The 70,871-nt window shown below is 40.3% G+C and overlaps 4 protein-coding genes and 1 long non-coding RNA gene across 7 annotated transcripts; 3 read left to right on the top strand and 2 right to left on the bottom strand.

The window, feature by feature from the left end:
* The first annotated feature begins 5,709 nt into the window (after positions 1-5,709).
* LOC103147049 (ankyrin repeat and SOCS box protein 6) lies at positions 5,710-11,993 on the top strand. 2 transcript variants are annotated; one of them, XM_016678419.1, is made up of 7 exons: positions 5,710-5,830; positions 6,131-6,254; positions 6,461-6,633; positions 7,981-8,087; positions 8,163-8,271; positions 8,357-8,443; positions 10,863-11,993. In XM_016678419.1, exons 2-7 carry the CDS (start codon positions 6,145-6,147, stop codon positions 11,582-11,584), a joined length of 1,308 nt encoding a protein of 435 aa, XP_016533905.1. In that variant the 5' UTR covers positions 5,710-5,830; positions 6,131-6,144; the 3' UTR covers positions 11,585-11,993. The 2 variants fall into 2 exon arrangements, with proteins under 2 accessions (XP_016533905.1, XP_007565265.1); XM_007565203.2 differs by having other exon boundaries at positions 6,123-6,254.
* LOC107837850 (uncharacterized) lies at positions 11,747-13,052 on the bottom strand. Its single transcript, XR_001663901.1, has 2 exons — positions 12,870-13,052; positions 11,747-12,700 (listed from the first exon to the last, which is right to left on the bottom strand). It is a non-coding gene; the product is annotated as an uncharacterized LOC107837850 (long non-coding RNA).
* A 27,686-nt stretch (positions 13,053-40,738) lies between these two features.
* LOC103147264 (immediate early response gene 5-like protein) lies at positions 40,739-42,473 on the top strand. The gene has a single exon (XM_016678411.1). It carries the CDS (start codon positions 41,506-41,508, stop codon positions 42,400-42,402), a length of 897 nt encoding a protein of 298 aa, XP_016533897.1. The 5' UTR covers positions 40,739-41,505; the 3' UTR covers positions 42,403-42,473.
* A 3,525-nt stretch (positions 42,474-45,998) lies between these two features.
* Positions 45,999-54,763, top strand: LOC103147028 (carnitine O-acetyltransferase). Of its 2 annotated transcripts, none has more exons than XM_007565172.2 (14): positions 45,999-46,154; positions 48,362-48,631; positions 49,476-49,594; positions 50,784-50,837; positions 50,957-51,122; positions 51,238-51,412; positions 51,527-51,705; positions 51,788-51,888; positions 51,973-52,092; positions 52,221-52,343; positions 52,465-52,600; positions 53,780-53,842; positions 53,935-54,072; positions 54,199-54,763. In XM_007565172.2, the coding sequence occupies exons 1-14, from the start codon at positions 46,128-46,130 to the stop codon at positions 54,412-54,414; spliced, it is 1,887 nt and encodes a 628-aa protein (XP_007565234.1). In that variant the 5' UTR covers positions 45,999-46,127; the 3' UTR covers positions 54,415-54,763. The 2 variants fall into 2 exon arrangements, with proteins under 2 accessions (XP_007565234.1, XP_016533893.1); XM_016678407.1 differs by lacking the exon at positions 45,999-46,154 and adding an exon at positions 49,080-49,145 and having other exon boundaries at positions 48,557-48,631.
* On the bottom strand, positions 54,638-67,495 carry adamts13 (ADAM metallopeptidase with thrombospondin type 1 motif, 13). Its single transcript, XM_007565190.2, has 29 exons — positions 67,068-67,495; positions 66,487-66,532; positions 66,213-66,346; positions 65,851-65,934; positions 65,531-65,655; positions 64,562-64,708; positions 63,874-64,008; positions 63,137-63,287; positions 62,899-63,003; positions 62,654-62,805; positions 62,513-62,576; positions 61,995-62,121; positions 61,742-61,890; positions 61,539-61,659; positions 61,370-61,450; positions 61,101-61,282; positions 59,822-59,975; positions 59,588-59,717; positions 59,299-59,478; positions 58,938-59,136; positions 58,760-58,862; positions 58,544-58,673; positions 58,086-58,265; positions 57,787-57,991; positions 57,188-57,512; positions 56,962-57,105; positions 56,673-56,852; positions 55,098-55,273; positions 54,638-55,015 (listed from the first exon to the last, which is right to left on the bottom strand). Exons 1-29 carry the CDS (start codon positions 67,143-67,145, stop codon positions 54,860-54,862), a joined length of 4,143 nt encoding a protein of 1,380 aa, XP_007565252.1. The 5' UTR covers positions 67,146-67,495; the 3' UTR covers positions 54,638-54,859.
* Positions 67,496-70,871: the final 3,376 nt, after the last annotated feature.

Below are 70,871 nucleotides of genomic sequence, written 5' to 3'. Positions count from 1 at the left end.
TTTAATTTCTTACTTTGGTAAGAAACCTTAGTATAAATTCAACTTTTGTGGTAGCAGCTTAACTACGACTGAAATAATAATAAAAAAATAAAAACAAGCCCAACCCATATTTCCATACGTCTATTCAGTGTTGATAAGTAATTACTCTAAAAATCTATGACACACCTTTTGGTATCCATCTTAATTCCCAATAAAATAACTGTGAAACAACTCCATGGCTTTCCTTATTTAGTGGTATAAATACGATGCGATACAAAGTTCAATTTCTCTTAGGCAAAGTGAGAAAGACAGGATAACATGGAGGTATGCCCATTAAACTTCATGATTCAAGAATCCGTAAAGACTATTTCAACTTGCCAATGTCTCCAGATAAGCTAATATAAATTAAAAAGACCATAAAGAAACTAGAATTAAACAAACTGTATCATAACTCACATTTATCTGGTCACCAGACACTCAAAAGGATGGCAAGGTAGATAAGAAATCTCCAGAATGAACCGTTAAAGAAATAAAGCAAAGACTGGTGCCTTTAGGTCACCATGTGTCCATAACAAACGTTAAATGCTATATGATCTACAGAAAAACATTCTACATAGGAAATTTTGTCAAGCAGCAGAAAAAAGTATTCCCTCTCCTTCCATTACAAATGTAAATGTATGTAGTAGTCTTAACTTTGCTGGGACAAAATGGGAACTTTGATTTGATTATCATTTCCGCAACAAACAATCCCGATAGGCTTGGTATGAAACGAAGGAAGAACATGTGGAAAAACACCTACTTTCCCCTGTTATGTGAAGCTTCTGAACACAATGGCAGCATTTTGTTGTTTTAGTAGATATAACCATCCTGAGCGGCCATCTCAATCCCCAGAACTAAATCCTACAAAAAAAAAAACAAAAACAAAAAACATTGGGGTGAGTTGAAGAAATAAGTCCATTACCCAAGACTCTGGATGATCTAAATAGAAAAAGAAAGTGTAAATAATAACTGTTAAGGGCTCTTCTGCTGATAAAAGGGAGTAAGTACTAACAGCCAGGGTACCAGTAACAGTGCCACTGGTGATTCTGTTCAAAGAAAAGAAAAAAAAACATTATTTCTCAACGTGGGGATTTTTTTTTTTTTTCCAAATGAATAAAAACAGCAAATTATCAGTTGGATTTATCTAAATGAATCATTAGAGCAGAAACGCCGTTCTTGAAAATCTTAACTAAGTTCTCCTTTTGGCACCGTCCTCCCAGGTCGAACGAGACGGCTCTGCTTTCCTCAACAAAACTTTAGCCAGTGTCAGAAGACGCCCGTACCTCGAGCTGAGGACGCTGAACATGCTGAGAAAAAGAGCGAATCCAAAGGGGACCAACAGGTCCTAATGCTTCGTAGATTCCTCTTCTGCTTGTGGTAATCTGGTAATCAGTAGTTCTAGGGGGTCACATCTATCACCCAGGGAACAAATAAAAGTCTGACTGTGTCCTGCTCCCGATCACCTCAGGAGGAAATGTGAACCAGATAAATGATGGCCCTGTTTCAGGAGAGGCTCAGTCTGTTGCCAGCGATTTGTGGGCAACAAAGTAATTTCGATACTGTTCTTTGTATTGATAGATGAGGCTGAAATTTAATATAGAGCCAATTTACTGGTATGGGGTAGAGGAATGGAGCTGCGGTTATCTTCCCTCTTTTTCCCCCCGCTTCTCTCCAATCCAGCTGAAAATTAGAGTCGGGAAGAGGACAAACAACACAAAGGGTAATATTTTTGACAAAGCTCTCCTATTAACTACCCCTACTCCTCCTTAATACGAATCTTTCATGTGAGGAGAGATCACCTCCTGTGCTGAGGAAGGCTGCATTACTGTTTCAGTGTGACAATATTCACCCTTGGCAGATTTGTTTTTGCTTGTTTGTTAGCGTAAATGTGTCAGATTATTAAATACATTACAATATTGGGCAAATATATAAGTCTATTAGTTAATAGAAAAGCTGTTTTAAATTAAGATTTATTTATATATGGGGGGGAAAGCTGTCCATGCCAGCCTAGCTTTATGTTAAAAATCAGTCATACGCAATAGTTTAATCATGAGCTCATTTTGAAACCACATTTTTTTCAATTTCATCAGTCAAACTCAGACCTGATTACTGTCAGACGAATCAAATAAAAAAAAATCTATTAATAAGAATCTGTCTAAACACATGAAGCATGCTAAAGGATCACAGAAAGCAACTTGTGATGTTGTAAGTGAAAGAAAAAGAGCCTATATTGACAGTTATACCTATAGAGAAATACAAAGGCATTTCTGCAGCTTTTGGTCTCCTACACACCACAGGGAGAGTCTGTCTTCCCCACAAAAAAACCTGCATAACGCTGGTATCACTGCAGATGCTGCAATATCAGTCTCCATTTTTCCCTCATTTGTGAACAAAATTTCTCGACTTGGGACAGGATCTCATCCTGAAGATCTTTTACTCTTTTCTGGCTCAAGACTATAGTCTTGGATTTTGAGAAGCAGATATTTTTTTTTTTTTTTTTTTTTTTTTTTTACAGAGAGTCATTTTCCACAACTCGGGAGAACATGATACAGCGGTAAACCTTCCCTGTCAAAATTATTACAATAGCACATTGACAACTCACCCGGGATATCACAAACTCACAACGTCTGACCCCACACTGCAGGCCTCACTTGGCTCTTTTATGGTTAGTATTTATGATCAGGAATAAGAAAGAGAAGAACCAGCAATGGCATCCATGAGAAACTTAAAAGGCCAAAAACAACAGCTGACCAAAGAAAGCACAAATGCCTGTTTCATATTTGCCAAAAAAAAAAAACCATCTTGATGATCCCTAAAACTCTGTGAAAAATATTCTGTGGCCTGGGAAGATTTAAGTGAAATTTTTTGGAAGACGTGCGTCACACTAGCTGGCTTGAAACACATAATTTCACAAGAAGAACATCATGCACACAGTAAAAAAAAACAAACAAAAAATCTCAGCTATCCCTGACTTAGAACAGTTCTACAAAGAGTAAAATTCAATAATAATAATTTCAGTTCAATTTCAATGGCCAGTTTTTGCAAAATACTCCACGAAGGGTAAAACAATCAGTTATTAGGCGTGAGGGACAGCTACTTTTAAAATGGGATCAAGTTGCTTGTGTTAATTTGAAAACGGCACTTTTTTGTATTTGCTCAGGCTACCTCTATCTGATATCAAATTAGTTTGCTGAGACACCCTCAACACATTCAAACATTCAAGAGTGTCAAAAAAAAAAAAGCAAGAATAGAAGAAACCTGTTAGCGATTCAATACGTTTTGCCAGCTCTTGTGACTTATTGGAGCTCAATATGCAATTCAATAAACACACGGACAAAACACAAAAAACAGTTCAACAGATTGAAATGACACCTATTTCCACAGGGGTGGTTCTTTATTTTACATTTCTGACGCCTGCAGGGACTTGAAATGCAGAGCTTTGAGAACAACAGGTGACGTGCCGAGTCACAACGAGCCCTGCAAACCTCCCCGAGAACTTGCTTTCATGCCGAGCATAAGACCTTGGAGGGAGCCCTGCAGCTGGAATACACTTTTCTTTTTCATGGTCCAATGCTGGATGTGCCGGGCAACCTACTGTTCTTGTCATCTAACAAGAGACTGCTCGCTCCTGTGCCCACATGGTGATGGTGGGAAAGAGAGATTGTCTGCTTCACCGGGGAACCCTGAGAGGTGCATGTGTGCAAAGACTTGAGAACCTATCGCCTGCAGTTTTGTCAAAGGAAAGGTTAAGCGGTTTATTCAAGAGGACATAGTTTGAAAATTGCAGCTAAATGAAATGTGTTTGGAAAATAGTTTCACTGACAACACCCCAGATTGCTTGCATTATGGGAGCATCGCTTTATTGATCAGGTTACTTGGTCGTGTAATTGTCTTAAAAGTGACAAAATGAGTATTAATCAGACCTTGATTAACCTACTGAGTTCTGTTTTCCACTCCAGAAGAGGAGTTGCCAGTGTCCCGAATAAATTCACGCAGTTTTGCTTGTTTGTGATTCAGCAGCACGGTCGCATTTACATGATGGGTTAGGTCCGCTTTCTTGCACACGTAAACGCATTTGCTGATGTCTGTGCTGAGTAATAACAGCTGGGAATGACAGATTCCAGACACAGTCGGGATGCTGACGCAGCAACACTGCCACCTACAGACGACATTTATACAGCATGCTGAAGTTTTATGTGCTGAAGCCAATGCAACTGATTTATCTCCATCCATCCATCCATCCATCCATCCATCCATCCATCCATCCATCCATCCATCCATCCATCCAATGGATCATCCTCATCAGGAAGCGTGTATCAGAGTTTTCCCACAGCATATGCTCATTTTCATAGTCAGCAATTAAAAATACACACACAAATGCTAAAAAAAATTACAACTCGTAAGGCAATATTTCACAGTAGCTTTCAAAGCGAGCCATCTGTCACAAAATCCTGTAACACCTCCCTACCCCCCTTCTTTTTTTGATGAGCAGGACAAAAGCAAGTGTTGGAAACCAGATGCTGGAGGCAAAGTGAAGTCGTTGCCAGAAAAAAAAAATAAAAATCTGAAAAGTCCTTCTCACCACCAACAGTTCGCACTGATTTTGCAAAACTAATTGCTGCTCATAATTAACTTTCCAAATAGTGGTGGTTTATTTTACTGTGATTGGCTAAAGGAAAGGCAGAAAATGTAGTACTAAATTATGTTTTATGAAATATGGAATTTAACCTAACTCTGTATAAATGTGTGGATGAATAAAATACTAACAAAAACACATATGCAATTCAGTAACTTTTAGGTAGTAAAATCCTGTTTCTAAACAAAAATATCCATTGCATTCATAGAGTTTTTATTCATGGATTATTTCAAAATGGATTCCAAATAATTTCTGTGTTAAAACCATTAAGGTTCTTCATAAGTTGCTTCACAGTTGCTAAAGTTTTCTTAAGGTGTCATGTTTTGGTGATGGCTCTCCAGGTATTTTATTATTATTTTTATTTTATTTTTTGCAAAAATAGGCATGCATGCCCTTCAAATGAAATGTCACCCACCAATCTTATAATGGCCATATGTTTGAAAACCACCAGCAGCAAGCTATTAGCATCATGTTTCACTGCAATTTGGCTACCTGTACTGGAAGAGCCAGACAACAAAAAGGTATAACATTTTCTGTGATAAAAACTTGAAAAGCCTATCAAAATTAATGAAAATTAAAATTGTGGCTTATGTCAACAATCACAAATAATAAATGGTGTAAACAGCACTATTATAGTCAGCTTTTTAAAATAATATCAGTACGTTTATTTCACTTCCATATTACATATAAGTGCATAATTCTCTTGCTAATACTTCATACTGGCACCATTGACTTCACAGGTACATTATCAGTGAATTTCATCTACATTTTCTTTTTTTTATTTCATACCTCAACACTACAGTAGTAGCTCGACGTTCGTCTCGGCAGCATTGAGTTCACGGCTTCTGGTTTTGTGACAAACTATTACTGACCAAAGTGTGTTTTTTTACTTTTCCCATAAATAAATTAGGAAACTGTTTATTGTGGAGAGATATAAAACAACATAAATATATTCCCACATGTTCTCAGGTATTTTTTTTTATTATTATTACTTTTTTTTTTAGCCTTTTTCATTATTAATGACGGCGGAACCTTGGTCAGTCTCATGGTAAATGGGGACTAAATCAAGGTGGGACTGTTTGGGGCGTGTGGGAAGTTTCCTGTTTTGAAAATTAAACAACTGGTGTCATTAGTTCAGCGCTCAGAGGGATTTTGCACCAGCTTCTTTCGCTTTAGGTAATGTAGAATACTTTCTGTGAATAAAGTTAGCATGTAAATAAGTTTAGACAGGATTTCTGGCTAGAATGCTAATGCTAGCTGTAGTTTTAGTCGTGTCAAAGACAGCTAAATGATGGTGCTAATGAACTCTAACTCGCGTTGACATGAAGCTAACGATTGTTTTTGACAGCACATATATTAGCCTTAAGTCTTTTCGTTGAAAACTATTTTTTTTACCTGCTTTTTGAACATATTTCAATGACACTGAATACGTCCACTTATTGTCCCGTTTTCTGTCTATGGCATGTAGAGGTGTAAACGGTGGAGGAGCCATGCCTTTCCTCCATGGGTTCCGACGGATCATCTATGAGTACCAGCCGCTTGTAAACGCTGTTATGCGTGTGGTTGGGATAGCAGAAGAAGAGAGCAATAATGAAAACAGGTAAAGCGAAAAAAAAAAAAAAACAACTTAATGGAAAGGATGATTCATTTTCAAGATAAGCTGTTTCTGCTTTTAGCAAACTATCTATTTGAAAATAAAACAAAATCTCCTTATTCTAATTTCTTACATTGAAAAATTTACTCAGTGGAGTGGTGTTTGCCATTATTATTTTTAAACATGTCTTGTTTCTTCTTTATTGTGAAAAGTCCCGAGGAAGAGTCCAGTCGGTGTAGCTCTCTGGTGAAGCTGCTGGAGCAAGAGTCCCAGTCTGAGGTGTTCCTGGAAGGCATCAGCTACGCCCTGTTTAAAGTGGCAGAGAGGGGACTGGTGTATGCAGCCAAGATCCTCCTACGATATGGAGCTGATATAAATTTTGAAGGTGAGCGTTCATAGGTTGATTCACAGATGCCACTTTTTTTTCCTCCATGAAAAAACAACTCTGACAAATTAATTAACAGTGGAGCAAAGTCAGCAACTACTGCCTCGTTTTTGATAGTGAAGGGGTAGACTTGTGGGTTTGTTTTTGCTCCCATATTTTTGGACCCCTCAAAAATGGAATCAAACTGCATTTGGACAAATTTGTGAAGTTTTGGTTAATTATCATTATAGTTTTGCACACAAATAAGAAAAAAAAAAGTATTAGAAATACTTGTTAAAGTTTAGTGTGACTCTTCTTCATCAGTCCAGCTCAGCCTGAGTGATGATTTGGAAACAAAAGTTGCTTTGTGATTTTTGTCTGCCCCATTTATAGGAAAAGTAAGGAAAAATAAACAACAACACTTCTGCATCTCTCCAATTCTCACAGTAAAAAAAAAAGAAAAGAAAAAAAAACTTTGTTCAGCACTGGACTAATGAAGCTGGCTTTTTTGGGGGGCGGGGGGCTCACTAGTTGGTTTTTTTTAAGGAAAAAAGTTAAGTTGGCAACCGTGCTTTCTCTGGTTTTGACCACAGCCCTGCTTATCTCCCTATGCTCATCCCCTCACTTGGCCAAGCCCCTCAGTATCTCTTTGCACCAAAATTTTTTCAGATATTGACTGCTTATGCTTTCACGGGGGCTTTATTTACACTTGTATACCAATATAATGATTATTTGGACACAGAGATCAATCAGCTACTCATAGAAATCAATGGATTTTTCCATAGATAGCATTGAACCTGAAAGTAATAATTCTTTATTAATCATTTTTCTATATGCAAAGCTCTGTTTTGTAGCTTCATCATTAGATGAAGCTTGAGAGGACCTTTCTGATGATCTTTGCTTATCCAAGTATTACCCATACAGGAAACATGACATACCACTGTCTTCACTGTGCAGCATCAGATTCTTTCTATGTTGCTACACAACCAGGCTTCAGCTTAAACTTTGCTGTAGTGACCTCTTGTGGTTTAAGACATGCGTGTCCTGTGGGACATAATTAGTGGATCCATGCAGAGGCTCCTTTATTCATCTCTCGCTTCTCCTGAATACCTCTCTCCTGTGAGTTGGCACTGACAAATGTTCTTACAAAGCATGCAAAGTGCTCCAGATTCCCTGTTTTCTAGTTTTTCCTCTTAATTCCATTCATACTGAAAATGTAGGCCACAAGCTTTCAGAGGAGCAAAGCAAAGATAAAATGTACATTTAGTTATTTGTCCGCTTTTTTGTGCGTGTACAAATATAGAAACTGTTTATTAGATTAAAAAAAAATCACTTTGAAGATTATTTTATGTTTCTTCCTCTGTCTAGACCCTGTGTCATACTACAATCCTCTACATATAGCCGTTTTAAGGAACAGGCCAAACATGGTGAGGCTGCTGGTTGGACATGGAGCGGACATTGAAAAGAGGGACAGGGTGAGTTTCTATCTTGCTTTCTCCCAATTCATCGCCTTCCCGAATCTGTAAACGGCATCTACTACACATCTGCAGATCCACGAGAGCAGTCCCTTGGACCTTGCGAGTGAAGAGTCAGAGAGACTGCCTTGCCTGATCACATTGCTGGACCTTGGTGCTGATGTAAATTCAAGGGACAAACATGGTATGTCGGACCGCCTTGCTGAAGCACATCAACTCATACATCTGTTTGCTCTAAAGTGTTTTTGCTTTGGTCTCTTTTCTTAAAGGGAAAACGCCTTTGCTCCACGCATTAGCTAGCAGCGACGGGCTGACCGTGCACAACACAGAGAACATCCGGCTTTTACTGGAGAGAGGTACTGCTGCTGACTCTTAAATGGTCTCCGGCTTCTCTGTGTTTGTCTGTTCTCTCTTTGGTTGGTCAAGTGTTAACTCAAACTTCAAATACTACAAGTGTAATTAATCTAATCTGATCAAAGCATTGGTTGTGAGTCTTGATCAAGGCTTTCTTTAAATGATCAGAGCCCTTAAAGAGACTCGGCCTCTGATGCTTGTCTACTCTCTAGTATTTTATGCATATAAAATGTGCCACTTGTTTTTGTTCACAAAATTGAACTGGAAACCATCCATGTTGTTTTGGATTTCCCTAACAATTTAGGTGGCTTTGGTTTATCCCTTCTATAATGATGTAAATAGTGATGGAGTGGCTGCTGCATCTCTTAACTACTGGTGTTGTGTAAAGCTGCACAGAAAGCAGCTAAATCAAAGGTCATCAATTTTTATGACATTCAAAGCCAAGCAGAAGAAAAACCGTCTCTGTTTACAAGCCAAATTATCAACAATTCCCATTAAAACAAAATGTTAACATGCTAACATTAACCCAGCACCACAGCAGAGAGGTTCCATATAAGTAACATTGAACACTGTAATGTTGGTTATATTTTTAGAAACATAAGGCTGTCCTTCAGAAACTGTTGTGGGGAAAAAATATCCTTTTGGCACATTTCCCAAACTGTGTAGACACTGTGCTGACACCATGTTGCTTTGTCACTTGCAGTGACATCTGCTGGATTTAGAAAGTCGTTACAGGCAAATTCAATAAAGACGGGAGTTTTTAGCTGGTTCATCCTCCTCATGCACGTTGATGCCTCAGCATTGTGGAGATGCTCTGGTTACAGTAAGACAAAACCTAGGAGCAAATCCTACATTTTTCACCTACAATATAAATAAAAGTTAATTAGGAAAATTGTCCATTCTTATCTGTGCCTATAGTACTTAGGCACTGTACCAATGAAGACCACAAAATAGTGATTAAACCTGGTGACTTAGTGCATGCTAAAGCTGTTCAGAACCCTTATACAACCAGCATGATACCAGCTTCAACAACAACCTACCTGTTGTAGAACATTCTGTCCAACTTGGTTGTTATTGAAACAGTTCAAGTTCTGATCAATGGCACTCCTGCAGGCATGAGGCAGAGACGCACATCTTTTATTATCTGGAGCAAAACTCACACAGTAGGTTGTACAAAATGGGTCAAAATACAATCTCGCAAAGTAGTTTCAGAGTTCTGAGAATCTTGCAGAACAAACTTCTAATCATTTTCCTGGGAGAAATTCTTTGACTCCGCCGAACGACGGCTGAGGGGGAGCACTAGTCTCCGCCGCAGCACCGCGATGATTGTTCAGCCTCCAGAAGAAAATTAAAACCGCCGTCAGGGGTCGTCTGAGGCTGCGTTACAAAAGCTAAAAGAAATAAAAAAAAAAAAGAAGAAAAAAAACAATTGCTTCTGCAGCTGTCTCCCCTGATTATTCACAAGCCGGCAGCCTCTTTAAATCCTTGAGGATCAGGAGGAAGGTTTGGGTTCAGTTTAGGCTACGGCAGCTCTTCCAAGTAAGTTTCAGATATTTCCTATTAAGAGTTTGTTTAATCTCTGTTGTAATTTTTTCAGATTTTGTGTTTGAACTCCGCATGTCCGAAATCAGAAGGAAGTAATGGAATAATACGAGACATGTTTCTCTGTCGTATAATTAATAAAACCATGCTGGTGTTAAGAAATGTTTGCTGAAAACAACTTAATCCACCTTTAGGAACTTTGTATAAAATAAAAACTACGTAGCCGCCAAATGCATGAACCCAACTGATTATCGGTCTTAGCAGAGGTGTGTGTTATTTCTTCCAAACAGCCCAAGAAAACAATAAGTTAATACAAGAAATAATTGCCTTAATTTGTTTTATGTAACTTTTTTTTTTTTAGTTGCAAAGTGTATTCATACACTTGAACTTTTTTTTGATTGTGTCACATTGCAACCTCATGTTAGAGCACAAGTATAAAGTAGAGCAGAACAGACTTGTGGGTTTGATTTATTTATTTTTTTACTAAAAGTGTAATCTGAAAAAATTACAAATTAATGACCGGAGATGGTATCCATTCAGTCTGAGTTTGAGCTATGTGCAAAAAAATTCAGATTCTGTAGAGACGTGCTCCAAAACACTTGTAGTTATATATAGTATGCAGCAATCAGTGGTTCTCCAAAGTATAGGCTCAAGAGGGCTGATTGCCGATGCACACCACCCTTAAGGGTTTTTTTAGCGTTGCAAGAAATCTGGAAAACCATGCGTCCTTTTTTCTTTCACTTCACAGTTGCAATTTAATTTATCTCAGTTTGTCACGTGAAAGAGCAGTAAAATGCGATGTGGTTTTACAAATGTAAGAATACGTTTGGGGTTTATTTATTCTCATCTGTTTGTCGTTGCTGTATCCCTCGTCTCAAGGGGCCGATGTCAACGCTGCCACCGTAGACGGCGAAACGGTGGAGTCGTCCTTGGTGTTCCTGGTGAAGGAGGCTCTGGACGCCAGTGCGGAGGATGCCGCCGAGATCGGTAAATTCTGCCTCAAGGCCACACAGCTCCTACTGTCCCACGGCGTGGACCCCAGCTGCTGCCTGAATGAGGACGGCGAGGCCTCGCTGACGCAGACGAGCCTGGAGCACTTCGACTTGCTCTTTCCTCTGGCCGTGCTCCTGATCCAGAGCGGAGCCTCTCTGGTCTGCTCCCACCACAGTTCCTCCTGTTGGTCGGGTTACAGCCTGCTCTTCCAGAGGCTCCAAACCGCCCTGTTGCGCTGCACCGATCAGAGTCACGCCGCTGAGCTCCTGGAACAAGCGGAGATGTTGCTGGACTTGGCAAGGGTAAACGTCCCAACGCTGAATCTGCCTTCGAGGCCGGAGCTCCCTGTGGCCAACCTGGACTCTCACCCGTACGCTCAGGCTCTAATAGGTCTACACAATCGTGTAGTGGAGCGTGAAGGAAGCCCCCCGCCTCTACGTTGCCTTTCTAGGTCATTCATAAGGAGCTACCTACAGCCCTGGCCGCTGGTGGACAGAGTAAAAGCATTGCCTTTACCAGACAGACTGAAAGACTTTCTGCTTCCGGAACTCACCTACACCCCAAAGGCTGGCTGGGCCTGCTTCAAACCCCAACACACTCAGGGTTAATAGAAACTAATTAGCCTGAAATGAAATTGTAAATTTAGCTGTTGTATTTGCAAATTGAACAAAAAGTGACAAAACCTTAATGCCTTTTTTGTTCTGAATTATTTTTCTTTCCCCTACCACCCACCCTTTTTTTTTTTACATTGAAATACTGTTTTTACAATCTTTTTTTTTTTGTACAGCTAAATGTAAATAATTTAAAATGCTGCAGTACAAAATGAAACCACGTGATGGCAGTGTTGAATCACAGCAGCACACGCAATGAAATGAGATTTTTTTTTTTTCTTTGGCCATAAGCTTGTTCCATTTGCGTAGAATCCATCTACATCTTATGGCCTTTTTGTGGTGATGCTGTGTTTTGTAATTTATCTAAGTTTTTCCATATCATATTGGAATAAAGAAAATGTGATCACCACTTTTCTATTGGCTTGTTTTTACACTTCTTTGCATTCTCTAAAAATTGCTCCTGCCTTTAATTGTCCAGTAAGTGGCAGTGTAGCGCAGGATAGGAGTGCTGCACTCACAGGCTACCTGCACAAGGGGAATAATTAATGCCATGTATGTACCACATGGTTGTGCTCATACACCGAATCTCAGAATAGCCGCTAAATAAAGAGGCGCGAGTTAAAGGCAGCAGCACAGCAGGAAGAGTCTGCCTTTTGTAGCTTTGACATAATGTGGCTGCTGAAGTAGAAAGCTTTACCAAGCATTCCTAATGTTTCTGATTAAATACAGATGAATTCTCCTCTTTCCCTCACACTCGGCTTGTTCAACACTGCTTCAGCAAGAGAAACGCATGAAAAATAAAATACATAAATCCGCACTACGACGGTATAGGAGAGACTATAGGGTACATATGTGTTCATGTGTAAGTGTACGTGTGCCGACTAAACTAAATAGGACATTGTGTGTTATACAACTAACCCCTTCCTGACATTGCTGAAGCTGGAGTGGCTCCAAGGCTTGCAGGCGCTCCAGCTCCTCTTGGTTATCTAGGTCACAGCCTCTGAGGAGAAGAGCCTCAGCAGCAGCAGCAGCAGAGAGCTGCATGACACACGCTTCACTCTCCTGTCCGTCTGAATCTGCCTGCATGCTCTTGACAAAACCTCAACGCTGGCCCTGGTCGGACGAGGGAGGGAGGGAGGGAAGATGGGAGGCGGTTGAAGGAGGAAGAAGAGAGATATAGAGAGAGAGAGAGAGAGAGAGAAAAAAACATTAGAGATACACAGACAGGATGCGTGGAACGGTTGAGAGAGTGCGCTCATAGAGGACATATGAAAGAAAGCACCATTGGTTTAGATGTACACCATACACAAGCTGCGGGAGCATAATCCTGACCACGCAGATGTGCACAGCAGTGACAGAAACGAGCCTCTTCCACCGTCTCCAATCCCTGCTAGCGGAAGGTGATGGAACAGAGATAGTGGGGGGAGGGCTAAGCCAGTAACTCTCCATCCAACGTTTATTGGAAAAACAGTGCGAGTGAAGCTCTGTACTGAAATTAGTTATTGATCTATCCTCTCCCTGAAGCCCGTGGGTCTTTCCCAGCACACCTGCTTATTCTCTGATAGCCTTTTCACTCACCGCTGTATACCAAGGGTCTCTGAGGGCTTGTACTTTTAGTATTTTGTACTATACCTGGTTAATTTGTCCAAAGTAGTTTAAAAATGGTTTTAATATAAGATTGTAATAATAGCTAAGTGTTAACCAGAAAGGTTGAAATACAAAAGCTTTTGAGCAATGTAAAATTGTTGAAGGAAAATAAAAACAACTAGAAATTATGAAACGGATGAGTCACAATCAGCTCAGAAGAGGTTAAGGAATTCAACAACACTTTCTTGGGCAGCAAACAGGCCTTAGCTGCTACGCCTCTCTAAAAAAAGAAAGGCTCCACCCTAGGTCGGACTTCAGGAAGGGCTTAGCGGGGCTGTAGCCCAGGGCCCCTAGGTTCTGGGTGGCCCAAATCTTTTTCCTTTTTTTTTTAATGAACAGATGTTTTGAAAAATTCTAAGCCCATATCAGTCTGAGATATTTTAATTTGTTGGATTTTCATGTAGCAAACCAATACACAACTATTCGAAAGCAAATGTCACGGTACCAACTCTAAACTAACCCTCGACTCGTAGAATCTCAGACTTAACAGAAAGCTTCTCTGCTTTTGGTATATTTCAGTGACTGCATTACATCACCACATACAGGCTGGGCATATTTACTACAGCCGTCTGTCCATTGTCCATCTCCATCGGTCTTATAAGAGTTTGCTAATTTTTTGAACATATGAAAATATTTTTTGAAATGAAAGTGGATTTATAATGATTTTTTTTTGGAAATAACAAATACAAAAATCATATTCAATAAAGATTATGTTCATTTGCATGCATAAATTAAACGGTTGTAGTATTTACTCACACATAAAAGGCCTTTCTTACATCAAATTTTGGAATGGATGTGCCACTGATAGTTGGTTACAGAAAGGATTGATCTCCCCAAAAGTCCTGGTGCTCATGAAGAGTGGGTGATGATTTCAAAGCGAAGAACTTTTGTTTTGTTACATTCAAAACAAAGTTTTTGTCACATAAAAACATATAAAACAGTTGAACCTCATGGTAAGGAAGGAAGAAATAACCAAAAGTAGAGGGAATAAGATAGTTTATGCCACAGTGACAATTGAACGCTGACAATCAACAAGTCACTCCAGCTGGAGCAGGTGTTGGTTCTGAGTACAAAGTTTCTCAAGTAAGAACATTTTTTGTATTACAGTGAAAATATGTCCCGCTCTGTGCAAACGCCTGTTCTGCTTGTTTACTCAAGATGATCGACCGTAGAAGCAACTTCTTTTTCTGAGCCAGATGAGTAACAGATTTTATCAGTATCTTAATTTCCCTCCCACTAACCGCATGTGTGGAAATGATTTGGAGTGACATTTAAAGTCTAAACAGCACGCTTTTGTGAAAAATTAACTTAAACAGACTTTTAGAGTTCAAAAGCCGTGACAGGTTGGGTGTTTGGACGAACAGTTTGACAGCTAGATTGCTGTGTTGGAGTGAAACAACTCAAATGCAGACCGATTGTACTGGCAAGATTGAGACTTTCAACAGCTTTTATTCACTTTTGCCATCTTTCACTAAAATATTTTGGTGGCACAGTTGGTTGGAGAAAAGGGAGTGCTGGCACATGCCATTGTAAATCAGATGATCCTGCTGGTCAGATCCAGAGAAGAAATTACAGCATCTACCAGACTGCTGCTTGAATTTTAGTTTAGGTTTTCATTTACCACTGTGGCCAATTACAGGCATACTCAGCTTTTAAAAACACTTTTAAAAATCTGGTATGGTGCTAGTTTGCTGTGTCTCCAAGCTACTGCTCTGTGACAACATTTCTCCTGATATTTTTCCTTGTCAGTCCAAATTTCTGTGTACATCATCACTCACAGTTGAACTGGAAATTTGATTCACATTGGACTGTGATGTTTTATTTCCATTCAGTCTCAGTCTAACATCCACCACCTTGGGGTGACTGTGGCTGTGGGGGTAGAGTAGCCGTCTTGTTGTAGGTTCAATTCCTGCTTCCTCCTGCCTACTGATGTGTGAGTGCGAATGGGTGAATGTGACTCAAGTGTAAAGCGCTTTGAGTGATCAAAATGATTGGAAAAGCGCTATATAAGTTCAGTCCATTTACTTCAGGCTTTAACAGTCTTCATTTCAGTTCTCTCTATTACCACACATGTTTGCATCAACTCTGACCAGCTTCCTTGGGCCTGATCCAGTATGATTCTGAATAATGTGGGCAGTGGGTTTTTTTTGTGACCAAGCGGTTCGGTTTTGGTCACATCTTACCGGTCTCCTTCTTTTACAGGTTTGCTGTGTCTCCAGCATAGCTTGTGGCAAAATAGGACATTTTTGTCATCCTATCAGAAATGGCTTTCTTCTCGTCTGATCGGGCTTGTTCAAGGGGAAAGTGTAGATCTCTACGGCTCCTCCAGAGTTACCATGTGCCTTAAGATGCTTCACTACTTAATCCTCTCCTTGCCTGGCCTATCAGTGTAGGAGGAGAGCTATGCCACACTTTCCATTTTTGGATAGTGGACCTGAATAGTGCTTTGTGAGATGTTCAAAGCTTGGGACAATATTTGCTAAACTAAATGTCTGTTAAACTTCTGCACAACTGTATCCCAGACCACTCAGGAGTGTTACTTGGACTTCACGAGACTGTTCCTTAACAAACATCTGATGCCTTCACAGAATCACTAGATTTATTTAGATTCCACATAGGTGCACTCTACTGGCAAATAAGAGAACTTCAGAATAGGTTGCACTGGATTTTGCTTAGGGGTATCAGAGTCGAGGTGCTAAATACACATGCATAGATATATATTTTTTAAGTTAAGTGTGTATCATACTTCTTTTCCTTCATAAGTATGGACTACTTCATGTTTTATAACCTACACTCAAAATATAGATTATAGATTATAGTGTGTGGTTAAATTTGTCCAAATGTGGAAAGGTTCAAGAAGTATGAATATTTTTGCAAAGGTCTTTGGTAACATTTTATTTGAAGGGGTGTGCATAAGACTGACATGACACTGTCATAAACATGACATAACATCTGTCAAGGACATGAAGGAGTCTTTATGAATGTTTATGACTGTTGTCATGAAGTGTCATGAAAATCAATTAAAAATGCCAACTTTGCATTAAATTACCATAATTTACAAAATCATGCAAAGTTGGGTCTTTTAATGGACTTTTAATGCAACCTTTAGAGCAACTTTGCATTAAAAGTGTCATTATTTACCGAATGGCACTTCATGACAACAGTCATAAACATTCATAAAGACTTCTTTATGTTCATGACAGATGTTATGTCATGTTTATGCACACACCTTCAAATAAAGTGTTACCAGGACTTTAGATTTGTGTAAAGTGAACCAACGGTATTTGTGGGGGTTAAAGGCCACAGTTGCCCTCAAATAACTGAAATCTCCACAACCATGCAGTTCAAAAATGCTTAAAGTGCTTTTGTTAATAGTTCAAAAATCAAATGTGTCTTAGTATGAATTAATTCACACATTGAAAACCTGTCTTAACACTATCGCACTAGCTAGTCCACATTCTTCCTGTTTGTCATTCTTGAGGTTACAGCCAATCAGTATCAAGGAAAATGAATGGCACTCCTGGATTGGCTGCTTTGTAAATACCAGCCAGTAGCATATCACCTAGGTATTTCACCTTCCCAAGCTGCGTTTTCCTTCTTATATTTAATACATGCTCTACAATAGATCCACCAATTGATTAATTTCCTGCAAATAATAAGGAGCTACCTTTCACAGAAAAATCCATGAATAGGCAAATCTGTGAATAGTGAGCCATAAATGGGCAGGGTCCACTGTAATGTTTGTAGCTAAAATAGATTCAGACCATTTTCATGAACAAATTAGGAAGAGCAAAATCCAAAAGCAATCTTTTTATGACATGACACAAGTCGTTTTCATTAAAACATAGTCAAAACTTTGACGTTTTGACTATGTTTTAATGAATCTAATATTGCTCAAAGTTTTTTCAAGAAATAAAGGTAACATGTTTCCAACCAAGGGAAACAAGTGTAAAAACAATAGTAATACATTATCTGCTGATATTATATATTTATAAAAAAAGCATCTTACTGATTTTCCTCTGTCTCTTTAGGCAGTGTGAGTTCCTTGTACGGCCCTGACCTTTTCACTCACAACTCTATCAACTACCAAAAGGCTCCACGATTTATTCAGGGCCTTTTTTTTTACCCCCCTTCTCCTGTGAGTGCCGCCCATGCAGAGGGTGCATCTCCCTGTCTTTCTCTAGACATTGTCTAGACACGGGATAATTGCAGACATCACCGAACACTCAGCTGCTGCCAGGAACCCCATGGGAGTTGAGGTGGACTTCGACAGGAATCAGCCATCAGTCAGTGAAGGGGCTCGCAGAACCCCTCAAAGAGAGTGTGCATGCTTTTTACTATTTACTGCTGTATGTCTTGGATTTAAAGGCAAGGAAGGAGAAAAAGAAACTGAGAAAAATGCGTAGCTGCAGATGGGGTGACTTCATGCAAAAAAAATGCACCCCGTTCCTTTCTTGTGCCGCTCCCGCGTTTGACGGAGCACACCAAAAACGAGCGACCTCTAGCACGTATTCTTCACATCTACCGGCTTCCATGTGTTTTATCTTCTAGAAAATTGCTGTTTGGGTGAGACCCTTAAGAAACATTTTGACTGGGTGTGGAGAAGTGCGTGTGTGTGTGCATGCGCTTGGAGAGGGTGGGAGGGGGGTGGTTTCTGAGAGACGTGTCGCAGGCTGCTGGGTTCAGCTAGAGCGCAAACTAATCTCAGAGTGGGGGTGGAGAGGATGCAGGATAACTGAATCCTGTTGGGGCAGGCCACCTTCTCATTCTGCTCCAGGTGTCTTTTCCTGCTTTAGCCTGACAAATACCGGCTGCCGTTCTCACCAGTCGCTACAGGTTTACTCTCTGTCGCATGCTTAGATAAGAGACTTTTGAAGATTTGTTTAGTAAACCTCCACATATTTTCAAACCCCACAATTGCTGGGTATCATTTATCAAAACTTTTAAATGTCGTACTAGTCTAAAAATATCTGTACCGATTTTGCTTTAAACGGGCTTGTTTATTTTCTTGTTTTGCTTCTTTTTTTTTTTTAACCAGACCCGAAAAGTATAGTCACTCTCCTTGACACTCTTGATTTCCAAGCGGAACAACGAAATGTAAAAACTCTCTACCCTGATTCCTGTTTTAGAACTTCAGAAAGTCCACCACCCTCCACATCCCTACTACTGACGCCATTTCACTGAAATTCCAGACAACTGGCGCCTGAGCTTTGCCTCCAAGAAGGACATGATGAATAGGACACACCCTTGGTATGCTGGTGAATGGCAGAATATATAGCACACACTGCAGTGAAACAGCCTAGATTCATTACAGCCTCCAGACCTAGCTCCCAGCTCTTTTCTCTCTCTCTCTCTCTCTCTTTTTGCTTTTTCTCCCCCTCGTGTTTCACGCAGCTCGCTTCGCCTGTTTCTTTTGAAAAAGAGAGCCTCTGAATCTGAGTGAAATACTCTGAGGCACCAGCAAGGCGAGCTACAGCTCTTTTCCAGAGCTGCTGGTTCCTGATCCACCTCTTTGTTGTGGTCTATGCATGCCTTCCCTGGTCACGTGACGCCGTCTCCATGGCAACCCCGGTTTGAGTAATCATTTGCGTTACGACCTTTATTCCCTTGAGGAAAGGGGAAGGGAGGGGGGAGTGAGTCTGAGCCTGTAGAAAGAGGGAGCGGGAGCAAAAAAGAAAAGGCAGGCAGAAGGGGAGCGGTGGAGAGAGGCACAGGGAAGGAAAAATAGGCAAAAAAACCCCCCCAAAAAAACGAGTTTACGGGAAAAAAAAAATGTTGCCCTGCTTTGCCTCCGTGTTCTGAGTTTTATCTTTATGTCTGAATATTTTAGTCCAGATTGACTCCAAGTATTCAAACAAAGTCTTCCACTCAGAGCAGCACTCGTTGCTTTGTTTTTACCATGTCTTGCTATCTTTTGTAGTGTGAGTCACTCTGTGACTAAGTCAGGCTAGCTTTGAGCGAGATCTAGCATGTATGCTTCATTAAAACGCTCATACACACCAACACACACATCCTTGTACTTCTGTCGGTCACAGGACTTTGTATTGACTTCTGATCATTCTAGTTGAGGCATTAATGCCTTACCCAGACGTTTTCCCTATAGACCTTGCTGTTAATAGATGCCTAACCCTAACCTTAACCAAAACTTAATTCACACCATATCTAACTACTAGAGTGCATTCCAACTGAAACAAAAAAGGCAAGGACCAGAAAAATGTCCCCACTTTTCACAAATGACCTCCATTTTTAGTGGAAAATGCCCCTTGAATGGTCCTCACACACACACACATGCACACTTTTACATTGACTTCCATTTGTTTTTCATTAATTTTTTATAGCCTGACCCTTATGAACTTAACCATATTAAAGTGCATTACTAACCCTAACTCTAACCAAGCTCACACCTTAGTCCCAAATCTAACTATAGCCCAAAAACAGTCCCTCTTCTGATGGGGCCCGGGCTCTGGACCCTGTAAAGAGCAGTCAGTCCTCACAACCTATTATTTGTTGGAAAAATGGTCCTTTCACTGTATGAACTACAAGGCTACACACACACACATACACGCACTCACATGCATGCTTGTTAGGACATGATATTGACTGTGTAACCTCATTTATCTGTAACCCTGTAATAGTACACACATAAGCCTTACCTTAAGCTAAACTTTATTCACACCTTAATGCTAATCACCCTAAAGAGAGTAGCCCATCACATTAGGACTGGGCTTTGATCAGCTTAAAGTCTGTAGGTCGTCAGAGGAACAATTAGCAAGTTTCACCGGCTCTTAAGTTTGGACATCCTTGTTACATTACATTGCCTTTTGTTCCTTTAACCGGAATTATTAACATTACACACCTAATCTTAGTCTAAGGTTAATTCGCACTTTAGCCCTAGCTTTAATCCTTAACCTGAAAATTATATTCCACCGCATTAGCATCGGGCTTGGTCCCCAGAAGGCCTATCGTTCTTAAGAAGGCAGCTTATTATACCCCAAAATGTCCTAGAGAAGGAGGAATAAGAAGAACAAATACAAGTACACACACACACACGCACACACACCTCCCCTTCATTTCTTCTTGGAGGCAAAGCAGCACTGTGCCACATGTGCAAGTCTCAGCAGAAACAGATTCTGTATGTTCCTGTTTCTCGCTCTCCCGGCTGCGTTGTCATGGTTACCGAGCCAGTCTAACCAAGGCACGCAGCCCTTCCTGTCTCTTTCTCTCTTGCTCTCTCCACCGTTGGGTGATTCAACCCATCAGTTGGGTTGTGTCATCTCCTAGATGAAGTCTGCTGCTCCCACCTCTCCTCAGCTAGAGTTTGTATTCTGGTTTGTTTTTAAAAAGACAAAAAATAAGTAAAGGATCTGTATGCGTTTTGCAGCTAATGGGTGGATGTGTTAGTTTCTTTGACCATAAACTGAGTGAGGGAAGGGGTTGTTGGGAGTGTATGGGGGGAGAAGGGGGTTCTAAATTGACAGAAGGTGGGCTTGACTAAGGTGGGGGTACTGGTGATAGACACGTTATTGGGGTGGGGGTCTGTGGTGCTGCTGGTGGAGGTGGTGCCGGCTGCTTCCAGGTGCCTGTGACTGGGGCTGCATATGAATAAGGGGGCCCCGGTTCTCCCGAGATGGCGACTGGGGAGAGGGAGAGAGAGAGAGAGAGAGAGCGAAAAAGCTGCTAAAACCAGAGACCAGCAGAGCCTGGCTGGATGAGAAGGGCCCCCACAAGCTGCTGACAGGAGCTGGAGCTAGCCATCACGTTAATTAGTGTTTTTTCTTACTCTTGCAGCAGCAGCAGCAGCGAATGGGGGAGTGGGTTAGAGAGGGATGTGGGGGTGGTATATGACTCACAGACACAGTATGGTTTATTCATGATGGAGGAAGGGTGTGTGTGTGTGTGTGTGTGTGAGAGAGAGAGTGTGTGTGTGTCTGCGTGGAGAAGAGTGTACTGGAGAGAGAGTGGGAAAGAGAGAGGAAACAGGCACGCTATTTGCGCACAGTTGTGTGTATGTGTGCGTGTTTTGTGATGGCACATCATTGATTGGCATCAAGCCATGATATTATTATTTTGAACATAAAACCATTGTGCTCATTCTTATTTTCTTTTGAGTTTTTCTCTTAAAACTTTCCGTAAATGGGATTTCCTTCCGCTCGAACCTAGGCGGACATCTATACCTACTTTGCGCGTTATTTCTGTTTCCATTGTTACTGAGGCGTTATTGATCGCTTGCTTTTGAGGCCTGTCTGGGAGGGTCTGCGCTGATGAAATAGGTTTGGGGTGCATCTCTCATAGGTGACCTGACCTTGTCTTCCCTATCTCGGCTCCCGACAGTGATCCTCGTCCCTTTGAGGGATGCGCAGGATCAATAGATTGGTCTTCCACACACACCAGTCACCCATTACTCCCCATCCTGGTGTAGGCAGGGCTGCTGCTGCTGCAGCAGTGTGCTGAACATTCCAGAAGAGGCAGATCGTTCTCTCCACACCACACCAGGAATACGATAGCTTCTAGGTGTTTGTCTGTTTGTTGCTGGGTTTAAGAGGAGTTTACATTACAGCTCTGGTTAACTCTAATTGTCTCCTCCTATCATTAGTGACAGCCATGACCTCTGCTCATTGGCATATCTGCATTCTGCCTGCACTGCAGAGCCTCCACCACACCACTCAGAGCGTTCTCTCTCCCAAGAGCGGCAGGGCCCATGCCTCATAAATACAAACACAATCTCTCCTACACCTCCTGACTGCAGGACAGGGTTCCACACATATCTGCCCGTGGAGCTCAGCCCATTTGCATACATATTAAAGTGACGCCTCAGAAAAAAGGAAGAGAGAGAAAGAAGGGGGATGAGGGGAGGGAGGGAGGGAGGCGGTTGTGGTGGGGAGATGAGGGAGCGGGTATATGCAAACAAGGCTTTCATCTAATATGCAAGAAGCGGCATCGCTCTGGCATAAATCTGCATCTGAGCTCCGGCGAAGAGAGCAGAACCCATTTGACAGTAAATGGGTTCGGGATGACTGTCAGAAGCACAGAGGAACATTGTGTTACCCCACGTATGGAGAACAGCGCTGATTGATCAGGCTGCCATGTCAATTATGGTGTGAGCTACAAGGTTGCAGTAGAACATGCAAAAATACAAGTAATTATCACAAAAAAATATGTTAGAGTGTATTAGAACAATTTACAGGACTTCCTAAAACTTTTAGGGTACTATTTGGTTTTTATGCTTTGTTGGGAACGTAGAATGCTTAGTGACCTTCATAGGGCCTGATGGAAACATTTTCTTAACTCTCTAAATACCCTATTGGGCTTTTTCACATTGTTTCCAGCTTTTTATCCTAAGCTTTTTTCACATTGTTTCCAGCTTTTTATCCTAAGCTTGGCTAATCATTGGCTGCTGGCTGTAGTTTCATATTTACGTATCATAATAGTCCTCTTAGTACAAAGAGACTGATGTTGTCAGTTTGTGTGAGATAGCTGTAGTGACGGGAACTATGGGTAGGAATAGTTTTCCTTACGACATGGAAAACAGTTGAAATAAGCCAAAATTTAAAGCAGAAATGAATACAACTAAAACTCTAAAGATATTTCTTGCATTATTTATTAATATACTAGCTCAAAAACTATTGGGAAAAATAGTGCATAAGAAAAATATTAGCCCCTTTTATGATTTCTCCTGTTTTTGCTTTTCCATTAAAGTAATTTTTTGGAGATCATCGAGCAAACATTAAAGCTAATGATAATAGCAAAGAATGATCAACCAGGTAAATAGCTATTTCATTTCACATCAAAGTCACTCTATATGAAAAAAATAATTACCCCCTAAAAAATACTTATCCCACCAAGCATTTGTGATAACTTGCAATGGGTATTAAATGTGGCTGTGGTGGAATTTTAGCCCATTTCTTTTGGAGAATGGTTTAAAGTTCATCACAGCTGGAGTTTTTCTGAAACATGAGCGTCCTGTTTAAAGTCAACACATTATATTGATCTAGTTTAAGACTTGACTTTGACTAGGCTACCCCTAACCCTTCATTTAGATTTTTAAGCTGTTCAGAAGTCAACTTGCTTGTAATCCATGGTTTCATCACTTACTGCCAGACGCTCAGGTCAATACAAAGCAGTCCCACGCCATCACTCTTCCACCACCATGTTTAGCTATTGATATTATGTTATTTTCTGGATAGGTGTGTTGCTTCGATCCCAGACGTAACAGGATGAACGCCTTTAACTTTTCCGAAAAGTATCGCGGATCATCAAGATGTTTTTAGAAAACGTGTGAGAGGCCTTTGCATTGGTTTTTGTCAGCAGTAGTTTTGGTTTGGTATTTATCCCATGGCTCCAGTGTTTGCCCATCCTCTTTCTGATTGTTGAATCATGAAAAACAGTGACCTTAGGCAGGTGAAATGTGCGGAACGTTAGATGTTGCTTTGGATTCTCTCGTGCTCTGTTGTATAAGTTGTCGCTGTTCCTACTTTTGGTAGATTAGCCACTCCTGGGAGAGTTCACCACTGTTCCATGTTTTCTCCATTTGTGGGTAATGGCTCTCACTGTGGATCACTGGAGCCCCAAATTCTTAGAAATGGGTTTTGTAACCCTTTCAAGAATGATGTATGTCACTGGCATCGTTTCTTATGTGTTTTCAAACTCCTCTAGATCAGTTCCTACTGCGTTCCTTTTTAACACCCTTCAGCCTTCTTCGTTTTGCCAGACAATTTTGACTTAAGGAATTTCCTGATTCTACAGGTCAGGCAGTTTTCCGGACTGGGAGTGGCTACTGAAAGGAAAACAGAAAATGTGTTTTAGAAGTAGAGCTAGCTACTAGTATTTTAAGGTTGGTAGATATGATTTTCTTTTTCACCAATAAATAAAATCACCATTTGACAACTACTTTTGTAATTATTATTATTAATTTTTTATCGGATCAGGTTGTACATTTTGTTATTTTTTGGACTTGTACCATGACACTGTAAAATCAATAACTACAGGTTATCATTCCGCTACCAACCTTTGCCAATATTCAATTGTGGATAAGCCTGAAAAAAAACAAAACAAAAAAAAAAAAACTCATGTGCTTTCAGACTCTGCTTTATTGCTCTTATTTACCAAAGCTACTAGTTTACTACAGTCACAGGGCTCCTGCAAACAAAGTTAGCGCTTGTTCTTCTCTATCTTTTGAGATGCTACTTGTTTGGACCGAACCGGTCAATATTATCCATGTATTAGAAGTCTGTATTTAATTATAGTAAGGTCTATAGTTCTCCAGAGCAATGGCATCCCATTCACATGGACTGAGAAACTCTAGAAACTGTGTTACAAAGTAAAAAAACACATCACAGCAGTTTACAGACTGCCTTACTTTTCCATTAGGCAGCTTTTCAATATGTTTCGTGGGTCAATAGTGTATAAAATAGAAGCCAGCTGTTACAGATTTTCTTTTTGAAGATTTTTTAAATTTGTTATTCTTTTTTTATTCCACTTGAACTAACCATTCACCTCTTATCCAAACCGAGGTGGTGAAGGTAAGATCAATGACCTTTAACCTCTCCACTGAACCATATCTAAAAAAGAAAAAAATGAAAAGAAACAAACAAAAAAAACTTTCCTTCTTAGAACCATTTCAGGGAAGCAGCAGCAGATGAAACGCTTTCAGGGCAAAGAATTGTGTTACTGCTTTGAATTGAGATTTGGAACTCGAGAGCTTCTTCCCAAAGTACAACACACCTTTTTCTTTTTGCTGCTTCCTTTTAGCAACAGAAAAAAATGTAACAGCCAGTCCAAGGTCACTGGTGGACAAGTGTAAACAACATTGTGCAATTCTGACATCATATGGTGCTGAGACAACATAAAAATCAATCACTATTATTATTATTTTTTATTCAGTTAGTCAAATTAAATTATAAGTAGCTACTAGAAACTACAACACAAACTACAAGCCCCTTTTCAGAAGACTCTTTCAAACCAGAATTTAAATATGTTGCTACGGCATGTCTGGATCTCTGCGAAGACTGACAGGTGATCCTGAATCCCGATGGAGAAATATTGGTAAAAGCATCATTATGTGAGGACAGCGCTGAAAGAAAAACTGGAGGCTGTGAAAGAGTAGAGACCGAGGCAGAGGTTCCCTTATTAGTAAAACGGCAACACTAAACAAACAGACAAAGCTACAATGGAACGTCTTAGTTTGAAGCATTTTTATGTTGGCTGGAACTTTCCAGTCTGGACCTATAGATTCAGGTGAAAATCAGATTCCACTTCTGAAAATGTAAAAATAAGGAACTTTAACACAAGAAAATAGGTTTCTTTGTGTCTTAGGGGTAAGTGAAACCACACTATAAAAACAGATAAAGCAATAAACTAGATTCAGCATTGCACATGTTGTCAAAGACCAATGCCGAGAGATGAGTTTCAAGAAGTGATTTAAAAATGACAGTTAAGAAAAGACAAATTTTCCTCTGTAGATCATTTCAGATTTATTTTTGCAAATAAATTTGTAAAACAAGAAAAGAAAAAACTCAAAAAAGAAGGCCCACATTTTCTCAATGGGGTATTTGTGTGCAGAATCTTGAGGATATAGGTTAATTTAGTACAATTTGGAACAAGGTTGTAACATAGCAAAATGTGGAAAAAGTGAAGCACTTTGAATACTTTCCGGATGCACTGTACACCCAGATGACTTGCAGTGAAAGGTGGTTCTGCAAATTACTGACTAAGGGAAACCGAATACAAAAGCACACAAACCTTTTCAGATTTCTTTGGACACAGGTCCAAAGAAATCTGCTTCAAATTAACAATGATGAATTTGAAGCAGAAAGCGTATTGATGACGTACTTTCCAATAAAAACCAACGTAATTGGTGGTTCGGAAAAATACTGGAAAACAAATATAAGGAGTACGGATGATTTATGTTAGAGGCGATTCATGTTTAGTGTGATTCAATTTTATTTACATTCTACCAATTCACAACAAATGTCATCTCGATGTGCTTTCCAAGACAAACTGGTTCAATTGACACTTAAATCATGTTGGACATTCATGTCGTTTCTATGAAATGTTTGAACAGAGGAACGAGGCACATTTAGGCATTTGATAAACGGTCGCTTTTGATCATCTCTTAATGTGTCACATGGAGGCAGAATCTTTTAGCATTCAATCTGTAGGTGTGGCTCTATTTAACAAAACTTTTGTAACTAACCAATCACAAACTTACAAAGCCACCCTAATCTGAGTTTACCAAATTGTTCAAAAACACAGTAACCTCAGTGTATGAAAACTTCAAGAAATTTCTTTAGAATTTAGGATAAATTCTATTTTTCCTGGCATAAAAACAGGAACTGTTTTGCTTAACGTCACAAAGCGAGAGCAAAGTATTTATTTATTTATTTATTTATTTTTTACAGCGAGTGTGAACCTCTGGCTTCAACTGCATGTAATTTACTTTTCGCAAAATGTCACATAGGAAGAGATAAAGAACACTAAGGCTGCAGTATCCCGTTAAAAGGCTGAAACGTGCAGTTCGTAGTGTCCCTGCTGCCCTCCCACAACCTTTTTTTGCACAGGCAAAATTAGAGCACATGATGGCAGTACTAAAGCAAAGAAAGGGCACCGGCGAGACTTCGCTCTGCTGTCAGGAACTGGAGCGGGGCCATGCGCTCTGGGTTTCCCCTAACTGAGCGAGCGCCGCGAGTATTTCATGTTGGACACCCTTGAACTCCCTTTCCTGTTTTCCTGCCCGAGCATGTCACACCGAAGCACGCTATTCTGTCTGTACAGGTGATCTTACGCACAGGATGTGGAAACTCTGAGTGTTTCTGCGTTTGCAGGGGGCTGGAGGGAGGAAGGGGTGGAATTGGTTGAGGTGGTGGTGGTGGTAGGAGGGGGGGGGGGGGGGGGGGGGGGGGGGGGGGGGGGGGGGGGGCGGTGAAACAGGATATGTTGGGAATAACACAAAGCACAAAAAGTGTCACATGATCTAAAAGCACAGAGTTGATTTATTTGGCTTCAGAAAGAATCTGTTGCATGTGGTTTGGAGGAGAGAATGTTTTCCCTCTTTGCTCTCTGCGCGCTCAGACACAACACATGGAAACATTTTCTGAGAGGCCATGGGTCTGTGAAAAGAAAAAGAAGAAGAAGAAGAAAAAAAAAACAGAAAAGCTCCAGACATTGTATTTCTTCTCTCTCTTTTCCTTGCTTTTTACATTTTTTTTTCCTGAAAGTGATTGAATTACATACAGCTGCTCACCACATGTAGAGCTCCGCTAATGAATATCGGCGATGGGCTCAACGACTGCATGCTTATTAAATACACGCGGGGTCAAAATCAACTTTTGGAAGTTGTGCTCCGAGGATTACACTCGTCATTAATTCCTTGCCGCCGTGGCCGTGATGTATCAATGAACATCCTATTTACAGGCTCTGTTTCAGTGCATAATAAATACACTTCCACTCACATGAGACAGTTGCATGTCTGCTCTATTGTCTGCCATAAATATGCTGGAAGGGTTGGTTAAATATTGATAACACCAATTTTCTGCCTCCCTCTTACCCCACGCACACTTCTCCATCACAGCCACACACACAAACACACACACACACCCGTCCCAAACCCCTCCTCCTTTCTCTCCTTCTATCTCTCGGTTATTTCACCCTCACAGTAACCTTGCTTATGCATATTGCATATGTAAATAAAGCACCCCGCCTCTGAAGTAATTGTGTGCATCTTCCACATAGCAGCATATCTCAGCCGAGGCTTTCAGAGGACGCACTGAGGGAAAGCTGGATTCTCTTTGTTTAAAAGTCATTCTTTGTTGTTTCGTCACGTTGACTAAGTCTTACTGGAAATTAATACATCTCAGCCTCGGTTTCTTGCACTAAAGGAATTGTCTCTATTTTCTGTTTGTTCCCTCCTTGGGTTTTCAAAATGTGGCTGCGTGTCAAAAAGTTGAGCCAATAGAGTAAAATATCGTATTAAGCAGTTGGATTTTTTTTTCTTCTTCTTTCTGTGACATGACTAAACTCACATCTGAGGTTAGTTGAACCGTCTTCTGAAGCTAGACGAGATTATTTTAGAGGAAAGCGTCACTCTGTCCTTTTAAATCTTTAAGTACTTGAAAGCCTCATTCCACATGGATATAAAAAAAAAATGCTTAAAAACTTCATGATAGTCCCTCCCTTTGTCATATTTCAAATCTGGCCTATACGTAGGATTCAAATCTTGAATAATAAAATATTTTTAAAGTTTATTTTCATTATTTATCTGCTAAGTGCAAAAAGCAGGCTTGACCCTGAGCAGGGCTAAACTTAGGGTCACTTTGAAACAAAGAATTGGACAGAATGCACATGTGCTTCCTTCATTTTTAAACTTGAACAGGGAAAAAAACACAGACTAAGTGTAATACTAACATAAAACTTCCTTGTAGAAGTATTTCTTAAACTTTTTTTCATCTTCTGTTTTACTGCTTGAAAATGTAGTATTGAGATTTCATCAGGACAGATAGTTTGGAAGTGAAAGGAAAACAATAAATGATCTGAGATTTTTTTTTTTTTTTTAAGTGTGGTGCCCCTTATATAAAATCTGATCCAACCAATGGCCTTCGGAAGTCACACAATTTAATCCATGACACCCATTCATTTTTAATTTATTCTCACTATCATCCCAGGTGTGCTGTAAAGGTCTCAGCATTCGTGAACAAAGATCATCCTGAGGATAAAGAAATGTCAGCGATCAAGTTTGGGGGAAATTTAGTAACCCAACGGGGTTAGATTATAAAACCAACATCCTAAGATTTTAGATGAGTTTTTTTACACCTTGAATGGAATGGAAGAGTGGCAATAAGAAAGTTACGGATGAACACATGTTAATAAACTGGGGGCTAGCAGACATGTCAGCGAACGTCCTCTGGTTATTGAAGACCAAAACGGATTTCTTTTTTTCATCTCCGTGTGAAAAGCAATGCGTGCTTGAACACACCGTCCCCACAGAAGATACAGGCAGCGTCATGCTGTGGGGATGCAGGGAAGCTGGTAGCAGCTGATGTGTGAGATGGAGTACAATCATAGAAAAATAATCCTGGAAAAGACTCGGCCGGCAGGGAGGTTTTACCTTTCAGCGTGACGACGGTGGTGAAAAAGGTGCTTCTGCAAATTAACAACAACAACAAAAAGATTGTATGTCACACCACGTCAATACTTATCTGTAAAGGATGTTGATAGCCCTTCATCTTTTTCCTTCCATACATTTTAGTTGGTCTGTAAAACTGAATTGCAATAAAAAAAAAAATCTAATTTGTACTTGTAACATGAAAATATGAAAAGGTTTGAGTAGGACAAATCATTCTACACACTGCAGAGGATTACGTCCATTTAAACCTAAAATCAAATCATTGTAACTGTTGTATGGACACAGCCGTACAACCTCCCATACTATGTTTTCATTAGCAAATACAACTAAGTATTTTTCAAATACTTCTTTGAAAGTATTCATTCTACTTTATCTTTTTTTTTATTTTGCTTTTCTACCACTTACTGCAATGTATTTCATTTGTTTTTGTTTTTTTTTAGAAAGACCAACATGTTTAGGATATTTTAGGGATATTTTTGCTAGTTCTAACTCTAATTTTATCTCCACACCTTACAAACCTATAGCAGCAACCAAGGCAGAAAAGCGAACAGTTCTCTGAAAATTAATGTGATAGCGAAAACTTTGATATTAATCATGGACATTTAGTGATGCATTTAAACCGATGGGGAATGACCACAACACAAACAACTACAAATTATTTTCAAAACAAGAATCAAGTGTGTACTTAAGAAAACAAATAATTGACTTATATATGTAACATCCAACCTGAAGGCTCAAATACTGACATATACCATCACTAATATTCACTAATATAAAACACGGCACTCGTGTTCCAGCAAGTTTCTGCTCATGACATGCTCGGGCCTTTGTGCTTTCTGGGTTGTTCTCAGAGGTTTTAACCTTTTGGCTTTCATCTGACGGCAACAGTCTGGGTCACATGGTTGGCATTTGGAGTCACAATGAGGCGTTCCATTAGGATAATGATCCCAAACATGCCTGGAAGGGGTTAGAAAGCAGGCTTCACCTGCCTCACTTCTGATAGGTGTTTGTAACTCAACAATAAGACGGAGTCTGGGCAAAAATGTCCAGGGTGAAGAGCACTTCAGACCAAAAAGACTGTAAACACTCATTCCTCATTGGGCAAAAACATCTTGATGTTTCCCAATGATTTTTTTTTTCCAAAGACAAAACAAAAGCACATAATGCCCAATTATGACAGTAAAACATGGTGGAGGTAGATTAATGGTCTGCTGCTTCCACACCTAGATGACTGGCAGTGATCAAACAGACTTGGGTTATGCCGATGAATAATTATCCAAAGCAAAGAGGCAAGTACACCTCTTAATGACAAACTTCCCTAAAACATAAAAAAACAAAGACTTTAGAAAGGCCTAGTCAAAGTTTATATTACAATCAAACTAATGCACAATGGCATTCTAACCAGTATTCACTGGCAGTTATTCCAAATATTTAAAGGGAGCTGTTTTCACTGAGGATGTCAAAACCAGTTGCTAAGATTAGAGAGCAAATACTTCGACACACCAGGTTGTTAAGGTTAGCTTCTTTTGAAACGTGCATTTTCTATTTTCTCGTGTAAACCTTGACTTTGAAATTTCTTTGATGATTTGAAATATTTAGGAATGGGGAAAAAAAATCAGAAAAAAATCTGCAAAAGGAGCAAATACGTTTCACGGCGTTGGATAGATGTTGTAAAATCGGATTGTTGTGCAATAAACGTTGCTGTATTATTCAAAATGCAAAAGTCCTGTGAGACACACAGGTTCCAAATCAACATTTTAGAAGAAATAAGACAGTTTTGCAATGACCCACGACTGCAGAGTGGATAAATACAATTCCTTTCACAGAGTCCCTGCAAAGATACACAGCCTGTGAGCAAAACCGACCCTTTTGGATGAATGGTCAAGAAGCTATGTTGTGTTTTTCTCTTAAATGTTATTCATAAACTGTCATGACATTCCTACACTTTTAGAAAAATAAATTGGGGAATAACTTTACCTGCATGTGACACTGAATACAACTTAAAACTACAAGCATTGCTCAGTATGTTTTTAAAGGGATTGAATCGTTTGACACAGTCCAGTGCGAATGTGAACTTCACCAATTAAAAATGTAATAACAGCAGCCATTTAGGTCCCCAATCAAAACGAGTCTACCGGACTATAAGGTGCGGAAACACGCTCAGTCTCATCTCACAAAGCCTATAGTCTCACCGTCACATAGTTGTCATTTGGTTTGGCACCTCATTATTCCCAGAGGGACACAGGGGGTTGTTTACAGCACATACAATTTCTGGTAAGCTTCATAGCGTAGTTTCCTTCACCAATCAGCTTGCGCGTTACATACATCACAGTCAAAAGTTACCAATTGGATAAAATCACTTCTCACAATTTAAAACTTCAACAGACTGCACAAGTCCGGCAAACAATTATGTCCCGGTAACTGAAGGTCTAGACCATTTGTTCAAAGCAAAGCATTAGAACAAGCACATGGTTTTTACCAGGCTACCTGAAAATGCAATTGGATAATTGAATATAAACTTCTACAGAGGTGCGCCGTCGTTTCACATTTTCCACGTCAATTCAACAGGATTTAAACATCTGAAGTTCTTGACAAGTTTGTCAGTCATTTTTGGAAGTTGTTGTTGAGAACCATAAACTATTTAAAAAAGCACACTGCATGCTTTCAAGCTCGCTTAATGGTCGCATCTTGAGGTAGATTAGTTAAAGGGGGAACAAAAGGAAACAACTCACAAGGTCCTTACATGAAAGCCCTGGAGGTTTGCAGAACAAAAAATACTGGTGAGTGGATGAAGAATCTTTATCATGGTTTACAGAAAAATCTCTTAAAACATCCAGCCAAAAGAAGAACACGTTCTCTCAGTCAACAAAGGGAAGTCTCCAGTTATGCTTTCACCACAAGGTAGCAATCATTCATTAGCCTCAAAAATGTGGGATTGATCAAACTTTCTGAAAAACATCTGGGAACACCGAATCAGTCCTTAAACTTTTATTTGAACTTATAAAACTTATACCAACATGTACCAGAACTATAAATTAAACAACTTTGTTGTTAGAAATGCCTTAAAAAGACATAAAAAAAAGCAAGTGGTATTTGTCTAAGCAGCAAATAAATGGGTGATTGACGGATGACAGGTGAAAACACGTCTAAATGTCTGCTGATGTTTATTGATACGTAACTGTGGTTGGGGCTGATCAAACTGACTAATGTACTATTTAGTCTGAACTTGGACGGGACTTGTGAGCTACAAATGGCCCAACTATGTTATTTCTGGGCTAAACAAGAACAACTGCAAAATCTGCCAGGGAATGATTTGAATAATATGAAATAATTACTTCAACGCACATATGAAGGGATCTGTTGGTATCTGTGGGATGGCAAAGCAAGTGGAGGAGGAACAGTCAAGCTCTGCAGGAGCCTCAAAGATCCACGACTTAGTGGAAGAATCCCACTTAAGGGGATGACTATTAGTGGTGGATCCCACAAACCTGGCTTTTTTTTTTTTTTTTAAAGAAAAAAGAAAACAGTGGCTTTTAAAAGAAAACCACAAGAAGTCTTCTTTGAAGTTTGCCACAAGTCATGCAGGGGACAGATTGAATGCGTTGGATCAAAGCATATTCATGCATTGTAGGAACGATCCCTGCAACTAATCGAGTGTGCTGCTTTTCATCCTGTGCCCTTTAAAACTGAGTTAATCTGTTTAGCTGTGTTTCTCTTCTAGATGAAGCTACTAAATGAACTACTGTCTCCATTTTCTTGAACATTTAAACAAGCACACTCGGATAAGTGGTTCTATTGTAGACAATTGACTTTGGTGATCTCTTTGTGGGACGGGATGGATTTCTGTGTGCGAATTGGGACATTAAGTTTCTAGAAAATCTTCTATGGAAGTTTGTGGCTGTAAAGAGGGAGTATGAGGGGAAAAAATGCAAGGATGTAAATACTTTTGCAAAGCACTGTGTATGGGTCCTGTGTAGAGGCATGTTTAATAAATAAATTTGAAAAAAATCACCCGTTTGCTTGCAGTTAGACATGTTAGCCAAGTTTTTTTGTATAGCACTTTTCAACAACAAGGCAAATCAAAATGCTTTACATCATACAAACACATTACAATTGCAAACTTTACATTTTGTCAAATCATCAAAATCATTAAGCAAATATGTATCAAATATATTGATTAATGTTCCAGTTATTATGAATCAAAGACAACTCTAAACAGGTGGGGTGTTAGCCTTGATTGAAAGAAACTCTGTGTTTCGGCTGTTTTGCAGTTTTCTGGGAGTTTGTTCCAGCTTAGTGAAGCATAGTAGATATCCTGGAATATAACAGTCCTAAAGACTATACCGTATAAGTGACAAAATACATGAACAAATGCTCCACAATTCAGACGAAAACAAATAAAACCATTCATTAAATGTGACGGTCATTGGCTTTTATTCTTTCTCTTTCTTTCGGCTCTTCTCACACCTGGTTTCATAATCCTCACACTTACCCCGTGTTAGTCTTCAGCTCCCACAGTGTTTTTATTCGCACATTTTTCCGCCGCCCTTTGTCAGATTCTTGTATTGTCTTTCCCTCCCTGTAACGTTTTAGTGTAAGCTGCTGTCTTTTTGTTTCTTGAGTCATTTTGAGAAAGAAGCTTTTGTTTCAGTTTATTTAAAGCCCTTCGATTCCTCATCCACCTGATTCTTGTCTGTATGACTGTTGGTGTTAAAAACAAAACAAAAAAAAATAAATAAATAAAAGCAAACAAAGATTTGTGAAACTAAGATGCTAACTAAAATATTTCAATATCCTTAATGATACCTTTCTTTAATTTTTTTTTTTTTGCAAACTGATGCTACATTTTCATGTGAATGTGTCCGTTTTGGTAATAAACTGTGGCCCGCAGCTGCTGTTTTTATCGTCTTTAAAATAAATGAAGTTCTTCTAATTTTGGCCAGGTTTGAATCCCGGCATGGGGTTTGCATGTTCTATTTAATGTGACAGTTTAATCTGAAGAAGCTACTAAAACTTCTAAATAAATAAAGACGAGGCATATAAAGACACAGCAGCTCTCAAAAGTAAACACACCCCTTTATAAAGCTGGATCCGAGATAAATCATGGAAGCATGTATGTGTACTTGGGCTCTCTGTGATGCTGCAAAAATAAATTATTCTTCACCTTCAAGTTTTAAATAGAAACTAGAAGGCTTTGGGTCAAAATTGACATATTATTGGAAATCTTTGCTTGACAAAAACTCCGGTCCCATCAGAAGAAAGCCGTGTTTTCCAGCGGTTGTGGGTTTGCATTTGGTGAAACGCTGTGTTTTAAAGCTATTGCAACCGGATTTTGAAACCTACAAGATATAGAAACTTTTTAAGTTTTTTGAAAAATTTCATCCAGGCCTCAATGTTCTCATTGGAAGAAAAAGTTTTGTCCTTGTCCAGACATAATGAAGTATACAACAGTTTGCTACATAGAGACCAAAGATCCACAAAGCTCCCTTGGTGTTGCCGTTCACCACTTTGCAGCCTTTCTGACCGTTTTCTGTCTCGTGTTTTCAGCAATTCCGGAAAAACTTCCAGTTTTCCTCATGGTTAGTCGCTCATTTCTCCAGCTGTACCATTTACCTGACTGATACACATTGCGCAGTGAGAATCCTTTTTTGATCTTTGTTATCCTGAGTAACCACATAACCTTCATGCAAATGAGGAAATCCTAAAGGTAAGTAAAATCTTAAAGAACAGATACATTTTTTTCTGGTCCATCAGACTTTGTGGAGTCGGTAAGTGTTAAATCAAGACGTCAGAATGCAGAGATTAAATCAAACTGAGTTAACAAATGATTAGTTCAGGGGTGAAAACATTCATGCAGGTCACTGCAACCTTTTCACTAAGCAGACTTGTTTTTTTCAGTTAATCTGTTTAGAACAAAGTTCACACAAAAGGCTTATTTCCAAACTTATCCCTGCTCATCCTCGAAGTACATAAACTCTTGAGATCAACTGTGAGTTCCTGCCATGCAATTGGCTAACTTTCTTATAACGTTAAGCGAAATGAACAGGTGTACCTAATAAAGTGGCCAGCAAGTGCATGTAGCATTCACCTGCAGCATGTATTATTACAAAGCCAGGCTATGTCCGGAAGAAAACCGACTGACAAGTTTGCGCCGCATTTGTTCCTGCAATACCACTTAAGACTCGGCATCAATCTGTTGTCTGCCATTTAGACTTAATTCCCATGAGACTTTGCATGTCTGACTCCAATTAACAGCATTATCAGAGCATGATAACTATAATAGTGGCTGTCCCCCCTGTACCACCTATTTGGCAGGAAATCAAAGTCCTATCCAGGTGTTGGGTGTTATGTCAGCCATATGTGTGTGTGTGTGTGTGTGTGTGTGCGTGCGTGTGTGTGTATGTGTATACACAAGCAGATGTGGGGCACAGATGACAGATAATCTCTCCATAAAGAGCTTTTTTCCACTCAGTTGAGTGTGGTGACAGGTTTTCTGTCATCAGAGATAGTCTTTAATGGTGTTATTGTCAGTCTCTCAAAGTACACATAATTTAATGGATGTTTGCAAACAATATGTTTTTTTTTTCTTCTTCTTCTGTGCAAGACAAGAAAATCAGTTCGATGGGTCATTGGTTCTTCCAACTTTTTACACCCATCAGCTGGTAATTCTGAAAGTACAACTCTACTTTCTGAATTAAGAGTTGGAATTACAGCTGATAGCAGGGTCCTTACAGAGGGAAGGTAAATACTGTACCATACCTTTTCAGGTAGACATTGTTTAAACCTAAAAGCGTAACGTAATTTCTAAGTGCTGCCTGGTACGGTCATATTTAAGGAGTCAGAGCTTTCAGAGGTGCGACTAAACTCTTGGGAGGCAAGTGCAGGAGCAATGCCAAATTCTAAATTATTCATCACAATACAAAGAATGGCTGGTTAAAAAAAACAACAACAAAAAAACAGCCAAATATTAGTTATTTCGTCTGTGTTGAATACGGATGAATTCAGCCTTGGGCTACTGGTTTTGACCAAACATGGTAGAGGATTTCAACACAAGAAATTGGTTGAGGTGACTTACATCTAACATTAAGGTTATCACATTGCATGTTGAAAAGCATAATTCATAACCTGGATAACTAAAGGGCTGTTTGGGTTATACAGTGGATGGTAATTCCCTCCATTTTCTATGCTAGCTGCTAGCTGCCAACCCGTTGACAGTCCATCACATAGAGCACAAACGTCCATGCACACATTGTTGTCGAACGTTAACTGGAGTGAACAAACTGGTTCTGTAGTGTAGTAGAGTCATGAATACAGCCCACTGTATGCAGTATCGTTTCACCATCTAACCATTTTTGATTATTATTCCCTCTTGTGGAAAAGCTTTAGTCAAGTCTGATCAGGTTGAATAATTTAAAATGGTTTCTATGAAACTCGCTTGTTGTGTCATTTTTTTTTTCTTTTTTTTGTTGCTCATGTTAGTCTCAGCACAGATCCTACTTTTCCACTGTTTTAAGGGTTTTGTTGCTGGCACACCTTGCAGAAACTGTTCCTACCTGGTGTGACTCTGTGCTAAACAGGCGGTGTGTATCCACACACAGACTGAGTTGTGTTGGTGTTGTGTCCTTCGCCCTCCCACCATAATACTTTCTGCAAAACCTTGACATGCCTCCTTTTGTCTCTAACCAGAACATATACACACACTCTCAAGCATTCTTTTTCATATTTTTGGCGTTCTTCATTGCCATCTCTGTGACTATATACGAAAACTTGCTTCAGAGTAAAGCAGGGAAGCACGATTGTTTGGCAACCGAGGGGTGGTGAGTTTGATTCCAGCTTCCCAAGGACTCGTTTTAGAAAGTCCCTGTGGAAGATACTACACCTCATATTACCAACTAATCTTTTTTTTTATTGTCTGTGTGCTAACTGGGAAAAATGCTTCTTCCATGTCCCTGCTGAAGGTGCAGCATTCACACAGCATGATGCTGCTACCGCCATGTTTCTCCATGAGGATGGTGTGTTCACTGTGGTGTGTATCGCTAGTTGTCCTGCGCACTTAACGTTTCGCATGCAGAGTTTCATCTGACTAGAGAATCTTTCCCTGCATATTTATCACCCTGTCTACCTTTTGTTAGGTTTCCAATCTTGTCAGACTCTACTTTTGGATAATGGAGGAAAAAAGCTCTGTAAGGACCCTGCTTTAAACTTCTCTGGGCCTTTATTTCTGACCTGTTTGTTGTTGTCCTCAGTCTTACTGATGCAGTTGCTTTTCTATAATCCTCTAACAAATGTCTCAGAGCAGCTGGGATTGAAGTTACACAGATGGAATGTATTTATTAATTAATACAGACTTCTGAAGAGAGTTGGTTGCACTTGATTTTATTTAGAGGTATCCGATTAAGAGTGGGCCGGTGCAAATATATTTCACACCGCACTACTTATAACTATTTATCCTTTTCCTTGTGTTGGTTTCCTGTAAACCAACTCAAAGAAGTCATGCGCTTCTTTGAGTTGGTTTCACGTTGTCCTATTAAATGTGCAATGTGATAAATTAATGGTAGGAATCTTCTCGCAAGGCACTGTATAAGTTTTCGGCACAGTATGTGGAGATGCTCAACATTAAATGACACAAATGATGTGCTAGAGCAGTGATTGTTTTCAGTTGAATTTTACTCACCCGATTAAAATCTTATTTTATTCTAGAGCACATTATTATGAGAATTTCTTTTTTTTTTGCTGTGTTTTCATGTACTAAAATTTTAAATACATTTAAATAAATTTAAATTTAAAGTACATATATGTACTTTATTTTATTTCAAAATTCACCCTTGAAAAATAAATTAAAAAAAATAAAATAAAAAACACTGTGCTGGTGATGTGAAAGGTGATTGTATTGTTACCTTTTCATGACTATTCTAGTGCTCCTTATTCTTCTCTGTTCTGTTTTGTTCTATATAAATTAAACTGAATCAAGGAAGAATTAGATAATCCCAAAAGGAAATTAAATACATACAGTTCCTCATTAACCAAAAAGAGAGAGAAAAAAGAGGGAAAAAAGCGAAGCAGACCATGCATGTCAAAGGAGTTCCCTCCTCTGCACACTGACTATAAAAAGGTTATTACTGCTCGAAGGAATGACCTCCTGTACTTCTGGTTTTTTTTTTTTTTTGTTTTTTTTGTTTTGGCATGTGTGTTTTTTTTGTTTTGGCATGTGTGCTGCAGAAACTTCTTGCCGAGGATCTGCTGCTTCATCGGCGCATTGTGCGCTCACTGTGTTGTCCATTATGCTGCACAGCTTGTGCAACATTTTTCTCTTTCTCTGTCAACTCCGTGAGGTCCATAGCTGTTCTCATGCAGCACAAAGCCAGACTTTTTCTTTCATCAGTTTGTTCACTTTCTTTGAGTCGCCGTCTCTGATGCTGCTTCCCCAACAGATGGCGGTGGAGAAAATTGCAGTCTCCGGCGCAGCCTTATAGACATTATGCAACGAGTCGGTGCATATACAGGAGAACCGGCAAAGCCTCCTGCTCAAAGAGTGAAGCGGAGTTTGTGTTCTCTCCACATTTTAGACAGAAATGTTTGCGGTCTGCGCTTTTGTGCAGCCAAAGATTTTAGTGCTGCATTAAAATACAGCCATTTGTGCTACTTATTTTTTTAAAAAAATGAATAAAGGTATTTCGTAATACCTAATTAGAACTGTTTGAGTGGATTCTCCAGCAGGGTGCGTCGTGCTGGTCTCGTTCTGGTCCACTCTCTTCTTCTATCGTCCCCAATTTTCATCATTTCTATTCAGTTTTCTGTCTTTTTTTCCCCCCTCCACATTGTTAAATATTTCAAGTTATTTCTATGCTGATGTTTGTGAAACGTATAATTAAGCAGCTGGTATTATTTTAACCCAAATTCTGACTTGTTGCTGTTTGAGTCAAAGTTTTGTGTTTTAACTGGGTCAGAAATGGTGGCCCAGTTTTTTGTTTTTTTTTGCCTCCATTTTGAGCACTGAACCGTATCCACAGGATGAAATAAGAAATGCTACGATGGCAAATGAGGCTGTAAAATAATTTTCATTTTATTGGGCTACGTCGATGACTTCTCACGCCACACAATGGATTTGTTCGCTTTGGCTAACATTAGCCTTTTTTTTTTTTTTAACCTGCAAAGCAGTTGGCATAAGCTAGTGCTATCTATGTTCAACGTTTACATTCTAACCAAATAATTAACCATAAAGAATCATAAAGTCAACACGGACAAGCGATACTTCATACAGTGGCATGTAATGATGCATTTAATTGCTATCTACGTTAAGTCATTTCAAAATAGCATACAACAGCATGAGATAGAAAATTCCATACTGTGAATTTTTATTTGCTAACAGCAAGCTAGTGATTTAACAGTTTGATGGGGAACACAAAGCTGTGTGGCTTTGAGGATTTTGTGGCTCTTTTGTTGCTGTACATCTTGCCTAATGGCAGCATGGAGGGAGTGTGAGGACTTTCTGAACATGCTTAGAGTCATGCTCCTGCAGATTGCTTTGAAACAGATTCTATACGGAGGACGGGCACAGAACAATAACCTGTTCAGCTCCCCTCACTGTCCTTTGCAGGACCCTCTAATCTGCCTTGCCTTCTCAGCACAAGTCATTTATTTAATGTGATTTTTTTTTTCTTAACAGAATTAAAACCACACGTAAATATAATTTAAACCCAGATGTTATTTGTTTACTAACTGACGTAGCCGACATTTACTCATGGGGCCAGTATAAGTAACAAATGGGATTAAAAATTAACCTTAGATTGCCTATGGATTACACAGTGACTCCTTCGATGTAACGCAGGACAACTGTGAGCATAAGGTGAAGCTTATATTGCATGTTTTGAACTGTTATATTTCAAATATGCTGGAAATTGTAAACAGTTACATGTAAACAGTTACTTTCCCCGTTTACTACCCACTCAGCCTGAGCCAAATCCACACGGGGCCCACAAACACACGTTGGCCGGACATTGTTCTTTGCAATCAATCGATATTCTCTGGAATCAATCAATCAGTCAATCAAACTGCTTTGTTAATGATGAGAAAACACTAAATGTGGAGATGAGAATTCTAAAAAAAACCCAAAAAAACAAACAAACATATATTCTCACATCCCATTGAGATTGTTAACAAGAAAAAAAATGAATACAAATTAAATATGAATTAAAAATAAATAACAAAGTACATCAATAAATAAATAAACTGAAATCTACGTTAATTTTAAACAACTGGAAAGAGAAGTTAATTCATCAAATCAATAAAACCAAAATGAAGAAGCAAATGAAAGTAAATTAAATAATAAAATAAAAACAAAAAGTTCATTAAAACCTATGATGAAATTAAATAAAAAATAAATGCTCTCACTAACAAAACTTTGCACCTTCAGTTTGCTTTTGAAACCCCCGATGATCTATTGCTTCAGCCAACTCTTTGACAGAATAAATGATGGAAATTAGTCACTTTAACACGTTTTTAGTTGAGAAACTATAACCTATGTATCAGACTAAACACTGGACCTGACCTGTCCAAGACTGAGTTGAAAAATATTTGGTTGTTTTCTACTCATAAGCTTCTGGACTATAATGCTCATTTCTGCAAATAAAGAAATGCCATAAATAGAAGTTATTGTATTTATTTAACGCTTTCTCCCCGTTTTCTGCATTAGTATAAACACATTCTGTCATTAATTCTTTTCCATTGGTTTACAATATTCTTGTGAGTTCTATTCCATTTTGTTCTACTCATAAAAAGTCAGTTTCCCCCCCCCCCTTTGGTATTAATATTTACAGAGATCGGTGCACATTTAGTGAAATGCAGCATGCCTGCTCCTCCGTGCATTTTCAATGAGGCCAGTAGTGATATTTGGTTATAACAGAAGCACCGCCTCCCTCCCATTGGACAATGTGTACGTGAGGGCGTGGCAAAGGAAAGATGAGAGTTGAAAATCCATGCCCTTACTGGGAAGACATGGAGCGCTATGGACACAGTCTACGCGAGCCTAGTAGGTATCTCAACCAACGAGATAAATATTTCTCCTGTTAGAGAACGAGCGTTTTGAGACACTGAGAGGAACAGGGGAAAAAAACAAACAAAAAAAAAAACAAAACAAAGGGTCGCCCAGTTGAGGATGGAGTGTGCATTTGACGCACAGAACCTGATCTCCATTTCTTTAAGGAAAATCCAAAGCTCCAGGACGCAGAGAGGCGGCATCAAGCTCCACAAGAACTTGCTGGTAACGTACGTCCTCAGAAACGCTAGGCAGTTTTACATGAGCAAAAACTCACTGCAGACGCAGAGGACACCTCCGTACGAGGATGCGGCGGCGGTCCACAGGAGGCAAGAGTACATCGAGCTGACCAGCAGCTTCACGGAGTTGGCTGATGACTTCTACTGCAACTTTACAGGCGTGGAGTCGGATACTTGGCACTGCGGAGCGCACCAGTCCAGCGCACAGCCCTCGGAGCTGGCGCACCAAGACGCTTCTGCGTGCGCAATGGCTTCTCCAAGTGACTCTGAGCTCATGGTTTCAGAAGCCTGCTGGAGCTGCGCGGACAAATCTTCCTGGGAGTTACCCATCCTGAACGCACAAGCCAACCAAAAGACCGTCCTGGACTTGGACACGCATGTGGTGACAACTGTGACGAACGGATACTTCCACTCAGACTGTTGCGCGCAGCCAAAACAGCCGCAGGCGGGCGCGCAGTGCTACACCAGAAAGCGAAAGATGGACACAAGTTATTACATTGTTGACCCGGAGTTTTATTTGCCGGACTTTGTGCCCGTGCCGTGTAAGAGGATGAGGAGTGAGGATGAGGAGGAGGAGGATGATTTACAATCGGACTCGGAGCAGCTGGACAGCGCAAACATCTCCAACCTGATCTCGGTTCTGGGATCAGGTGGGCTTTCTGAGTTTGTGAGTTGGCAGCAGATGGACCTTGAGCAGATATTCGGCACTCAGACAATTTGTTTAAAACACACACTGTTGGCAGGCAGTGGTTGGACCAGAGCAATCGAAGCGTTTTGATTTATGTGATTGCTTTTTAATTTTTATTATTATTATTTTATTTTCATTGTATGATTTTACTTTGTTGTTTTCAAATAAATCTTGACACGACTGCAATCCTCACTCTCTCTCTCCCTCACACACACAAACACACACATACACACACACACTCTCTCTCTCTCTCTCTCTCTCTCTCTCTCTCTCTGTCTCTGCGCTGTTATTGAAGAATATTGCCAAAATGTGACTTCATATAGAGCAATCACATCCATCTCCAATGGCTTTTTGCACATAGACTTTCTTCATGCCAACTTCTGTCATTACTGCACTTATAGATGAAGTGTATTTTCTTGTGATCCCGCTTAGAATAGATGATCATGGAGTCCGTCTTTGGATTGTATTTCCTGAGGAAACTGGTCAGTACTGTTTCTGTGAAAAGATGTTGGAAGAGCACCATCATGTGGCCACTGATGATTTGTACAGAATCATGCACCAGCTTAACGCAGGATATCATTCTGTAAATATATTATTTATAACAAGACCTTTTTTTTTTTATAAATAAATAAAGTTAACATTATTTAACAAAAGCCTGCTCATGTAACTCCTTTAATTTGACGTTTTTTTTAAAAAAAAAAATATATATATATTATTCTTTAAAGGTGGTTCATAAAGAGGTGGAAGCCACTGTCTCTTACTTTGACAAGTCTGTAAAACATGACATTTGATTTAGTAGTGATATCAAGAGTAAAATCATATACATATACTAAAAAACACATGTTTCTGACAAGCAGATTTTTATATTTAGAACATAAAGGTAAAGGTAATTTTTTTATAGCACATTTTCAGCAACAAGGCAATACAAAGTGCTTTACAGGATTTAGAAGGAAATACAAACCAAATAACAAACCAAATGAAAAGCAAAAGAAGAAAACGCTAATAATGTTGATCCAAAGTAAATAAACTAGATACTCCTATTCGGGGTTGATAGATAAATATAAGTGAGAATCCTCTGGTCTAATTCATTCTCTGGTTTGGAAGAATAGGAGTCTAAAAAGTAGGGAAACAATAATGCGTTATTTTTTGCTAAGATAGCATTGATTATTTCAGTTGAAGTGATATTTTCTAGATTTGTTATTTTGACTTTGTTGCACAGATTTAAGCAAAAATACAGAACAAACTTCTGGATTTAATTTATTTTTACATATGTCATCTTGGCTTCCAAATAACATGAAAATAATATGTCAGGCTTTTATTAGCTGATTAATCATCTGCTGAGGTGGCCAGGCTGAAGCCGGCTGCTATCAACATGGTGCTTATTGTCTGCAAACTGAAATGTAAATATAGTTAACTTGACAAGGGGAATGGGTGAACTTCACCAAGCTTCAACATCGTGATTTTGTCTTCCAGTATGCGAGTTAAAAGTGAGTAAGTCTAGCCAACACACCACGCTCCAATCTCCAGAAACAAAGTTACTTAAATATTTTATTATAAAACCTTAGAAGGATTTTAGAGTCAAGAGGATCACAGTGAGAGCCGAGGCATCATCCACACATGGAGAAAACCTGGAACAGAGGTGACCCTCCAGAGGAGCGGTCAGACCACCAAATTTATTCGACAAGCACATCGAGGATGCATCCAGCAGGTCAGAAAAAGAACCCAGGACAAGATCTGTAGCTCTACTGGCATCATGACCTACTCATGATTTAATCATACGAAATAAGAGACTGAACAAAAATGGCATTTGTGTGAGGGTTCCATTGATCAAAAAGACCATATTTTCCCAAAACATTTGGTAAAATATACCTTGGACAAATTAGACAAAATGTAGGTCCTGTTATATCTGGCCTAAATCTCACAAAGCATTTCAGAAAACACTGATAATCAAACATTGTGGGGGTGGTGTAAATGGTCTGGGACTGCTTTACAGCATCCTCTGGTTGATGGAGCAGTGAATTCTGCTCTCTGTCAGAAAGTCTTGAAGGAGAACATCCAGCCATCAAGTCCTGACCTGAAGTTCAGTCACACTTTGATCAGTGCTTGAGCCTCAAAGCCTTAGAAATGAGTCAGTTGCATTTTCCAGGCCGATAGGCGTCAGTGAGTTTGTTTCTGATTTGTTTTTGGAGTTGGTCAGAATTTCTCCAGAATGACATAAAAGACTTATCGTTATTGCAAACGCATCAAGGCAATTGTTGCTGACAAAGGGTAGTATGTCGCGTTATTAGGTTCAGTGGCAATTAGTTTCTTCGCATAGGGCCGGGTTGGTTTGGACAGTTTTACCTTTAATTTGAAAAATGCATTTTAAACAACACAAGTTCTCATTGTCAGATATTACAGCTTTGTTTGATCTATAACATTTAAGATAGTCAAGATAAAACAAAATGAAAAACATTGAGGAAAACCTTCATGAAGGCACTGCTCCACACAAACAAAATACTTGCCTTGGAGCAAGCCAGTATCTCTGGCTTGTTGGATGTACAAATAAATGAGCCCATTGGTTGATCAGTCCCATTCTATGTCCATGCTTAATGTAGCTAAAAATAAATCACCCTAATGTTAGCAAGCGGCATATCCAGTCTTCCAGCTGCTAACCGCTTTTATTGTTATGCTTCACGCAAATTATGTCGCATTACAGCTATTTTCAGTATTGTTTGCAGCTTTGCAACTTAACATGTCTGTACATTAAAACAACGTAACACATTTAATAAACAAAATTTTGTAACGCGCTGTGAAAAATCTATTGCTAATAAACTTCAAACTTACTGAAAACATTTTTTTTTCCCCAGTATGTTTAATATTCAAGAAGGCCATATTGCATTTTGAAGTTGAGCTCAGTGAGAAGCATCTGGCTTTATACTAAAACCTTGAATTTCCAGATTATTACTTAAAAAGAAAAGCATAAACCTAAATGTTTACACACTACTCTTCTTCCTCAAGAAACCACCTTTTATGGTGTGGTCTGCCAGAGCAGCACCTTATCAACAGATGAGACGAAACGGTGGGATAAGCTGATCAGGAAGGTACGCTCTGTCCTGGGTTGTCCCTTTGGTCCACAAGATGATATAGTAAAAAATGTGGACAGCACATTCAGTGACAGGCTGATGTATACTAAGTGAAAAGTAGAACAGTATTGCAAATCTTTCCTCTTGTCGCTGCAAAATCAGCACTGCTCCAAACAAACCAGATAATTATGTGCTGTTCTCACAGCTCTTGTGAGCTATCTGTCAACACTGCAGTACTTTGGAAATATAGTATTTTTGCTGTAATGGTACTTATTACAAAAACTTTCATATGAATATATAAATATAGCCCTAAAATGTCTTACAGTTTTGCTGTCTTGTTCCTCTTAATTGTTTATGAGAACCCCACCTTTTTTAACCAGTAAGCTTACAGCTCGTAATTTTCTCTTACAGTCTCTTATTCTCAATTTATGTTTTTATATTTTTACCTTCGTGTAATTGTTTTTATTCACACAAAGATGAATAATAATAATAATAATAATAATAATAATAATAATAATAATAATAATAATAATAAGTGCTTCAAAGTGTCTTTAGGTGATGCTTAGCTATTGTTATCCCCACATGTATGAAACTCCTCCAGAGTTTTGACTTGTCTTTGCTCAGTGGGTCCGACGGGGGGCGGGCAGCTGAGAATAGACAGTGTTCCTGTCCTTGAGATATGACAGCCCGGGGGTTTACCCATCTGTATTCCCGGGACTGTCAAAGGCTTCAGCGCGTCTTTCTGGCACCATGTTGGGGGTTATCGTCAGAGCTGCGGTGAGTGTCTTGTATTTATTTCGTTGAACCAGACGCAGGAGGTTTGTTGTTGTTTACGGGCTGCATGAGGCAGTGGAGGAGGAGAGGAGAGGAGGGGTGGGGCGCCACAGGACAACAACACCGGGACAGTGACAGGTCCGAAGGAACCGAGAGGAATATTCATTAATCTCCCCCTTCACGTCTTCAAATGCACCAAAGTTATCATTGTACATTTTAATATAGGTGCAGTTTTTGACAACGTTTGTGTTGCGTAAGGTTAGCTTAATATTTCCGATAGCATTGCTTAACGAGATGCGTATGCTGATAAAATGTCAACTTCGGCGACATGAAAGCCGCAGGTTGTGCCAGTGAACGGCGCTTCTTTAACATATTCAGTGCTTCACATCATTCCCTGTAACAGGTGGTGTATAAAACTAATGACATTGCCGCACTTAGCTGTCACAAAAATATTATTTTGAAAGGGTTAACCGGAAGTTCTATCTTCTATCTTATTCCCACGACCTTGATAGAGGTGACACACATCTGTACATATTATGTGAAATGATAGACAGCCTCCCACTTCATCGTCATTTCCGTTTACATCCGTACATTAAAGCTGGTAGCCAGACTTAAAAAACAGAAGAAAAGAAATCAATGAAACTCACTTCAGTTCACTGTGGAACAGCTGAGTACGTTTTATATTTGTTGAGCTATTTTGTTCTAAATTGTCATTAAATAAAGCTCCCTTAAACAATAGTTTCCCCCAATGGCAATGACACAAAGCAACTAATCCGATTTCATTTGAAAGAGTGCATTCATATTTTTTTCTTTCTTGTTTTCCATCCCTTTGACAGTTGCATGTTTTTAATTAAATGCTTCCTTCAGAGATGTTCACTTCTAATCTCTACGGACGCACAGAATCCTCTGGGCCTTCAGTGGGAAAGCTGCATGGATTTCAGGGAAAATGTACTGAAAACATATTGAAGTAATTTGTGAAGAGGACCAGTGCAGACTGGAAAGGCCAGATGATCAAAGATCATCAGTAATTATTTTCAGAAATGTGTTTCTTTTTTCCTTTACTAAAAACCACATTGGTAGTCGATCTGTTCTATTAAAATAAGTCCCAGTATTTACAGTAAAACTGCCACCATAACCACTGCAGATGCCAAGATTACTTGCCAGAAAGAGTGACTAATAATAAACCCGATCCTAGAAGCCAGTCGCACAGTCGATTCATCTGCAGACCAGCCTGCACTAGCAAATCACAAAACTATATAGGGAACTACGTGCAAAAAACAAAAAACAAAAAAAAAAAAAAACAATCTTACTTCATACATGGGGAATATGCATTGTAGCAAAAATATATAAGAACATAAAAAGGATTATAAACAGATTTGACTCACCAACATTTGCTTCTGCAGCCACAGCTGTATGCATCATGGCCTGGGAGGGTCAAACTCTGGCTCAAACAAAAAAAAAAAATGGCTGAACCTTTTCCAACTCAAATGATTCAGGATCAAGGTTTGACTCTGTCAAAAGCTGCATGTGTTTTGTGCTGATCAGCCCAACCCTTGTGGCTCTTGTGATGTCATCAAATACGCACAAAGTAGAAGGTGATTCCTCTTTTCTTTTTAAGTGTGATTTTTAAAAACATTCTCGAAATCAATTAATTCTGAGGAAAAATAATACTTCCTCAGCAACTGTTTGTATTGTCATTGAACATTTGGTTACTTGTCTTTGACTTTCAATCTAAGATTTATTTTGTACCTGGTGACGAGCATGGACCTTATGAACATGGCACCTGCGTGTTAACATGTGTGGCACAGATGGATTTCATGCTTTCATGCATGTTTGTTTTAGCAACCATCCCGTCGCAGTTCAGCAGTGTCAACCTTCTATTTATAGGATGGCAGAGCACAACCCCGCTGCTCCCAACAAACAAACAGTGGAACAGCTCCAATTAGTTGTCTCGGTGTCCCTTTTCACATGCTCAGTCATCTATCACTGAACTATTTGCCTTTATGAATATTCAAATTGTTGTCCACAAATTTGAGTCAAGTTTCTGTTTCAGAGAGGTGTTCTCACACAAACATGTTCACGCCGTGGATCTTTATAGCCTGTTATACTTTACTTGACCGGATTACCGCGTTTCTTTCGTACAAACGGAGTAGGATATTTATTATGATTTCTCACTGAATATATAAACAAAGTCTCTTCCTGTCTTGCAGCTGCGTCCAGGCATTGCAAACCCATGCCGTTTACTCAGAGCGGTAACGCAGATATCAGAGAGGTCCTTTGTTCATCAGGAAGGTTTGCCCAAGCTACCTGTTCCGCCTCTGAAGCAGACGTGTGAGCGCTACCTGGCCGCCTTGGAGCCCATCGTCAGCGAGGAAGAGCTGGAACACACTCGCGTTCTAATACAGGAGTTCCTGAAGGGCGGAGTAGGAGAACGGCTCCAGAAGGGGCTTGAGAGACGCGCTAGAAAGACGGATAACTGGGTAGATATTTGGCTCTGTCTGCCTTCGGTTTATGTGATTGGGCTCCATTATGGTAGATATATGTGAGAACTGTGCTGTGCCTTTGTATTTACCCCCTGCCTGAGTCCATTCTTCTAGAAGATGTTTCCACTAGTTCTGCACATCTAGTGACTAAAACTTCAGACCAGTCCTTTGGAAAGTAGTTTCAGCTCAGTCAAGTTGGATGGAGAGCTTCTGTGGCCATCGACTGTCAAGTCTTGCCACAGATTCTCAATTGGATTTAGGCCTGGGCTTTGAGTAGACCACTGTCACACTTGAATTTGTTTCAGTCTAAGGCTAGAAAGTAAGTCCAATGTGTGGCCTCAGGGTTATTTGCTATTTGAATTTTTTTGCAGCATTGTCATTTAAGAATGATACAAATTTGACCTGCCGCCACAGGTATTTATTGAGTCTTTTAATTTTTCATTAGGGCTAACCGATTACAGACAGATTCACATCGTCTTACGAGGGAAAAGGTTAGCTGCAGCGACACAAGGTACTTGTGTTTAACAAAACTTGGATAAGTGCTGCAAGCATTTTTAAAGAAAAAGTCTCACTTGTGATATTTTAGGAATAGAAAAAAAGAAAATCAGTGGGGTCCAAAATAATTTGGAAACTAGAGGTCTTTTTTATGGTAAACAAGCTTTAAAATTTTTTGATCTGCAGATATTTACCAGACATTTTCTATGTTCCCTGTCGAGGCTTGTGGCAAACTGCAGACAAGAATTTACATAATTTTTTGTTTTTTTTTACATTGGCTTTCATATTCTTTGAATCCGTCCATTCAAACGTGTGACATGCTCTCTGACTGTGGATGTGCGTTTAGCTGTCAGAATGGTGGATGCAGTCGACATATCTGGACTGTCGCATGCCTGTGGCCGTCTACACGAGCACTGGAGTCGCTCTGCCTCGAATGCACTTCGAAGACCGCCAAGGGCAGATGAGGTGAGCAACCAGGAAGAACGTCTTCCCTTGTTGAACCAGTGGCGAAAACTAAAACGCCGTCGCTAAACAATCGCACGGCTCTCTGTGTTTCCAACTTCAGCACACCTTCAGTGTGATACTCTGAGGTATAACGATCGTTTAAGTGTCGGGCTGTGAGAGAAACCTGTATAACTACAGTATGCTTACAGTGTAAACAAGGTGGTATTAAGTTGGAAGATTAAAGCTGACACTCGCAGAGTCTTTCCCCTTTCGTGCTGGCTATTTAAAGCCTGCTAGCTGCTCAGCTGTTTTTAGCTGCTGTGACATATGGGATGTGTTGTGAATGTGGAGGCCAGAGTTTGCTCTGGGGCTGCAACTGGCGATTATTTCATAGAGGACATTATTCTGTCAATTATTCTGACGATTAATCGATTAATCGGATAAAATAATTGGCATATTCTGCAGATTTATCATTTAACCACTTACGCCTTTTTAATACAACATCAGAAGTATGCGAAAACATGCAGTGAACAAAAAAATTTAAATCCATTTTTAAATAAGAAAATGAATATTTTGTATTCTTTTAGTGAATGCTTGATTATTTGCAGCAACGGATGCATCTGCAGCTAAAAAATAAGCCTTGTAACATCAACATATGAAAAGCTCAGGACTTTCTGCTTGACTTAACATCAACACAGGTCTGATCTGTTGACTCTGTTTTGGATCAATCGATTAATAACTTTATGCAGGAAGTACTTAGGAGGTAGGAGATGTCTTTTTTTTTTTTTACAAATTTGAACCGAGTGAAGCTAAAACTACGTCACTTGAGAAGTTCTAGGTGAACATATTGACAAAGTTGTTTTTCTTAATCTTAAATGGAAAATGCATATAGTTTTTGTACAGTTTTGGCCTAATTTCTGCTCTGAGCTATTTGTTCTTTCAGCAAAGGGCCTTTTTTTTAGAATCTGCATAGGCAGTATACTCAGTTACTAAGTATGCATCAGTTCAATTACTAAATCAGTTATTGCAAGAATTAATTCATCACAATTCATCCGATTAATCGTCTCAGCCCTAGTTTGCTTATCATCTTTCCAACAACAATATTAATCTCTGAAATGTATAAGATTGATTTAAGTGTTTGGCAGTGGTTGCTATGGACGTGTTTTGTAGCCACTCCTGTGAAGAGCAGCTTTGATTTTCTTCTCTGCAGGTTTGCTGCCAAACTCATTGCAGGGGTTTTGGACTTTAAAAGAATGGTCGACACGTGAGTCTGCCTGAAATTACTTCAGACATTGTTGCTGTGCGACAGGAAGATCTTGGTTTGGTCCTTGATCTTGGTTTAACAGTATTAAACTGTTAATTTAACACTGTGTTGTGCTGCAGAGAAACTCTGCCTGTCCAGTATCTGAATGGAAAGCCTCTGTGCATGGACCAGTATTACCAGATCCTGTCCACATGCCGTATTCCCGGACCAAAGAGAGACACGGTGGTGCATTACTCTGCAGGGACGACACCTCCTAGCCACGTTACCGTGGTCCACAACTTTCAGGTACCGTGCAGCCAAATGTTTGCATAGTCTTTAACATTGCAACCTCATAATAATTTCGAAGTTGGGAGAGAAAATCTTGACCCGTGTTAAAGCTAACTGAAGTTTTCTCCTCTAGTTTTTTGTCTTAGATGTTTATAACAGTGACGGCACACCGCTGACAGTAGATCAGCTCACCATGCAGCTGGAGAAGATCTGGAACTCTTCTTTGCAAACTAATAAAGAACCAATTGGCATCCTGACGTCACAGCACCGCAACACCTGGGGAAAAGCTTACAACAACCTAATAAAGGGTGAGTAGGACGTGGAGAAAATAGCATGAGAAACATTCCAGTTTATTTTTGTTTTTGAACGTTGCTCTGAGAAAACATTTAATGTGAACTCCTTCTGCTCTTATTTACCCTCAGACAGGACAAATAAGGAGTCAGTCCGTGCCATCCAGAAGAGCATATTTACAGTTTGTTTGGACGCTCCGATGCTCCGAGTGTCAGATGAGATGTATCTGAGCCGCGTGGCAGCCCAGATGCTCCACGGAGGAGGGACACGGTGGAACAGTGGCAACCGCTGGTTTGATAAAACGCTGCAGGTGAGTTTGACAAGGAACTAAAGGCTAAAACAATGAACAGCGCTCTGGCATTGGTTGAGAACTTCCACGTATTCATCCGCAGTTTATTATCGGTGAGGACGGCACGTGTGGGCTGGTCTACGAGCATGCTCCTGCCGAGGGTCCGCCCATCGTGTTTCTCATCGACTACGTTGTTAAATACATGTGCGTCTCTTTCGGTCTTTGGACGACCGCTTTCCCCTGTTTCTGATTGAGCTCGGATTGATCTGTTTTTGCGTTTGTCGACAGGCAGAGACCTGAAATGGTTCGCTCTCCTATGGTTCCTCTGCCCATGCCTCAGAAGCTACGTTTCAACATCACGCCGGAGATCAAGAGAGACATAGAAAAAGCCAAACAGAATATGAACATGTGCGTACGCTGTTAACAAATATGCTTGTGTTCAGTGTTTGGTTGCATTTTCTTTACTTTTTACTGTTTTTTTTTTTTTTTTTTTTTTTTTTTTTTTTTTTTTAATTTTTAATTTTTATTTTTTTCAGAATGGTGCAGGACTTGGACGTGAAGGTGCTCACATTTTCTCATTTTGGAAGAAATTTGCCAAAGCAGCATGAGCTGAGTCCAGATGCGTTTGTGCAAATGGCTCTACAGCTGGCTTACTTTAGGTACGAAATCTCTCTTTAGTAAACAAACAAACAAACAAACAAACAAACAAAAAATGCTCTGGAAAATAAGTGTAACATATAAAAATAAAATGCATATCTCTGTGTTGACTTTATATTTTAGGATGTATGATCTTTGCTGTCCTACTTATGAGAGCGCAACACTGAGAATGTTCAAATACGGACGCACGGAAGCAATCCGATCCACCACTGTGGATTCACTTAAGTTTGTTCAGGCAATGCAAGACCCATCGAAGCAGGTAAGGACAGAGCAGGTTTTTTTTTTATCCTGCACCTTGCAGAAGCATTTTGTTTCATCACAACCATAAGCTTCAGTGTTTTTAGTGGAATGTTATGCGGTAGAGCAACACAAAGTACAGATGTGAAGATTTTTTTTATTACAAATCTGACAAGTGTGGCATGCATATGCTTTTTTTCACCACCTTTTTGCACAAATAGAGTCTGAAACAAATTAGTGTTTAATTGTGAAGTGGATGGAAACTGTTTTGAAAAAAAAATCTGAATAGTGAGGCAAAAATACTTTGCTTTTAAAATGGTTAAATCAATGCAGATTAGATGGAGGGCGTATTTAAACATTTATTTTCAATCTTAGTCACAGACCCTAGCTGGGAGTTAGGTCTGGACACTAACTGGGCCATTCTATCACAGGAATGTGCTTTGATATAACCCCGTCCATTGTGTTTCTGTCAGCCTCCATCAGGGTTTCTTCTGGGATTGCCCTACATTTTGGTCCATTCATCTTCACATGAACTCCAGTTTATTTCCTTTTACCTGATGAGGAAAGGCATTCCCAATGTTTTAAGGTTTGCATGGGGGTCTAAGGCTCATGTGCAGGGTTGGTTTTTCAATACACGTCGCATTTTGTAGGCAAAAACACATTAAATGTTTGTCTGCTTACCATCGGACGCTCTTCCACTTGTTTGCTGTGGGCCCTTCATTATTTGTGGCTGGACTTCCTATGTCTGTCTTTCTCTGCCTTTTTCTTCACAATCTTCCCATAAAGCCCAGATTTGTGGAGTCTGCAACTACCATATTTTCCGGACTATAAGTCACAGATTTCTTTTCATAGTTTGGCTGCTCCTGCGAGTGTCATTTTTTTTGACAGTTTTCTGCAGCTCCTCCAGCTGCCACTGGCCTGTCGGCTTCTTCTCCGATCAATATTGTCCGTCTGTGCCGTCAAATTGCACGCAGAAAGACTCTATTTACTTGTTTATGCGATTGTGCTACTGGAATGTCGTTTGGAATATAAGACTTTGTGTTGTGCTATCACATAAAACCCCAATAAAAATAAACGTTGAGGGTGGTTGTGATGTGACAAAATGTGAAAAATTCAGGGTATATGAAGAATATTAAGGGACAATAAATATTCTATCTTTGAGAGGTGAGATGCTTTACTGAGCAGAAAATGTTCCCAACAGAACAAGGAGAGGTTTGCTCTGTTGCAGAAGGCAGTTCAAGCTCACAAGGAAAACACGCACAATGTGAGATCTGTTGTTTAATTTTATGTAGTTTATGATTTTCAGCTTCCTATTAGTTTTATCACCACACATTACCCATTTTATTTTTTGTTTAGGCAATCCATGGACAGGCTATCGACAGACATCTGCTTGGGCTGAAAATTCAGAGTATTGAAGATTTGACCTCTATGCCTGAGATATTCATGGACACTTCTTATGCAGTAGCTCATCATTTTAACCTCTATACTAGCCAGGTATGGGAAAAAAACCAAAACAACAACAAACAAAGAACCCAACAGCCTATTATTACCGAAAAGAATGATTGTTTACACTCCGATTTATTTATTTGCGCGTTTGCTCTCTCGCGTCTCTGCGTCCAGGTTGGCTCCAAGACAGACTGCGTGATGTGTTTCGGTCCGATGGTGCCAGATGGCTACGGGGTGTGTTACAATCCCATGGATGAGCATATCAACATCGCGATCACGGCCTTCAACAGCTGTGAGGACACGAACGCTGCCAACTTCGCCCAGGCTGTAAAGGAAGCGCTGTTGGACATGAGAGCTCTCCTCACAGAAACAGCCGCGGCCAGACAGTGATCCCACACATGAGCCCGCTTGTGTACGAAGCTGAAACTGAATCGAGTCCTTGCCAGCGTTGTTGGCGGAACGCCGACGCTGCGCAACGGAGAACTAAGAGGAAACCTGTCACCAAAGGGTTTGTGGAAAACAAACTGAAAATGCACTGCCTTCAAATGGAGAAACGGTCAATGGTAGATGTGTGTTTTAAGATATTGTGCGAGCGATTGTAGTTGAGCAAAGATTTTTTTTTTTTCTCTTACCAGTTCCTGGTGAATCTTAACAGATCCCGGACGTCTTGGTTTGTATGTTTATTTCAGGTGAAAAATCAAGAAGCATATATTTTAGCTATGTAAAGTAAATGAAAAAGGATTTTTCTATGAAATAGAATAAACGATAGTGGTACTGTATACGAAAAAGAAAGATACTACACATATAATATATTCTTTATGGTTTATGTCGTGGATCAAAGATGCACAAAGGAGTATTCGGCTCTGAAGGTTCCTTTGGAATTCAGGTAGTCGCCATGAAATTCAACCTCAGCCATATTTCCAGAGGAGTGCCACAGGAACAGCTGCTGGCCGTTGAACACGTTGGTCTTTAAGGCATCCATGTCTCGGATCTGAGCAAGAAACACAATAAAAACATGGTTTTTATTCTTCATCCAAATTCCACGCGTCTTAAAAACAAAGCTTGTTTTGTACCATGATATATGTGGACTGGGCGCCGGTGGTGTTGAATGGTAACGCTATGTGGAGCGCCTGGATCCTGATCTTCACCGAGGGAGGGGCGTTGATGAGCACTCGGCAGGTGTGGCTGGTGTTGGACGTAACCGGATTCTCAAAAATGCCGCTGGGGGAAAATAGCTGAATGTCGCAATCTGCGAGGTAAGAAGGAGGAAGAGTTTACTTATTGTCTGTTGAGAAAAAGATCACATGCGTTCAAATGCAGTTCTGTCTGTGAGAAGTTAGAGATGATATTTTGTCAGGACATTTGCAGCAGCATATTCCTCTCTGTTGTACTGTTGAGGCTGGAATAATACTTTATTGTGGAAATCCCCAGAATAAACTCCCTCCACAGCAACTAGTAAAGCCATGAATATAAACCAGTCATACAGAGGTCACTTTACAGTTCTTCTAATCATTTTTATTTAAACAATTAGGGAGTATTTCCCTCTCAGGATGTTTTAGAACTCCTTAAAGTACTTCTTTATTTCAAATATTACATTTCACTGAAATGAATTTATCTTAAATTCCATTATTCAGTACCGATAAAAGATGCCAAATTATGACATTTTTAAAGAAACAACACAACAAATCTTTTAAATATTGTTATATAAAACTGAAAATAATTTTAAGATAGTAAAAAAAAAAAAGCAGGGAACAGTCAAAAAGAATCATCAACTCTTTTATGCCTGAATTATGATCCTTTGTGTCAGGATTTTTTTCCATTTTTTTAAAATTTTCTTAAGGCATAAAAAATGGTAAGAAAAAATTTGTTAAAAAAAAGAGAGAAAGAAATATTTTTTTTCGGTGATCAGTTGTAATTTTCTCCAAATACAAAGTTGTTATTTGAAAAAATACGTCAGTAGTATTGTTCTTTAGGGGTTATCTGATGTCGCAATATTTTTTTTTTTTACCTGCAAGAGTCGTCTACAGTAGAAGGAGGGACCGGGTCGGTCGGCATGCTTTTTGTCTGTCGGCCATATTGGATTCAACAAAAATAATTGCTTGCATTTGCAGCTGATGGCCAGTAGTTGATGGTGTATTTTATGATGCATTAATGTCCCACTGCAGTGACCACTATGCATGAAAGGGTTCCAATTATTTTGTGCTAAAGCTGTGAATAACTGATCCTTGGAATGTCGCACTGAACAAGTTACCAGCCCAACACGCACACACACACACTCATAACTAAGGGCGACCTAGAGAGCTCAGTTAACCTTACAAGTCATTACTGTGGGAGAAATCCTGAGTACCTGGAGAAAACATGCAAAGTCCATGACAGCAGAACCCAGGCTGGGATTTGAACCTACAAAGGCAACAGAGCCCACTGTTTCACACTGTGCAACCAAGATATGTCCCGATACAGTAAAAAAAAGGAAAAGAAAAAAAAGGTAGTTCATCCATTTCTTGTTTATAGTCAGGCATTAAAGTGAACAGTTGCAAAACCGTTTAGCTCTGCAGAGACGCATAGCTGTGTATCATCACCTTAGCTATAAAAACAAATGTTGGGAGTAACGTGTGATATTAAACTGGTTATTAAATAAGTTGCCTTACCCTGATGGTGACTCCTTTTCGTATTCTTCTTCGATCTGTAGGTAAACACAACCCCGTTTCCAGGAGTGACCACACTTTGCCGGACAAGCAGGACATTGGTTCTGGTGGTCAGCTCACTGCCTGCTGCCTGCACACACTTCCTCACGAAAGCCAGACGATCGAAAAACGCCACGTATTCCCCTGTACAACACACACACACATGCACGCACACACACACACACAGGGTTACGTACATCCTTGTGTCTGCAACAGACTTTCAAAATTATTCGACGGTTGAATCGGAGCTTACTTTTTCTGCAATCCAAAGAGCTGGATACGAGTGTGATGCTGATGATCTCGTCGAGGGGCCGACCAATCGACACTGTGCATCTGCTCGGCGCATTGTGCAAATCCACAGTGCCCGATTCCTCCAGCAGTAGCCGTCCACATGCATCTCAAAAAGCACATGCACTGTGATGATAATCATGCTCTATCTTTATCTGCTGACACGCTGCGATAAACGACGCAGCACTCACTAGGCTTAGGCGTTGGAGTGGCTGTGGTAGTCTCTTTGACGGCCATGGTCTCTGTCGGCCTCGGAGGAAGGCTGCCCATGCGGCGCCGTGGCGCATCTTTATGAACCGGAGGAGGAGATGGAAGAGGCTTTTCTGTGGAGTTTGCTTTCAGGGTTTGAGTGGTCTTGTTCAAGGCCACGTCTCTGCAGCTGCCCGTGTCGCAGCCTCTGATTGTGATCGGTTTGGGCATGTGCATGCAAAACAGAGGGCTGAGAGGCTCAGGCTTAGGGGGGCCCATACAGGACACAGCTCGGGACTGGATACCGTATCCACAGGATGCTGAGCACTGAAGAGCACATGGCACAGCGTAAGCTGGATTATGCACACCAGATTGTTTAGAGCAGAGGTCCGCAACCTCTACAATCCATGGTTCCAGAGCCTCAAGTTGCAGACCCCCTGGTTTAGCAGTGTTCAAATGAAGAGTTGGTGTAAGGTTTAAATAATATACTCTGGGAAGGAACGCTCTCAGAAAAGACACGCATACTCTCGCTAAATCTGAACTGAATCCTGCATTCACATCAATCTGAACTAATCTTCACATCCCATCCCGTCACATGTACCTGGCTCCATGGTTTCACCTCCCACTTGAAGGTGCACGCTTGCACCAGGCAAGGCACAGTGGTGGCAGGTTTGACAGCTGCACGGCAGCCGTCCTCTGGCACCACGCTCTCCTTCCCGTGGACAAACTGGACACAGGACACATTCCTCTGAGCTACACCCAGGTCACAGGACACGGAGCAGGGCGATGTCCTAAATACCTTCCACCTGGATGAGTGACGTTGATGGTGAGATGACTTTTGCCCCGTTTTTTTTGTTTTGAAAAAACCAACAGATCTCAGACTGCTTGTGTGAAATTCACCTTGCAGGGCAGCTGTGAGTATTACATGAAACCACTGCTGTTGGTTTGGGAAAGCCGCTGCAGTTGTAATCCTCCAACACCTCCTCCTCCTCTCCATCTGCCTCTCTAGCACAGTACAGCACTCTCTTGGCTACCCCTCCTCCACACGTTACGCTGCAGACTCCTTGCTTAGAGCGCCACCTGGTTGTTTGAGGAAAAAGGAGCATTTGTAAAGTCGTGTTTTTTCAGGAGTATCCACACTGCTTAAACCTGTTCAGAGTTAACTTTTGAAAGCATTTTGTTTTTAGTTAGGATATTAGAATGAAAAAGGAGCTGGGCACCTTTGAATTGTTTACTTAGAGCAAATTTTGAAAGCTATGTTTTATTTTCCTTCCTTTTTTTATATGATTGCAAATCAAAGCAGCGCTGTTAATGCTACAAACAAAATGCAAGTAGTTGTTAAATTAAAAGTTTCTCACATTGGAGGGCAGGGAGAAAAACCACACATCTCAGTGTGCGGCTCCGGTTTGCTGGAGGAGTCACAGTGGAAGTCAGGGACCCCCAGTCTGGTCTGGTGATCCACACAAGAAAACCAAACCTGTAGGGTTCCTTTCACGCATGAGCATTGGGCCTTGAGTTACTACACCGAAGGAGAAGGTTCTGAAGTGACTGCTGCTTGACAGCTCTCAGCTTACCATTCCCACAGCTCCTAGAACACTGGCTGACTACGGGGCTCCAGACATACACAGGAGCCTGTCTGGAGCGTGGAAGCAGGCCAGACTTTAAACTGGGCTGCTCCTGGTCAAGACAAACAATGTTTAGGCGTTAAATTAGGTAATTAAACTCAAAAATTCAATGCCTTCTTGACATTACCTCCCCCTTAGAGTCCCACCCGATGGGGCAGACGTTCACCACACATGGCACCCAATCTGGAGGTCTGAACTGATTTAAACAAAAGCTGTGGTCCACCTCGACATCTAAGCCGCCTTCTTGCCGGACGCAAGACACGCTGCGTTCTGCTTCCCCCGGTCCACACACAGCAGAGCAGTTCCCCGGCTCTGAGACAGACCATCTGAAGATAAAGTGTTTCAGATTACACCAAAGGAGCAGGAAAAAATATATATATGTATTTTAACAAAGTCTTCTATATTCTGTGATCACTGGAGCAAATGATTGTATCTGCAAAACAAATACATTAAAGGTCACATAATCATTGATAAATCACAGGTTACACCTGGCAGGGCAGTGGTGCAGGTTACATTTTTCCACAGGGTGGGGAGCGGTATCAGCGGAGCACTGTGAATCGGGAACCTTTACCACGATATGTTCACGCTTTTGAACACATCGCACGTGACGCACCCAAAATCCGCCGCCACAGGAGGCACTGCAGACCCCGAAATTTCCTGCATCCCACCTGCAAAACAGTAAATTATTCATGTGTAGTCATTTGGGCCGTGCGTACCTGCAAAGAGAGAACGAGAAGGAAAAAAAAAAAGAAAAATGGAGCTGAGAGTAAAGCTAACCTGGGGGGACAGGAGGGAAGCTGACAGGTTGTGTGTTGTGCTGTGGGTGGAGGAGGGGCTTTACAGTAGTGTGGCTTCAAAAGCTCGTTGGTGTCTTCATCTACGCAGACATGCTCATTCCTCTGTATACCTAGGGAAGAATAAAAAAAAACCTTGGGAGGATGCATTATTTCATCGCATGTGTACCATTTATTACACACATTTGTCATTAGATACTTCTACTTATTTATTTACCCAATCCACAAGTGACAGAGCAGGGTGTTGCTAACGGAGCCCATTTGCCTCTGGGCGAGCTGTCTGTCAGAGACTTGTTTCTTGGCACATAAAACTGAAAGCTGATGTTTGGATTTGTTTTTTCACCATATTCCTTTCCATATTTGCGATAGACCTGAAATAGAAAGTAATTACAAACATTAGATGCCTAATCTCAAAAATGGACAATGTACTTCAGACAAGCACTCCTTTCTTTGTAGGTACAAAGGCCTCCTTCGCACTGATTTTGGACAGTTTTTTAATATAAAAATCCTCCAACTCGTGGATGGACTCTGCACAGTCCTGACAGAGACGTCCTCTGGGATGCATTAACAACACACCGTCCTGCGTCCTGTTATGCATGGCGGAGCGTGAAATTTAACTCAACTGGTATGAGTGTGCAAAAAAAACACACACAAAAAAAACATTTGTAATGGTTATAGGTTGTACAGTTAATTATTGTGGTGATAACAGATCTGAGGTGCTCAGATCTGTTATCACCACAATAATCATTTGCTCCAGTGATCACAGTCTGGTGCAGCAGAAGTAGCTCATCCGTAACATGTGGCTCACACACGTACCTGTGTGGGTTGATCATCAGCAAATTCAAAGGAGGAGCGGCCATCTTGGCCTTATGCCAATGAAACCTCAATACACCTACACTGGGCTGGCAACTCTCCACGTAATTTAATAAAAAGCTACCAGAAGCACTTCCCCTCCCCTGTTTCTCAGGCTATAAACAAAATGACCTCAGTAAGCAGCTGAAACCAACAATTCGTGACCAAATACTCTGCCATAATCAAAGATTGGTGTACCTGAATCTAAATGTGTGTTTTTAGACACGTTTTAGACTGTCACATACACCCTCAGTCGGGCTGCAGTTGCCACTAAATACATATCATGTACTGTGTACTTTCCAATGACGTAATAACTGTTATAGTTAAAGTAAAGCCTGGTGGCCCGCCAGACTTATAATACACTTTGGGAAACCCTGCATTTCTAAATTGTGCATCCAAGGAAGTCGGGAGTCTGGAGGCGGCAATTGACTGAAAGCGTTTTTACAATTGTTAAAAAACAAATATAATTTGTATTCTGTTAGCAAAGGCTGTTTTGTACTAAAACTACTGTTTAGTACTAATAGCGCAGTAGCACCATGATTATGGTCAAGGTGTTACTGTTCCTCATCCGCTGAAGCCTTCTTGGATTTAGTGTGAAATAAAATTTTTTGTGTAATTTGAGAAATTCCACCCTTTTTCCTGACCTGTATGGTTATCTCCTGTTTCAGAGGTCCAGGTAGTACCACCTCTTCCATCTCAGGTAAAAGGTCAGGAGTCAGGTGAAGGCGATACTCTACGTGGTCGTCATCTAGTGGTGAGGGATGGGTGGTGTTCAGAGCCATGGTACCCGATCCAGACACGATGTACTGATCCCCAACCAGCACAGCTGCAGACATAGGACAACCTCACATGCTCTACATTCACCAAATACGCTGTTGTTGAAAATTCACTCTAATAAAGTGACTCCACCCACCTAAATGAGTGAAGACAGGCGCTCTGTTGACAATATGGACCTGAGTTGCATTCACCGGCAGAGTGAGAAACGTGTTGTAGTCTTTACGTGAAAAGAGGAAAGAGAAATTAGCTCAGTTACCTGTGTTACAAGGTCAAGAAAGGCAAGTAGTTATCTAGTCATTTGGTACCTTTGGCACCACCGCCGCTGTACGAGTCTGATGTCAAAATGCAGGTGGACTCATCTCCACCACACACCCCGCACACATCCCACGCCTTCCCAGAGTGCAGCACGCCATCGCAGCCAAACACCTGATCGCAGAGTCAAAAGCAAGTGTAAAAACGTACGAAAAGGAAACCGACTTGACTCTCTTGACACGTTTATTCTTTTCACCTGGCATCTCCCTCGAAGACAAGCAGCTGTTGCGCCGTAAGGGGTTGAGACGTCTGATTTGCAGCGAGTCCCATCCGCAAAATGAGACCCACGGCTCACTATGAAGCTCTCTCCATCTGACTGACACATGTATCTGCACTGCTCGTCCCCTGATTGTCACCAAATTGAAAGAGAAATATGAGATACTGATTTTCTCTGTTTTAAAAAAAAGAAGAAGTAGAAAACATGTTAGAAATGTTTAGATTACCATCACCTTTGACAAAGCCGACAGCAGGGATCCATTTGTAGAAGGAGGCAGTGTTGGGAAGCAAGTATAAGGGCTGGGGGTCTGTTTGGGAACACTGCTCTGCCATGAAGTCCAACTGGGTCCGCTCGCAAGGCTAAAGCAACATGAGTGGAAGGAACTTTTTTACATCTTGCTCTGCGCTATAGAGCAGCTGTCAACTAAAAATTTGACAGCTGCTCTATACTTTTAGCATCGATGCCAAAGTAAGCTACAATGTACTCAATAGCATGTGGAGAGTCACAAGCATGTTGAGTAACACAAACTTACTCCATTCAGTCTGTTAAATACAGGGCATTCCTTAAAGAAATGTCTATTAGAGGCTACAAAAATTTTACACAGGGTCAAAGGTTGCAGCCTTGTAGGCAGCCATGATGGAATGGTCTTGTTTAAATGATGTATTCACACTCAAATGTTTAGAGCTTCATGGAGAATGAAGGTCTAAGCTTTTGCGAGGCCCAGTGTAAACAAAACCAGAGAGAACTCACCAGTTGGTTACAAAGTTCAGCCTCGATATCTGGGCCGTCACAGTCATTCCCTCCAAAAGCAGGTCTGAAAACACGTCACACACACTTCTTTAAGACGAAGCTCTGTCGAGCAGACACTAATGCTTGCGTGACAGTTGCCACCTGGGGTTGTTGCATTCCCTCGTACGGAGCACGACCCCTCCGCCACACGTCCGGGAGCAGGAGGAAAACCCAGACCAGCTGGACCAGGAGCCGTTGACTACGACAGAGATGCCAAAGTCATCTGGGGACACACAGCGTCCCTTCAGACACCACTAGAAGACAGAATGAACAATGTGCTTGTGTTTACTCCTCGACTCTGGGATGACTGTGGCAGCATTTCTCCATGAACACATAGAGAGCGTTACCTGATTGGGTGCGCACTCTGTTCCATCCAGCAGTGGAACCAGGAGGCGTTTACAGGAGCCGATGTCTTCGGGTTTAACATGACAGGACAGAGCACGGCAAGGCGGCTGCGGGAAAATTTAGACGATAATTGTAAACATGAATCAACACGTACAGTGGAATTGCATGCATACTTCCATGAAGTTGGGGGGTGGGGGGGCGCCACCTAGTGATCCAGAGCTAACATTACAGGCGGCATACCAGGTCAGGATTGGAGAAAGAGCAGGCTCTGGCAGTGCTGCCAAAGGCTATGCGACACTGGTCGTCAACTCCGTAATACAGCCCGGGCTTCCAGTCCTGCAGGGAGCCTCTCAGTGCGGGGAAATCCTTCACACATTCAGCTCTCCCTTCACTGCGAATATTAAATAGATTATTGTCTAATTTCCCCAATACATAGAGTGAAAATATTCATGTATATGGTCTGGTTTTTAGGGGGTTTATTAAGAGACCTTCCTTGCACACACATCCCACGGAAGTTAAACATGTGAGACGTCTTTCTGATTATAGAGACATACATGATCGTATGAACGATAGCAAGAGCCAACTTTAGTTGCTGTGTTGACATTTTAGTGTTTTTGGAGGTTCCTTTTACCATCTTGGGAGGTGCTCACAGTGTATGCTAGCTCGGATGGCGAGACCTGCTGGGAATGTTGGAAGTTTTTTTTTTTTTTTTACCCCCCCATCCGTGAATTATTTTTAATGTAGAGGAAAATCTGACTTGAAGATTGCTTACCATAGTCTTAAGTCTTTTGCTTAAGGCCTCAGACAGCTCTTACAAACTAACCACTTCCACTCCAATAGCTCCAATAACTGACCAAACTCAAAATTTCAAAAGGACACAAATAATAATAATAATAATAATAATAAAATGAAAACGTTTAACTTGTAGAAGAAATTCCCTTTTGGCATCACTGAGGTCTGTGTGATTGTTGGCCCACCTGAAGAAGGTGAGAAGCTGCTTTCTGCTGCAGGGGGACCAGGTGAGATCCACGCTGTTGTAGCCTCCGTCCGAGGCCATCATGAAGCCGCTCCGACTGCAGCCGTTCGCCGATCCGTCGTGGTCGATTCCGAAGCTAAACGCCAGGCAATGGCGTTGAAAATTGCAGAAGTAACCTTAGTGCAGAACGAATCCAGCATGATGACTGGTGGCATTTAAAGCCGTCGCATAATTGCCGTCTATTAATCGTTTCTTAGATCAGTACTACACCTGCTCTCCGAGTGATAAAAATGGATTATGAAGGATTAAGAGCCCTTAAAGACCCTGCCTTAAAGCTGTTCGCTCTCATTCTAATTCAATTTTATTGCGTCATTAAAAATTTAGCGGCCCTTTTGTCGTTTTATTTGAATAATGATCTGAAAATATTTCAATCATTTGGGCACTTGACTTTATGTCCTACTTATGCTTTTAGCAACACAAGAGTTATAGTTTTACATGAATTATTAAGGAGCAAGTGGGGAGGCTGGATACTTTCTCCGTGACTCATGCCAAATTCTGCTGGCTCAGATATCAAAAAAAGAATAATACTTTCAAGCAACTATAAATTAGAGAATAATCTAAATGGAGGCGGCTGTAAAACCCCAGATTATGAGGCTGACTGCAGACTGACGGATGGCTCGGTGTTGTACCTGTGGCCGACTTCGTGAGCGATGGTGATGCCCAGGTCGAATCCCGTGTCCTCTGTGATCACACAGCTCCAGTCGCTGGAGCAGACCCCTCCCAGCTGTGTCACCCCCCTGACCTGCTTGTTCCCGTCGGGCAGCTCCAGGTCATACCTGATGGTCACGACATATTTAGATGGTCGCCTTATTTGTACGGGAGTAAGACACAGAATGTGGGTGTAATCCCACCCACATTTTGCCATGTTTCAACCACAAACTTGAATGTGCACTATCTATTCAGATTTGATCTCAGAGACCGAAGCAAGGTAGCACATAAACATGAAGCCAGAGGAAAGTAAGATTTTTAAAAGAAAATGAAAAGCGCATTCATATAATTCATCCTCATTTACTCTTAATACCACTAAATGAAATCCACATCTGCTCTCCCTGTGTGGAGGACAGCTTCTGATTCACCTGCATGTGGTTGGACTTACTGAGCTGATTCTCCTTCAGAAGTCACCAGCTTATTAAGTCCAACCACAAGCAAATTATTAGGTATGACACACAACTGTTCTGTGAAGGTCACTGCTACTGTTGAGGGAACATTACTGAACTAACATCATCAGAAAGTCCAAGGAACACGTCAGACAGGACGTATGATGCTGTGGGCTGGCTTTTTTTTTTCAGCTGTGGAAGCTAAGTAAAAAAATCAATCCTTGGATAAAACTTTATAGAACTGTTGCTGTGGTAAAGATCAACCTTTTACCTTTTACCTCTGCGATAACCCTAAACATGCAGCCAGAGCTACACTGAGCTGGAATGAATTCAAAGCATATTTGTGTGTTGTTTGCATTGGTCGATTTCATGAAATCCCAGTAAAATACGTTCAGATTTGTGGTTTCAAAGTTACAAAATGTGGCAATAGTCAAGGGACTTGGATGAATTTTTACAAGGCATATATATGTCTACTTTAAATGCCAGGGAATGCATCCATGCCTTGTTATATACAGCAGGAGGTCAGCGTGTAGCGGGTCTGAGTCATTGGAGGGGTTGATCCTTCTGCCCCAGTCGCACACACTCCTCAGAGACGAGGTGATGTTGGTGGACATCTGGATCTCTGGCTGGAAGATTATCCACAGTAAAAATATGAGTTAGAGCATCGCTGTAAAAATTTATCTACGCATTTAGAGTAATTTTAAGTCATAGTGGTGTTTTTATGAATGCTTTATCACCTTTACACTATAAAACTGAGGTAAACTTTGCATAGAGCGTAATTTCCCTTTTGAGGATCACATGATGTTTCTCCAACCTCTTACCTCTGGCTCCGACAGGATGATCATGCGAACCAGGTGAACCCTCATGTTGGCTCCCAGGGTCATGTCTCTCAACAGCTCAGAGGCCTGATCAGAATTTACATTATTGATCAGATCGTTACACTTTCCGCTGCTCAGAGTGTGATTACGCTGTTGCCCTGCAGAGCCTATCACTGGAACGTTTCAGGATAAACTGTACAACTTCAAAACATATTCCCCCTCCCCTCTCTAATATACTTCTTCATTATTTATTGATCACTCCTTATTGCAGCCTAACCGTATGTTTGACCTACATTTCCATCCGCAGTTTCTAAAATCTCTCTGAGAGGAATTCTTCGACTGTAGGTCTATGTGCGTAGACTCACGATATTGAGGTTGGTAAGGATGTATCGTTCCGTGTCCTGCTTGTGGACCTGCTGGACATTTGGCCCCACGACCACCAGCAGCTCCAGATGCGCGATGTCAGGAATCAGAGTTGAGCGACGCAAACGGTCTCTTACTATGAACCAAAGGGAAAACACTTTGTTGAGACGGACAACAAGGAACAGCTTTTTGGGCACAGCCGTTGCTCCGAAACAGTTACTGAGACTGCATGCAATGAGGCAGATAAATGACCATTTTAACTGTGTCCTTAGGTACCTGTGGTGTCTGCAGAGGAATCTAAAGCGGAGACTTTGTCCTGTGGCTTTTGTGAGGGAGAAACAGCATCAGTTTAAAATCAAAAGAACATTTTTAGTGTATTTATACCATTTCAACAGCCTTAAAATCCCAAGCCTCTATGCAAGTCATCATAGAACATGAAAAAGCAACTCAAAGTGTATCATTTTGATGTAAAAGGAAAGTCTCTTTGCCTATTCTTTAAAATTATTCAAACTCATTAAGATTGGACGGAGAGCATAAATGTTTCAGTGCTCTTACCACATACTGATTTAGGGGTGTCAAAGTAAATACGACTACACAAATTTTAGTGCAGCACCTGATTTTTCAAATTGTGTTCTGGGGAAAACGTCGTAAAACAACGTGTCGTATCTTCATTTTACTTCACCCCAATTCAGTATTTGTATTTTAAAAGGCTCCCTTTAGTGAGACGCGATTCCTCAGAAAAAAGTTCAGTTTTACCCAGTTTAAAGTTGGAAGAGTTCAATGCACTTTGTCAGAGCTCAGTGAGAAGCAGAATCATCTGCCGCAGAGCTCCAGCTCGCCTGCAGCTTTCCACCTACCTCATCCCGAGGAGATCCCATTAGAGAGCTGAAGCCAGGCAGTAGGAGCAGAAGACAGACCGCAGTCATAATAAACATTTTTTCCCCTCCTTTTTTCTGTGTGTCTACCTGCTCTGCTGTGACGCTCAGACTATATCTATATATCTATCTATCTATATATATCTATATATATATATGTTCCCTCCTGCTCATGTGGGACTGAGTCTAGCCATTAGTGTTTATGTAAACAGTAGGGACAAAGTTGATGTGTGTCATACGTCATTTCCTGATTCCCCCCACCCCCCAGATTTGGGATCAAAAGGGCATCTCTTATTGGATTTGTGAAATGACTAATAAGTGTAAAATCTGGCCTTGCTTCAGAGTAATGAAACTGCGTAAATGTTAAAATTAAAGGAAAGGCATCATGTATTAGAAATATTTCTGATGGAAATCAAATGGAACCACTGAGAAGTGGCTCCATTTGCTTTATTAAGAATATGCTTTATGATAAAGCTTTATTAAGCTATATGCTTTATTAAGAAACCAAAAGTCACTTTCAGATTCTCCCATATTTATGTTCAGGTTGCGTTAACTACCAGATTAACCCCTCCTGCTGTCGCAAATATCCCAGAGTGTCACTGACTTTCTCAGCCTCTAGAGGGCAGACTCGATCCTTTACCGGAACACGAATGAAGAGGAATGCAGTTCTCTCCACAGCAATGTAAAAAGAGTGGCATCCCTGAAACTCGTCGAAGACATAAAGCCAAAGCTAAGCTGCATATTAAGAGGGAAGCGAATTCTCAGTGTATTTGTATTTGTATTTTAAAATGCTCCATTTATACAATGGAAAACTGTAAAACCAAAAAAATTAGGACATCACTGACAAAAGTTTTTTTGTTTTTTTTTTCCTTTGAAGTTATAAAAAAAAAAACCTCAGTCATCTTGCTAAATTTGATACATCTGGACATTAGTTTTAATAGCTCCATGCATAAATTTCCACCCCAGATATGTGACAACGAGGCTATAAAGTGTTTTCACTCTCCTCTCCAAGTATTTCTTCAGCTCTGCTCACCGCCCCTCTTTCCTGAAGGGCTGTAGTTTATCTCAGCAACTCTGGGACCCAAAAGCCCATCTGCTGTTGTTCTGCCTGTTGTCAGTCTGGATTAACAGCTGGCTGGCGCGGACGCAACGCCGGCATCGGCGCTCAGCTGAAACCTCGGTGCTGGATCTGTCAAGCACAAGACTGTGATAAATGCCGCTCTATCTTTCACGCCCATCTCTGTTCCCTCAGAGGGGAGCAAGGGATTTTATATTTATGAAGTCCTAAATTATACATAACTAGCCATATGGGATACTGAAGCGGGCACAAGCAGATGATGCCTCAGGAAAATGTTGTTTGGTTGCAGTTTTTGGATAAAGGGGAGGAAGCTGTTCATTTGTCAAGAAGTTTAGCGCAGGAAGCTAAGCATCCGTATCAGTTTTGCTAGAATTCCATTGCAGAGTTCCCCATTTTAATGTAAAAACAAGACTTATGAGAGTGCATCTAATTATGAAGCTTGACCTCTTGTCTCAGATTTGGAGATGCACTCATTTGGAGCGGATGTCATTTTGTGCATTAAAGGACTGCCGTTTAAATCCTGCTCTTTGTCATCATCTCCATCTGTTGCTTCAGCTGTGTTCTACGTACACTGTACTATTGTTATTTTGTCACATTGGAAGAGCTCTTTTTGGAAAGTTGAGCTGAATTTCACTTGTCACACCCAAGCTTGTTTACTTCCAAACTGGTATTGAGAAATTATTTCTGAAAACAGGAGACGGGCTAGGAGATGCCAAAAGCAACGTCATGCCTATATCTAAAGAAATTCAGACACAGTTAAGAAATACAGTTCATATATAGAAAGAGCTCAAGGTTCGTTTAAGGACTTTAGGATCAGGTTGGTATAAGTAGCATTTTAACTCTTACTAAATAATTATCAAGTGTTGATTTTTAACTTTTGTTTGATGAAATGACACATAAAGTATGTCACAAAAACAAACAAAAAATCTATTTGGCAAATATGTTTTCACAGCACTGAACATTTAATTTATTCATACTTTAAGACCATACCAGTCTAACTTCGAATAGGCACATATCACTATTGGGTGCTGCCACCCATGATTTACGTGACATGGCTGCCGTCTTAGCTAAAATGCAGAAACGTACCGAAAAAAATAGGACTTTTTACACAGATGTCCACTCATATTTCTTACTAGAGTTCTTATGTTTAGGACTAGATAAAATATTTCCTTTTGTATGATAAATACAGCATATAGCTCGCTGACAGATTCTGATCAATCTTCTTTTCATTCAGATTCTCTGGGAGTTTCCAGGGTTCTGCCCTTAAACCATTAATGTTTATCATTTATATTAACCATATTATCTCTTCAATATCCAGTTTTTGCTTCCAGTTTTATGTTGATGGAAAAAAAAATCCTTATTGATGTTTAGATTTCTCTCATTACACCATTCTAGATTTCATTTAAAAGAGCTACTTAAGTCTTAACTAGGTTTGAACTCTTCTAGACTTTTCATGTGTTAAATTTATGTTCTTTGCAGATTATGAGAGCCAAGAAACCTTGTCAGTTCACAACGCTGAAATTGAGAAACTGAAAAAAACGATATCTGAAAACATCTGGTTTGATGAAAAGTTGAAGCTTAAAACCCAATGACTCTGGATCATTCTCATGGACTTCAGCTGTTATCCTTGTTCTGTTTTTTATTTTGTTTTAATTGCATTTCTTGTGTTTTTTTTTTTCTTCACAGTGCCAAATAGTTTTATTGTAATGAATGGACCTCAGCACCAATATAAATAAGGGCTTCCCCTCAATGGGTTTCCCAAGGATTAAATAATAATAAATGCCAGATTGTGGCTGTATTTATTTATAAAAAGTAAAAAAAAAAGAAAAAAAAAAAAAAGTTAATTATAGAAGCTGGAAGTCTAGCTGGTGATTTAAAAGCCGGATGTGTGCAAAGAACGAATTGCCTTGGCTTGATTGTGCTTCTTTTTTTTTTTTTATCTTTCAAAGCTATCAATTGCTGCCACAACCAAAAGGCCTTGGCTAAATCTAGCACTCCATTCATGTCTGACTCATCGCATTTTCTTTTCCAAGTTAAGTGCATGACTATTTATAAAACTGCTAAAGTGATGGGTCAGATGTTGAATAAAACTTATAGCGAGGCGTAAAAAAACAAACAAAAAAAAACAATAAAATGGCCTTATAGAATCTGTTTTCCAAATATCTTTTGCTCAATCATTGTGTCATTTGCTTATGCACAGGTGTCTCACTCTTCAAGATGCAGTGCACTGAAATTTTGTCAAACCCAGCACTGTTCCTGCCCTCCTGCTGACGGACGTTCTCACTGCTTTCCATGCTTCTCTCTTTGCTGAGTTAAGATGAATACTGTGTTGGTCCTCCTATGAGATGATAACTTTCCAGGGCGTAATGTAACACTGAGGGAGCCGAAGCTCAACGGCACAACAACGTACAAAGATACGTTCCACTTTTAGGCTTTCTTCCAGGAGACACTCCAGCTGTATTAGCATATGTCACCATGTTACAGTGATGCAAAAAAAAAAAAAAAGTTGAAAGAGAATTTAATGACGCCCCGCTGCTGATGAGTTAATGATCGTAGTGTGTGTGTATGCTGTCTTATAAATGGACGATTATGCAGTCACTGCGCAGAATCCTTTCAAGGGAAGTGCTTCTGTAATGCCTGGAAGAAACAACAAGAAAGAAAAAAACAAGCGGCAACAGTTAACAGTATTTGTTGCTTTAATAGGCCCG

This window comes from Poecilia formosa, unplaced genomic scaffold, assembly GCF_000485575.1.
Source record: "Poecilia formosa unplaced genomic scaffold, Poecilia_formosa-5.1.2 Scaffold5, whole genome shotgun sequence".
Taxonomy (NCBI): domain Eukaryota; kingdom Metazoa; phylum Chordata; class Actinopteri; order Cyprinodontiformes; family Poeciliidae; genus Poecilia; species Poecilia formosa.
This window is presented reverse-complemented; position numbering and strand designations above follow the sequence as displayed.

Coding starts and splice junctions, on each gene's coding strand:
- LOC103147049 (XM_016678419.1), top strand. CDS start 6,145: ATGCCTTTCCTCCATGGGTTCCGACGGATCATCTATGAGTACCAGCCG. Junction 8,272..8,356: donor AAATTCAAGGGACAAACATG/GTATGTCGGACC, acceptor CTTTTCTTAAAG/GGAAAACGCCTTTGCTCCAC. Junction 8,444..10,862: donor CCGGCTTTTACTGGAGAGAG/GTACTGCTGCTG, acceptor CCTCGTCTCAAG/GGGCCGATGTCAACGCTGCC.
- LOC103147264 (XM_016678411.1), top strand. CDS start 41,506: ATGGAGTGTGCATTTGACGCACAGAACCTGATCTCCATTTCTTTAAGG.
- LOC103147028 (XM_007565172.2), top strand. CDS start 46,128: ATGTTGGGGGTTATCGTCAGAGCTGCG. Junction 46,155..48,361: donor GGGTTATCGTCAGAGCTGCG/GTGAGTGTCTTG, acceptor CCTGTCTTGCAG/CTGCGTCCAGGCATTGCAAA. Junction 49,595..50,783: donor GACCGCCAAGGGCAGATGAG/GTGAGCAACCAG, acceptor TCTTCTCTGCAG/GTTTGCTGCCAAACTCATTG.
- adamts13 (XM_007565190.2), bottom strand. CDS start 67,145: ATGTTTATTATGACTGCGGTCTGTCTTCTGCTCCTACTGCCTGGCTTC. Junction 64,009..64,561: donor GCTCACGAAGTCGGCCACAG/GTACAACACCGA, acceptor CCTGGCGTTTAG/CTTCGGAATCGACCACGACG. Junction 62,577..62,653: donor AGGGAATGCAACAACCCCAG/GTGGCAACTGTC, acceptor ACGTGTTTTCAG/ACCTGCTTTTGGAGGGAATG.